The 71,827-nt window shown below is 41.3% G+C and overlaps 3 protein-coding genes and 1 pseudogene across 9 annotated transcripts in view; all 4 read right to left on the bottom strand.

Moving 5' to 3' along the window:
• The window catches only part of nfatc2ip (nuclear factor of activated T cells 2 interacting protein), a 15,356-nt gene extending 222 nt beyond the window's left edge, over positions 1-15,134 (bottom strand). Inside the window, exons 1-10 of one of the 2 annotated variants that reach the window (XM_078270123.1) lie at positions 15,052-15,134; positions 10,357-10,455; positions 9,844-9,948; positions 9,057-9,117; positions 7,380-7,500; positions 6,100-6,174; positions 4,497-4,749; positions 2,956-3,100; positions 577-692; positions 1-173 (exon numbers count right to left, since the gene is read on the bottom strand). The exon at positions 1-173 is cut by the window's left edge and continues 222 nt beyond it. In XM_078270123.1, coding sequence (XP_078126249.1) covers positions 12-173; positions 577-692; positions 2,956-3,100; positions 4,497-4,749; positions 6,100-6,174; positions 7,380-7,500; positions 9,057-9,117; positions 9,844-9,948; positions 10,357-10,455; positions 15,052-15,063 — 1,149 coding nt within the window. In that variant the 5' untranslated portion in view covers positions 15,064-15,134 and the 3' untranslated portion in view covers positions 1-11. The remainder of the gene's footprint in view (positions 174-576; positions 693-2,955; positions 3,101-4,496; positions 4,750-6,099; positions 6,175-7,379; positions 7,501-9,056; positions 9,118-9,843; positions 9,949-10,356; positions 10,456-15,051) is intronic. The other variant, XM_078270124.1, reaches the window with a different exon arrangement.
• A 1,770-nt stretch (positions 15,135-16,904) lies between these two features.
• LOC144530327 (NACHT, LRR and PYD domains-containing protein 3-like) lies at positions 16,905-33,060 on the bottom strand (annotated as a pseudogene). The gene is made up of 10 exons (XR_013503096.1): positions 32,792-33,060; positions 30,799-31,223; positions 29,991-30,107; positions 28,074-28,152; positions 27,677-27,905; positions 25,721-27,519; positions 25,458-25,631; positions 20,058-20,231; positions 19,058-19,104; positions 16,905-18,415 (listed from the first exon to the last, which is right to left on the bottom strand). The product of XR_013503096.1 is annotated as an NACHT, LRR and PYD domains-containing protein 3-like (transcript).
• A 3,491-nt stretch (positions 33,061-36,551) lies between these two features.
• Positions 36,552-46,124, bottom strand: LOC144530328 (protein NLRC3-like). 2 transcript variants are annotated; one of them, XM_078269844.1, is made up of 9 exons: positions 46,049-46,124; positions 45,665-45,893; positions 43,741-45,532; positions 43,489-43,662; positions 43,232-43,393; positions 42,934-43,101; positions 42,051-42,224; positions 41,883-41,929; positions 36,552-37,084 (listed from the first exon to the last, which is right to left on the bottom strand). In XM_078269844.1, the coding sequence occupies exons 1-9, from the start codon at positions 46,049-46,051 to the stop codon at positions 36,552-36,554; spliced, it is 3,282 nt and encodes a 1,093-aa protein (XP_078125970.1). In that variant the 5' UTR covers positions 46,052-46,124. The 2 variants fall into 2 exon arrangements, with proteins under 2 accessions (XP_078125970.1, XP_078125973.1); XM_078269847.1 differs by lacking the exon at positions 43,232-43,393 and having other exon boundaries at positions 42,934-43,107.
• Positions 46,125-52,308: 6,184 nt separating this feature from the next.
• LOC144530325 (protein NLRC3-like) lies at positions 52,309-68,966 on the bottom strand. Of its 4 annotated transcripts, none has more exons than XM_078269840.1 (12): positions 68,839-68,963; positions 67,122-67,309; positions 66,897-67,034; positions 66,356-66,472; positions 62,851-62,929; positions 62,464-62,692; positions 60,553-62,311; positions 60,297-60,470; positions 55,875-56,048; positions 54,906-55,058; positions 54,732-54,778; positions 52,309-53,529 (listed from the first exon to the last, which is right to left on the bottom strand). In XM_078269840.1, exons 2-12 carry the CDS (start codon positions 67,286-67,288, stop codon positions 52,994-52,996), a joined length of 3,573 nt encoding a protein of 1,190 aa, XP_078125966.1. In that variant the 5' UTR covers positions 67,289-67,309; positions 68,839-68,963; the 3' UTR covers positions 52,309-52,993. The 4 variants fall into 4 exon arrangements, with proteins under 4 accessions (XP_078125966.1, XP_078125967.1, XP_078125968.1 ...); XM_078269843.1 differs by having other exon boundaries at positions 53,438-53,529; positions 54,886-55,058; positions 68,839-68,966; XM_078269841.1 differs by lacking the exon at positions 54,906-55,058 and having other exon boundaries at positions 68,839-68,964.
• Between the last annotated feature and the right edge of the window lie 2,861 nt (positions 68,967-71,827).

Below are 71,827 nucleotides of genomic sequence, written 5' to 3'. Positions count from 1 at the left end.
GTCAAACGGACCTAAATCCAAACTTCGATGATGTCTCCGTCCTCCATGTCGAGCTGAGCAGGCGTCTGGCCGGGAGTCACTTTGCAGCCGTCAAAGTGGAAACGGACCTTCTTCTGAGAGCTGGGGGACATCCGGGACAGGTACTGGGAGAAGACGGAGCTCAGCGGGGCGTCCTGATAAGACACACACACACACACACACACACACACACACACACACAGAGACACACACAGAGACACACACAGAAACACACACACAGAGACACACACACACAGCACACACACACACACACACACACCAGAGAGAGAGACCGACACACAGAGAGAGACAGACACACAGAGAGAGACCGACACAGAGAGAGACAGACACACAGAGCACACACACACACACACACACACAAAGACACACACACACACACACAGAGACACACACACACACACACACACACACACACACACAGAGACACACACAGAGACACACACAGAAACACACACACACACACACACACAGTTACATGGTTGGATGGTGTCTTGATGCTAAAACCAAACGGAGTAAAGGAGGAGAAGAGGTACGAACTCTGTGCAGAGAGAACTCCTGAGAGGAGTCTCTGTCTTTGCTCTGCAGCCTCACAGTCATCCTGCTGCTGCTGCTGCTGTCTTCCCTCTGGTCCTCTGCCGCCATCACCACGCACTCTGCACAACAAACTACAGTCAGTTACCGCCAACCAATCAGGTTGCAGTTTACATTTAGGTGTGTCTAGATTCATATATGTATGTAGTGAAGACTACTATCTAGGGCTGGTGATGGCGCAGTGGATGATATACATGCCTTCGTTATGGGAGACCTGGGTTTGATTCCCACTGCGATACATCAACCAATGTATCCATGAGCAAGGCACTTAACCTCTAGTTGCTCCAGAGGCGTGCAACCTCTGACATATATAGCAATTGTAATGACATGTAATGTAATCTAATAAAAAGGTATTAAGTGTATTTGATTTGGATGTTTCACACATCCAAATCCGCCCAGAGGTTAAAGAAGAGAGCTTGGGTTTGCCGGTTCAATCCCCAGACCGGCAGGATAAAATCTGGGAGGGGAAAGTGAAAGAGCAGCCACTGAGGTGCCCTTGAGCAAGTCCCTTGACCCCAACCTGCTCAGTGGCAGCAGATCAGACTGTGGTAGTACTGGGCAGCTTCCAGTATGAATGTGATCAGATCAGACTGTGGTAGTACTGGGCAGCTTCCAGTATGAATGTGATCAGATCAGACTGTGGTAGTACTACGCTAGATGGGAGAAATTCCCACACGTTGGACCTTTAAGAAGTTTACACAGGCAACTAAAAGTAATGACTTAACAGTTCAATGGTGGCGTGAGCGTGGCGTTTTCTACGTCTTTCCACACCAGAAAGGTGTCTAAAGCGCTGTTTCCCATAAACATAAATATATTCTGAGCTGATTACAGCAAAGACAACGTCAGCAGGATTGACGGTGAAATAGGCTCCAGAATATTTCCTTCTGGTGACAGGTGACATATTAGAAAATCAATAATTATTCATTTTTAAATGACATTTATATCTGCATTATATCAAAACCTCGAGACTTTCAAACATCAACATGTCATTTATTAAATGTATTAGTGTCTAAATGACATTTAAACATCTTTCCTATTCTATGTTGTCTGGAAACACTTCCAACACGCTCGCGTGAATAATAGGCGTCGGTTCTATTTCTAGCATTCATGCGTTTTCGGTGCTCCTCGAGCCGCGCCTGATACGTGCGTGTTACGTAGGCAGCGTGCACGCTCTAACCTGTTAACATGGGAGCCGAAATACAAACGCTCACGCCACGTAGCTGACACGCTCACGCCACGCAGCCAGTGTGTAGCCAGTCTAAGGGTTAGTTGTAGGATTGCTGACCAAACCGGCCTAGATAATGACATATTCAGTCTGCGTAGAGCACTACATGAAACCACCAATCACAGAGCTGCAGCTGAGTGATGTTGTAGGACAATGATTTGGTGCCCTCTGATGGTGGAAGGAACAAACTGCCTCTCTGTGTGACTCAATCAGAGAATACATGCACGCAATTGGGTTTGCTTTGACACATTTTACATTAGACATTACATTAACACATTATTATTATTATTATTATTATTATTATAACAACAAGCTGAAACAGTCAGAATTCAGAAGCTTCTCTCTTGTCATTTTCATTGTTTTAAGAATGTAAAACATCGTATCATAATGTCTACCTAACCCTCGTGTTGTCTTCTGGTTGACCTTTACTTTCTTCTGGGTCAAAACTAACACTTCTTTTTTATTTTATTTTTTTACAGTTTTTTTTTTATATTTTTGACTCATTTTCTGACGTTTTTGTCCCTTTTTTAAAGCACAAACATCTCATAAATAACATTTGTTTTTGATTATTTTCTTGGGCTGACAGGACAGCTGAAGACCTGAAAGGGGAGAGAGAGGGGGGGGAATGACCTGCAGCGAAGGGCCACAGGTCAGAGTCGAACCCGCGGCCGCTGCGTTGAGGAGTAAACCTCTATATATGGGCGCCTGCTCTACCAACCACCTGGGCGACTGAAATTATACCTAATTTTGAAATGATGAATGATTTTGACTAATATTAGAGGAACCTATGTTGATAATCACAGACGGGTGTCTCAAAGTTTAGACAGGTTTTAAATCCATTTACATTTTTTCAAATGATATAAACACATCACACTTTGGTTGCGTGATAACGACTAAACCATTTCAATGAAGACTGAGCAGACTCCATCTGCTGAGGAAGGCCATGACATGTGACTGAAAGCTCCACAAAAACCTTGATAAGAAGGGTTTGTTTCTGGGATTAAGAACCAACCTTCACGCTCTCTCTTCAAGCATCGTGATGAGAACAATTTTCTAGTGAAGGGAAGAACTAGTGTGTGTGTGTACGTCACGTGACCCACCGATGATGTCAGCGATGCCGAGGCCGAGCTCGCCGACGGTGGAGTGCGTTGGAAGCTCCACGTCCTCCCTCAACAGCAGCAGGCGAGGAGGAGGAACGCTAAGGATGACGGACAGCTGGGTCACCACTTCATTCAACGGCGTCGACTACAAACACAGAAAACCACTTGTTAAAGGAACACGCCGACTTATCGGGACTTTGTCTTATTCCCCGTATCCCCCAGAGTTAGATGAGTCCATACTAGGGCTGTCAAAAAAACAAATAAGGCAGATGAATCCATTCCATATTGAGGTTTGAGCCGGAGCCGTTCTAGCACCATTGGACTGTAAAATGAAGGAGGAGACGAGAATGTTCTGCCTGGATCATTGATTGGAACATTTACTCATAAACATCTTCTTCCTGAATAGGGTTAGGTACCGAAATCTGGTGCCAATACGGCACAGGTGCCTTAACGACCGGTATCTACCAGGCCGCCTCGTTTCGGTGCCACTGAAATGTCTGCGCTCCTCTCAGATGTTCTGAAACAGACGTTACAGGCAACAGAAACAACGCTGCACGTGACGCTAGTTAACACTATACTCGACAGCAGCTAATGTTAGCCTACCACTAGCTAGTTAACACTATACTCAACAGCAGCTAACGTTAGCCTACCGCTAGCTAGTTAACGCTATACTCAACAGCAGCTAATGTTAGCCTACCACTAGCTAGTTAACACTATACTCAACAGCAGCTAACGTTAGCCTACCGCTAGCTAGTTAACGCTATACTCGACAGCAGCTAATGTTAGCCTACCGCTAGCTAGTTAACGCTATACTCAACAGCAGCTAACGTTAGCCTACCGCTAGCTAGTTAACACTATACTCAACAGCAGCTAACGTTAGCCTACCACTAGCTAGTAGCTGGATTAAACAGGGTTAAATGCTGACAGCTAACACTAAACGGTGTAAAGTGTGACTGTGTTTTACTGTAGAGGATTCAACACCGGGATGTAACAATCTGCAGCTGCTGTTGGAGAAACAACACAGACGGTGCGTTCAATGAAACTGGTAAACTACAGCCTCGTGGTGCATTTGAAGTTATTGTAAATGTCCTTTACCATCTGATGGTTCAACAGCAGTTTACTAGTGAAATAAGTCATTGTTATTGTTATACATTATTATTAAATCATTTAACCATGTAACCATGTTGACCATATGGCCTTAGCAATAAACAAGCCGTTCTTTAATGTCACCAGATGTTGTTTAGTTCTCTTTTTTTCCCGTTTCAGGCACCCTTGAGGCACCGGCAAAAATTATGTTTGCGATTAATTAATCACAGGAGTACGTAATTAATTAGATTACATTTTTTATCGATTGACAGCCCTAGAGAGTCTCCACGCTGCCTCCACTTTGGGCTCAAAACTTAACGCTTAAAACCCAAACGTAGCGGTGTAAATGTAGCCTAAATAATAGTGTAATATTGGTGTGCATGTCTACGTACTCGTCGTCTACTACTGCATGTATCTGGACAGTGTTTTTTAGAGCGTGGTCTCTGCGTACGTACCGACTGAACCTGGATCTTGTGGACGTCCGTTCGGCAGCGGATCTTGAGGGGAATCTCCCGGACCAACGAGCTGTACGGAGAACCCTGGAGCCCCGAGTCGGGGTTCACGATGATGACGTCGTCGTTAGGGTTCATGACGCTGTCGTCGTTAGGGCTCATGATGATGACGTCGTCGTTGCAGCTTCTGGAGCTTCTGTCCTGAGGTTCGGGAGACAGGAGGTAGTTCACCGCCCGGAGCTTCCTGTCAATCTCGCTGACAACGACAAACACACACACAAGCTTTTCTGTAGTTTGGTTGTTAAACCCCTTTGAGTTCCATGAATTGTGCTGTTTATAGAAGTTCACATTCATATTGTTGTTCAGTCCCTCCAGAAAAATGTGATCATGTGATCATTTTCGCCGCATAACTTGCCGATTTCCACGCAAAATATGCGGGGCTTGCATGATTTCATTTTCGTTGCATAAAGTCCCAAATATCTTATCAGAAAGATGAAAAATGTTGCGTTCACTTCACACAAGAGCAGCCGTTTCCCCTGTTGCCATGGGAACGTTATGAAGTGATGTAATTACGCGACATCATCAAAAAGCTGCAAACCCCGCGATGAAGCCACGATGACACAAACATTTTAGCAAATTCCCGCAATTTCATCGCATAAATATCCCGCATATTCCATCACATTTTTAAGAAAACGTGCCGCATAATCAAGGATTTTAGCCCAAAACCATCCCAGAATAACTCCTCGTGTTTCTGGAGGACTGACTGTTTATTCCACTCATGGAAACAGACACATCTTATAATCCAAACATAAACGATCTGCTATATTACGTTACATATCCACGATCAGAAAGGAGCTGGGTGAAGCCAAAAAAATCTTATTTTACAGGCCCCCCATTTCTCAGATGAGACAACAAACAGACAGGGCGCCCAGGTAGCTCAGCTGGTAGAGCTGGCGCCCATATATAGAGGTGTACTCCTCAACGCAGCGGGCCCGGGTTTGACTCCGACCTGCGGCCCTTTCCTGCAGGTCATTCCCCCTCTCTCTCCCCTGTCATGTCTTCAGCTGTCCTGTCAATAAAGTACTAAAATGCCCAAAAAATAATCTTCAAAATCTAACAAAAACAAACATATAGACTATAGATATAAAATAGATTGATATTACCCTTTAAATCATTATCCAAGGAGTTCCACACTAAATACAATCATTAATATTATCATAACTTCTATATGTACTTGTTACCACACTGTACATACTGCACATATCTGTCTATATGGTTCATTCAGAATATCCATATTTATTCTGTTTTCTTATTATATATTCTGTTAATATACTGCATATATCTATATTATTCTTACTACTAGTATGATGTCTCTGCTACTACATTGCACATTTCTGTACATGTTGTTCATACATTGTTCATGTTACATAGCCACATTTATTCTGCTCTTATAACACTGCACTATATGTCTTGTCCTGTCTATGCTCCACCTGTCTATACGTGTATATCACATTGCACTTGACAGACAGACAGACAATGACAATAAAGTTGAATCTAATCTATTTATTCGGTAAAAACTGCAACCGAGCGAAGGATCCAGACTCACCTGATCTTCCGTTGAGCCTGTCTGGACTGTTTCTGGACCGGACTCTGCGGAGGAGACGGGCAGCGCATGGCTGCTCTGAAACAAAGGTGAGAAAATGAATTCATGTTAAACTAATCTTAAAGGTTTAACTGCTAATTATGACAACACCCCTGAAAGAAGGAGTGAAAATCTCCGGGGGCCTCATGTATAAAAGGCTGCGCAGCTTTCATACCAGAAGATGGCGTACGGCCAAAACTTGAAAAGTACCTACGCACAGAAATGTTCACATGTATAAAACCGGGCGTACGCCAGGTCCTGCAGCTTTCCTTTATACATCAATCAACATATCAACAACATACAATCAACAATCAATCAACGTGAACTTGAGCACACATGAACGAGCCACCGACCCCGCCTTGCCTCCTCCCGTAAATTAAGATGGAAATTATTATAAATACGCCCCCAACGTCATTCTTTGTCCAATCACAACGGGTTATCCCGCTGCAGACGGGAAAAAAACGTTTCACCGACTGTGAGGTTGAGGTGCTGATCACGGGGGTGGAGACAAGAACAAACGTTCTGTTTGGAGGTTTGTCATCTTGGATGAGCAATAAAAGAAAATGTCCAGAGTGGCAAATGGTGACCGGGCAGTGAATGCACCAAACCATGGCAGGAATAAATAAATAAATAAAGTCTGTGTCAAAGTGGAAATCAAGAGAATAGTGGCAGCATCACACCAGTTACAGAACAACATGCATCTCAGTGTCAGTCCGCATTACACACAATCAGCAGTTTGAACTCACTGATGTAATGCCATTTATTTTCTAAGTGTTAGTAGGCTCAGTGAGACTGAGTCCAGCGTGAGGGAGACCCGACTCAGAGGAGGAGAGGTTAGTGAGACCAGCGTCTCCACGGCAGGTGATCTGCTGCCACGCATGATGAAATAATGAAATAGTAAACAGGACTACAGCAACAGAAATATGTGCAGAATGAAGACAGTGAAGACGGCCCAGTGTTTGGTGGACCAGGTACACCTTGTTCACTTAACAGCCTACAAATCATCCACGGGATCAACTACGCATCACATGAGTTTACCCCCCGACAGCGTTTGTTCCTGGGGAGATGTTAACTTTTTAGACATCCCAAAGTGTCCGTGAAAACCAGCGTATGCAACGTTTATACATGAGGCCCCAGGAGAAGATCTGTGCAGAATGATGTGAATTCACTGAATTTTGCTGTTGTGAAGGCAACGTTTAAATGTAGATTAACAGATTTTAAAACCCATTTTTCTAACTACTTACGGTTCTGTTTTCTTCTCCACGTGTTCTGCTTCGTCCTCAGAGTCGCTGAGGCCGACGACCACGGCTGCACTCCGCTTCGGAGACGAGAACGGCGACCACAAACTGTCGTCTGCAACGTCGTCTGTTCAGAGACACAAACAATTAAATCTGCTGCTGAGTTTAACGCGTTCTGAGTTTTTAACACGGGAATAAAAATGGACACTAGGGGTGTTAAATCAATCATTGCATTGATGCATCGCGGTGCAGGAGTGGAGGATTCTGCATCGATGCACTGACAGACCATAATCCAGTGTGTTCCTGAGGTTTGTGGAAGACTCAGGTGCACATATTTCGCGGGTGGGTTTAGGGGTTCCTCCCTCAAGAAAATGTTACGTTTTTAAATAAAAATAAATGCAATTTACTGGCACGTAGGCACTGGGAATCAAGCACCCCACCTACTGCAGCACAATGGCATTAGGATGTAATGCTGTTTTTACATTTGGAGAAGATTAAAGCGCCCATATTCTGCTCATTTTCAGGTTCATAACTGTATTTTAAGGTTGTACCAGAACAGGTTTACATGGTTTAATTTTCAAAAAACACCATATTGTTGTTGTACTGCACAGCTCTCTCTCACTGCTGCAGATCCTCTTTTCAGCTGGTCTCTGTTTTAGCTACAGAGTGAGACCTCTTTTCTTCTTCTGTACTATCTTTGATTGCTCTGGCACATGCTCAGTAGCTCAGATGTAGATCATGTCAGCTAGCTAGCTCCATAGACAGTAAAAGAAAGGCTGTTTCTCCACCGTCAGTCAGTTACAAGGCAGGATTAGCTGGGAGACTTCTTCTAAATGAGGGCGCACATGGAAGTAGTTCTTTTGTAGATTATGGTGAACTGGTGTGTGTTGTAGCAGTGCTTTGCTATTGAGAACGAGGTAGCATGCTAGCGTTAGCATTAGCGTTAGCATGCTAACACTACGAGCTAACCGTTGCGGTTAGCCAGCTGAAGCTGTGCCGATTTTGACCAGCTGACCCAGAGACTGAAGACAGGACACATTCAGGAACCGTATCTCACTCAAAACAGCATGGTGGGATTTTTTTTCAAAGTTTGTATGCGTGTGGAAGCACCAGAGACACAAAATAACTCCCCAAATCCCAGAAAAAGTGTTTTTTTCATAATATGGGCACTTTAAATCACAATAAGAGGAACAAATTCCTCTCAGTGGGAATCTCTATTGTCATACTTTAGTAACCTCCAAGCCTGACCATCCTGGCTGACTCCAGAGGAATGACTGCCCCCTCTATATTCAAGCTACACTACATAAACTTAGCACAAAAAGTAGTTTGGTAGATTATTTCTCTGTGGTAACAATGCTTTTTGGCAATAAATCTTATTTTTTAAGATTTGGCAAATTGTTCATGGGCGCAACCCACATACTCAGCGCTGCTGCTCATCCCACAAATGCCTGTTCCTTACAAATGGGGCACCTTGAGCAACTCCTTCACCACGAACGGAGCGAGCTGGAAAATCAAACTGTTCCCGAACCCCGTGTGAACCCCACGTCTGGATATTCAGCAGCGTTGCCACAACGGACCGAATGGCTTCGCTTGCATCTTTCTCCGCCGCCATTACAGAACTACAACTCAAACTAGAGCACGACCTCAACGTCATCGTCAGGCTAACGCACCTCAGTTTCTTACCTGAGTTTTCTTTTCCAGCGAACATTTCTGCCGTTGGCTTCAGCTGCAGACTGCTGCTCACCTGAACACAGAGGACACAGCAGCACTTATGGACAGATACATTCAGACACCAAATATATACCATCACAAACAATATCGCTTTGATATCTTAAGGCAGTGGTTCCCAACCTTTCTCCTTGGCCCCCCCCGAAACCGAAGATATAGAGCCTTACTTTCTGTTTTGATACAGAGCAGTTATCAGCACTTTTACGTTTCTCCGCCATGTTTCATTCATAAAATAGTGATGCTGTGGCGGCAGGACAAACGAGGATGCTAGCAGCTAGCAGCTGACCTGATGACAGCAGCTAGCAGCTAGCAGCTGACCTGATGACAGCAGCTAGCAGCTGACCTGATCTGATGACAGCAGCTAGCAGCTGACCCGATGACAGCAGCTAGCAGCTAGCAGCTGACCCGATGACAGCAGCTAGCAGCTGACCCGATCTGATAGCAGCTAGCAGCTGACCCGATGACAGCAGCTAGCAGCTAGCAGCTGACCCGATGACAGCAGCTAGCAGCTGACCCGATGACAGCAGCTAGCAGCTAACCCGATGACAGCAGCTAGCAGCTAGCAGCTGACCTGATGACAGCAGGGTCCCAGGTTAAGAGGTCCCGGAGGTTTGACCTACTAAGTAGCCTGCCTACAATGTTAAGAACAAAAATATATAGTTTTCATTCAGACTTTTGTATACATTATATATTCTAGTGTATTATCATCATTTCTTTAACATGTGCAAATAGATTTTTTTACCTCAACCTCTAACCAGATGAAGACTTGTGCCCCCTCTGTGATCTTTGCCGCCCCCTGAGGGGTCCCCGGACCCCAGGTTGGGAAGCACTGTCTTAAGGGATAGGGCTGTGCAATTAATCAAAATGTAATCGTGATTATGATTTTGGCTCCAAATGATCACAAAAACAGAATAATCCAGAAAAACAAATATTTAGCTCATTACATTTTGCAAGTAAACTCTTATTTCTCTTGTTCTGAATGAAATAAGTTTAAATAGGGAAAGTATGAAGGCAAAGTTCACAGTTGTGTTTTTTTACTGTTGATTTATTTACTTGTATCCACTGTGTGTTTTTAAGTTCAATAACTGCAACATCTTTCCAGAAGTCAACGAGTAATCGTGTGAAATTATCGTGATTATATTTTTCCCGTAATCGAGCAGCCCTATTTAGACGTCAAGTATATATCATAACAAACTGTTGTTGTCAGTGTCAAACCAACATCTCCAGACTGTTCTGGCGTCCGCCGGCCGTTTACCTTGTTTGAGTAAACGGGAACAGAGACGATGGCTGAAGGGTCGAGGATGCGTCTGCGTTTGGGTGCCGGCTTCGCTGCCTGCTTCTCGCTGTCAGACACCTGCAGAACAGACACAGGTCAGCTGCTTTCACATGACATATATACACTTTACATCATTAACACATGGACTAGTAGTGTATATACACTTTACATCATTAACACATGGACCGGTAGTGTATATACACTTTACATCATTAACACATGGACCGGTAGTGTATATACACTTTACATCATTAACACATGGACTAGTAGTGTATATACACTTTACATCATTAACACGTGGACTAGTAGTGTAGATACACTGTCAGTCCCATGTGTTAATGATGCAAAGTGTAGATACACTTTACATCATTAATACATGGACTAGTAGTGTAGATACACTTTACATCATTAACACATGGACTAGTAGTGTATATACACTTTACATCATTAACACATGGACTAGTAGTGTAGTCCATGTGTTAATGATGTAAAGTGTATATACACTTTACATCATTAATACATGGACCGGTAGTGTATATACACTTTACATCATTAACACATGGACTAGTAGTGTATATACACTACCGCTCATGGGTTAATGATGTAAAGTCTATATACACTTTACATCATTAATACATGGACCGGTAGTGTATATACACTTTACATCATTAACACATGGACTAGTAGTGTAGTCCATGTGTTAATGATGTAAAGTGTATATATAATACATGGACTATGGTGTGTGCTTCTCGCTGTCTGACACCTGCAGAACAGACAGAAGTCAGCTGCTTTACACATAACATACACTACTGGTCAAAAGTTTGGGGTCACTTAGAAATGTCCATTCCAGACAGAATAGCAGCTGAGATCAGTTGCATTGATTTTTTTAAATCAGGGCAGCAGTTTTCAGATTACATCATGTACGTAATTACAAAAGGGTTCTCGACTGTTGTAGACAGAAGTGGCTGATCTTTAATGTAATATCTACATTACCCGTTATCAGCAACCAGTGTTTCCCACACATAGACTAATGTGTGGCGGCTCCTCACTATCAACACCGGCCGCAGCACATTGCGTTTAGTTATTCTTTTTTTAAACGCTATTTAAAACACGTTCTTCTGCATTTTCGTTCCCTGCTTCTCTCTCACACACACACAGACACACACACACACACACACACACACACACACACACACACACACACACACACACACACAGACACACACAGACACACACAGACACAGACACACACACACACACACACACACACACACACACACACACACACACACACACACACACACACACACACACACAGTGCGGTGTTTGGTGTTTTAGCCCCCAACGTCTCCTTCCAGGCAGGGCAGCAATGGTTATGTTAGTGTTAAGGTGAGGGTTAGCTGCCTGGAAGGCGACATTGGGGGCTTAAAACACCACCGAGCCCAGCGTGCACACAGCGTCTGTCTCCATAAGGAGAGAAGACAGCTGGCCAAATTCACACGTTCACTAAAGGTTGGTATCTACCTGGTGAACACCTTTAATCACACATTCACAATCACCGACCCGACTCTTATCAACAAGCGATGGCGTCTGCTTTAGGAAGTTAACTAGTCGCTGTTAGCGGTAAAATGCAGTTGGGTTGTCGAGGTCAGAACACGATATGTAGCAGCTGTCAATCAAATAAACTCATTATAAATAATGTCATTGTTTTACTCTGACACTGAATGTTTGCTGCTTCAATCCAGATGAGTATTGAAAAGTATTTTCGGAGCCTGAAGAAGGCCCGTGTTGAGGATGAGGAGCAGCCTGACCCGGAGGGACCAGTCTGGACCAGAGCTAACAGTCCCACCAGTGGAGTAGTTATGGTATTAATCTGTTTACAGTGTTTTCAGGCTTCAACCAGTGAGAGACAGGCTCAGGGAGAGAGAGAGACAGCAGGAGAGGAGGACAGCATCCAACAGCGTGTCCTCCTCAGTTTTTGATACTTGATTGTTACGAAAATAAGTTAGCAGTTTATATATATATATAAATAAACTGCTGCCCTGATTACAAAAACAATGCAACTGATCTCAGCTGGTATTCTGTCTGTAATGGAGTGAAATGGACATTTCTAAGTGACCCCAAACTTTTGACCGGTAGTGTATGTAGACTTTAAATAATTAATAAATGGACTATGAAGTGTGCTTCAGGGCTCGTTTTCATTGGCTGGTGTTCGACGGTTAGATATCTAATAACGTTGTGGCTGCAGTTTATTAACGTTATTCACATGTTGACTCTTTCCCCAACAAAAAACATTTATACATACATTTTCAGTGGGTGTTTTTGACATCTCACAATCAATTTCCCTATTTCTAAATGATTAAATAATGAAGATCTTTAGCTGCAACCAGCAGCTCTATAGCTCGCTCTGTCCGTCAGTCAGTCCACAAAGATTACACAACGCTTTGGTGGCCACAGTTTCCACCATAGGAGGCTGACATTTGGCACTGAGGTCAAGTGTGTGTGAGTGTGTGTATATGTATGTATGTATGTATATGTGTGTATGTATATATGTGTGTGTGTGTGTGAGAGTGAGTGAGTGTGTATATGTATATGTGAGAGTGTGAGAGTGTGTGTGTGTGTGTGTGTGTGTGTGTGTGTGTGTGTGTGTATGTATGTATATGTGTGTATGTATATATGTGTGTGTGTGTGTGTGAGAGTGAGTGAGTGTGTATATGTATATGTGAGAGTGTGTGTGTGTGTGTGTGTGTGTATATGTATATGTAGAGAGTGTGAGAGTGAGTGTGTGAGTGTGTATATGTATATGTGAGAGTGTGAGAGTGAGTGTGTGTGTGAGAGTGTCTCTGAGTGAGTGAGTGAGTGAGTGAGTGTGTGTGTATATGTGTGTATGTATATATGTGTGTGTGAGTGAGTGAGTGAGTGAGTGAGTGAGTGAGTGTGTATGTGAGAGTGTGTGTGTGTATGTATATATGTGTGTGTGTGTGTGTGTGTGAGAGTGAGTGAGTGTGTATATGTATATGTGAGAGTGTGTGTGTGTGTGTGTGTGTGTGTGTGTGTGTGTGCATGGATTACCAACTGGTGTAAAGCCTCATTTCTAACCATTAATGTGACAAAAAAAAGAATGTGAGTAATATAAAGTAAACTACTATCAGTATATGAAGGAGCAGGAATATTAATCCAGAAACATCAGATAGAAGAGGAAAACACTGACATTGATCTTAATGCCTTAATTTAAAAAATGAGAAATGACTGGCCTTTCAAAATAAAAGCCTGCCTGCCTCTATGGGAATCTAACATAGGGGTGTACTGACTTATGCCCCCTGTATTTTAAGGAAGAACATTTATTTATTGACGATACATTATTCATTCACAAAGATAATTGGTGTCCTTAAAGGTTGGATTTTTCCTAATTTTTTTCATTAAGGCATTAAGATCAATTCCCTAAAGATGTTTTTTTATTCCTCTTTTTAGTCACCTTTAGCATGGCTTCATAAGCTCATGCTGAGCACTGTAAGTCTTCATATAAACAGGGTGGACAAAATATTAGAAACACTATTCTGTAAAACGCAAAACAAACTACAGGCTCCAAAATAATCATTAACTTTAATAAACATCTTGTTGTTGTTGTTGTTGTTGTTGTTGTGAGAGACAGCATTGGTTTGAGCTAGATAACCGACCTTTAGGTGGAACTACTAATGCATCTGAACGGTACATTTTAATGGTGATAACCAAAACTAACGTTACTTTTAGCGGGGTTTTTTTTAATGGTATTCGGCGCTAATCTTGTTATACTTTCATCCACACACACGTTGTGAAGTACCACGCCTGGTTGACGTTGTTAAATGCTGGTTTACTAGTAGAAACTAGAAACGAAACCAACACGGCAGCTAGCGGACCAACTAAACACATTTTGTATGCTAGAACGGTGAAGGTCTGGGGCGACAGGTCCCGCCCTCCGCCGCCTCTGATTGGCTGGCACTCGTTGCTTACGTTGGTTGGATTGGTTAGGATAAGGCATTAGCATTTATCAATCTTATAATGTCCTGTCAAAAGTAAAACCTAAATGTGTTAAAAAACGACATGTTTTATATAAGACCATTCATGTTACTTCACCAAGAAAAAGGGCATTAAAACTGTAAGATTGTGCTCTGTTATTAATTTATTTTTTATTCTTTGCTGACCTGGCATGTTCTTTTTTATTTTTCTACTTGTAGGTTTTGTGTATATTTTTTAAAATTTCAGTATATTTTTAATATCTACTTAAAAATAAGTGAACTATTACCGTTTTTTCTACATATTTTTAATGCGTACTACGTTTAAAAAATAAAAAGAGGAGTGTGATTGGTTAGAGTTAGGGTAGAATGTCAGGGTAAGCCAATCAGAGGCAGAGTAGGGCGGGACATGCCGTCGCCATCCTAGAAACAAAATACTCGCCTACGCTAACTACAGGCTTTTATTTTGAAGAGCGTATCGGTAAGCTAACCTCCGACTACAATGATGCTAATGTGCACTTTAGAGGTAGTTTAATCCGTTTCTGTGGCTTCACACCGAAACTCTTCACGTTCCTCTAGTAGCGGATTTAATTACAACAACGCTACACTCGTTATTTTTGACTCAATTCGCCCATTAAGTGTTTTAAACAGATAAACAGCAGCAGATGTGTCAAACACTCACCGCGTCAGCCATGATTGTTTCTTTATCCGCGCGCTGCTGCTGCCTTCATGGACTGTGGGAGATAATGAGTCATTAGATTTTCCATTGGATGTTATATTGACGGATTTCATCCATTGTAGTACTGTAAGTGGATATATTATAAGCCTTCCTTTGTATAGCTTATAAACGATTTTAATTTGTTTTTTCATCGCTGAAAAAAGTAAAAAAAAACCTCCCCTTGTATGCTGCTCCTAAATATTGTTTTTATTTTCTGTAGCCTTTTTGCTTAACGTGTACTTTTTAACTAATTCACCATTTTTTGTTTGTTTTTGGGTGTTTTATTTTGTTTATGTGATTCTGTATCTGTCCTGTACACTGACGCCGTGTGTATTTCACCTGTTGATGCATATTTTCTTTCCTCTACGAGCGTTTTGTATGTTTTCTTGTGAAGGATTTTCCGCGGTCAGGTGTTGCGTTCAGGTACTATGGGAAAATACTAAACACCAATGAAGGAGCGACGAGATGTTTCTTCTTTAGGTTTTATCGGCGGTTGGTAAACCAGGTTATAGGTTCATCACCGCCAGCTAATGAACTGGAGTTTGGAGCAGAAAAACTAAACTAAACAAATAACTTAATTCCATCTCTATTACTCTTAACCCTTGTGTTGTCTTCCGTTTGACCATGCATCACCTCCCAGTGAAAATCAACACTTTTTTTGACATTTTTTTCAATGTTTTTGACGTTTTTTTATTATTATTATTTTTTTGTTATACATATAACGCTTATTTTCACTACCATGTATGAACACCATCACCAACTTATATAGTTTTACACTTATTTTAGGAATTCATGGTCAATAAACTTCCTTTTTAGGAAAACGTACCTAATTCTTTAGTTAAAAAAGCAGGAATTATGAATTATTTATACTAATATTAAAGGAAGGATAATCAAAGAAGGGTATATGTCAACGTTCAGTCGGGTTCAGTTACGAAACATTTTTGTTTTTGTTTTTAAATGTTAAAACAATTGAACAAAACACCCAAAATTGTGAATGAAAGTAGAGATCCGATCTTTTGTTGTACTTGCAAAGCGCATTGTATGGAATCATCCGTGTTATTTTTGATCAACACTAGGTAGTTAAAAAGAAAAACATATTTCTGATATAGAAATTTAGAAAACGGGTCAAATTTGACCCAAAGACAACACAACTGTGTACTTTCCGTGATGTTTTTATCCCAGCAGATTCCCTAATGTACCAACGAGAAGTTTGCTGTTGTAGTTTATTAAGCAGCGGTGGATAAGTACATTTACTCAAGTACTGTACTTTGTAAATATACTTTTTTTTTTAATTCAAATACATCTCAGAGGGAAATGTATGCTTTACTGTACAAAACAGTAAAAAATAAACAAAAAAAGTAAAAAATATTTCACGTTGTTTTTATTCCGCTCATGGAAACAGACACATTTTGTAATCGAACCTCAGATTATTTGCTATATTATTATAGTATTAATATTCGTCACTAGAAAAATTGCATTTAAAAACTAAATCTGAATGGCAATATTTGAAAGTAGTTGCAGTAAACTAAATGTAATTGTTAATTATGAAATTTGGGAACTGAAAATTAAACATTTATCAGTAAACTGTAAGAAGGGAAAATAAATGAACCTGAAAATAATGATATAGAGCTTCTCTAGTTTTAACGAGTACTCAAAGTGCTTTAACGTAGTGCTGAACCCATTCATACACTGTGGCTCAGCCCAAGGACACTTCAACATGGGACTACAGGGATCAAACCCCCAACCTTCCGATTGGCAGGCGACCACTCAACCACCTGAGCCACAGCTGCCCCAAAAATCAAATGTATAAACAGGAATAAGTGTTGGAAGAAGTACTCCTTTATTTAAGTAAAAGTAATAAAAACAATGAAGTAAAAATACCAACAATACAGCAATGTAAAATTCTGTAAACAAAGTAAAAGTCCTGCAAAATGTAAAAAGTATTACAGTAAAAATATTGCTGTGTGTTGCGGTAACGTTTCAACACTGACAGGAACTTATAAAAATCTTAATCCTTCTGTTGTCTTCAGGTAGTCTAGAAATCTCGACCCCCCCTAGCAGCAGCAGATGTAATCTGCAGCAGGGTCGTCTAGCAACTCTCCGTTGGCTGGAGAGCTGGAAAAACCAAACTCTGGTCGGGCCAATCACATCGTGTATAGAGTGGGTGGGCGGGGCTTATGGCTGCTGCTGCTGCTGGTGAACAGCGTCTCTGGAAGACTTGGAGTTCAGCTTTTCTTTGAGAAAAGAACAAAGAACGGCCCTGAAGTCATTCTTAAAAAAGGAAGACGTGTTCGGAGTTTAAAGTGTAATCTATCAGCTAGCTCTGCTCTGATTGGTTGGAGAGCTATCCTATTGGTGCAGAGGGAATCTGAAAGACAACCATTTATCCCGCCCCTCGGATTGAGCCCAGCCAATGGTGAGTTTCCAGACCCAACATCTGGATGTGGGTCAGACCCAGACCCAACATCTGGATGTGGGTCAGACCCAGACCCAACATCTGGATGTGGGGCTGGCTGGTCTTAAAAAACTTAAAGTAACATCACATTCACTCAGCTTTATACAGTGTATCCTCAGGTAAAGAGAGTCAGCTGATGACAGGAATCATGAAGTGTTTCTAGTTCAACAGTTTAAATGTTGAGAATCAAAGAGATGAAATCAGATAAATGAATGTTTAGTGTTTGAGTCTGAGACAGATCTGCTTCACAGTGCAGAGTGTGTGTGATGGTGAACAGACTGAACTTTGATTTCAGCAGCTGATCCTCAGTCAGTGTTTCTGTCCACAAAAGAGACTCTCAGTCCTGCAGAGGACACAGAGACACTGAGGAACCAGACCAGACCATAAACCCAGGATAAAGAGGCTGAGTGAATGTGGTGTTGAAGGTGTAGAGGTGGATCAGTGAGTCAGAGGAAACTGAGTAGAAGGACAGAGAGCCAGCAGGACAGTCTACATACACTGCTAATCTACCAGAGACAGAGCAGGAGATGAGGTTTGTTATTATGTTATTGTGACAGACAGCGTAACCATCAACATCAGAGCACCTTAGACTCCAGGACTGATTATTCCATCCAAACCAACAGTCATCAATGTCTCCTCTCCTGCTGATTCCTCTGTAACTCACTGATATAGAAACATCACCTCTCTTCTCAACCTCCCAGTAACAGCGACCAGTCAGACCATCTCTACACAGCAGCTGAGGCCAGGAGTCAAATCTGTCTGGATGATCAGGATATGACTGATCCTCACCCACATTTGTCACCTCCCTGTTGTTGTCAGACAGTTTGAGTTTTCTGTTTACTGTGTTTGTGTCCAGTTCCAGTTCACAGACATCTGATGGAGAGAACAAGACACAATACAGCTGCAGGTTATCATCTGATGATTTATTAACAACTTTACTGACAATTACTGAAAGAATCTGAAGGAATCTGATGGTGATTTACAGACTGAAAACACACAATCACAACAAACAATGTTTTATTATGAAGATTCTGTCTTTCAGCCTGTTTTCTATTTTCACCTGATCACCTGCAGCTGGCTCTAAAACCATGTGTACGCTGGTCTGAAGTCAGTGTGACGTGCACACCTTCTGTTTATAGAAATACCAGTTTATGTGTGAAAATATTTGCTGTATTTATGTGTCGTACATCTGGTCCAAGGTCTCCATTCAGGGAGGAACTGGAAGGTAAATCCACCTCAACTCACTTTATTCTACATATTTTAGATATCAACTATGTAATGAGAGTTTACAAGCAGCACTTGAAGGCAACAACGCTCTTCTCTGATATCAGTGACAATTTCTGTTGACTAGACTGTAAATACAATATATTTATTAGATCTGTTGGATCACTTTGTTAAGTTTGTTGTGTTTGTGGATTTTAAATTGATTCATCATCATACTTCAGTCAAGAAAATATAAAAATCTAGTGTAACATGCAGCTGCGTTCTCATGAATCAAACTTCAAACACACTCACACTTCCTCAGACCAGGTCTCAACCACTGCAGTCCGTCATGGTCCGTCCTGCAGGAAGAAACAAAGTCAGAATCAACTTCATACACGTTCACTCAGATCCTCCATTAAACATGAACCAGAGTTCATCAGTTACTGACAGAGAAACAGTGGGAGACCTGCTGTTGTCTGTCCGGTTTGCATTTCAACATCAACTTGTATCTCACTGTGGCAGTGAACATGAGTATCTCTTGTATGTGCGTCCAGTTCCATAATAATTGAGATCAATAAAATAGTATCAACGTACGGTTCATGCAACTTTATAATACTGAAAGCACTGCGTCTGCATATCTCTGTCTTTGTGTGAACACAGTTTTAGTCGTTAATCTTTGTACACAAGTACTTTTTCTTTAATAACATTTCTTTAAAGTGACTGTACTTGAGTACAATATTCTGGTACTCTTTCCACCTCTTTCCATCTCACCCAGCGGTGAGTTACGGTCAGGTAAACGTGGCCCTCCAGGTACTGACGCCATTCATCTGCATGTACAAACCAACAGACTTTCCCTTTAGTTACCAGATAACACTAGCTTTGGTTGCCAAGGTGCTAACGAACACTGAACAAGATCTTTTAGGCAACCAAACTCTTTCAATCAAATTAGATGAAGTGAAACCTGATAGGCAGCTCATCCTTCCTACCTGTACAGAGAGGGAATTTAAAAGAAAAAATATGCTCAGGAAGAATGAGGTTGTGATTATCTGAAATGTCCTTTTTGACTAGGAAGAATTTAATTATGGATATCTGTAAAATATATCCAGTCAGCTATTAAATTATAAAACAGCTTGCCATAGTGAAAACCTTGTACACATCCTAAGTCTCTCAGACTAGAGGACTGAGCTTCACAGCTTTTCTCTGACAGCTTACAGCCACTCAACCAAAAAAGGATAAGATAATAAACAATATATGAAGTAAATAAGAGTTCAGAGTGTCATCATTTTACAAACACAAACAGCAGTACACTAACCTGAGAGTTTCCAGTCTGCAGTGTGGACTCTTCAGTCCAGCCGACAGCTTCTTCACTCCTGAATCCTGCAGGTTGTTGTTACTCAGGTCCAGCTCTCTCAGACTAGAGGACTGGGAGCTGAGAACTGAAGATAGAGCTTCACAGCTTCTCTCTGACAGGTTACAGCCACTCAGTCTGAAGAGGAATCAGAAAAACATAAGAAAACAATTACAAATAATGGTTGTTTTAATAAGGGAGACATCAGATTTAACCCATAAGAACCCGGACCTATTCCCCCTTAAAGGAAAATTATGGGGGGCATAACACAGACTAAATAGACCACATGGAACACATTTCTGAGATTTTCTTTTAAATAACCCCCTGTATTGTCAGGGATCTGAAATGTGACATATACAGTATGTCACATTGGGCATTTAGAGTAATTTCTTTCAACATTTCCTCATACATCAGCTTGATGTGGAAGACCAACTAGCACCTGCGAAGGTGGTTGGGGATTCCGCCAAGCTTTTCCTCAGTGGGCCTCTACATTCGGTCAGGGCAACTGCAACTTCCCCTGTCCTCTGTTGTACAGGAGTTTAAAGTGGCAAAGTGTAGAGTCCTACTCAGCCTCAGAGACTCCAAAGACGCCCTGGTGAGGCAAGTGGAGGTCACAACCAGGTCCGGACGCAAATGGGCAGCCAGCACAGCTGTAGAGCAGGCGGTGAGTGCTCTCAAGCTACGAGACATCCTTGTAAGCCCCTGCGTCGGAAGGAGAGGATTCGGCTCTGCGCATTTCCAGCAGTGGAGAAGCACAGGTGTGAAGAGCAGGCAGGAGATGGTTCAGGCTGAGGTGGGGACCCGTGAGGAGGAAAGGTGATGACAAGGGCAGTGGAACAAGGATCCCAGGGCGCATGGACCAAATGGGACCTTACCAAGCGCAAGATCTCCTGCCAAGAGCTGTGGTGGCTGGAGCTCTTCCGAATTTCCTTCCTCCTGCGATCTGTCTATGACACTCTTCCTTTCGCCGGCACATATACATGTATGGGGGCTGAGGGAAGATCCTAACTGCAAACTGTGTGGTCAAAACGGAACACTGGCACATATACTGTCAGGGTGTAAAACAGGACGGTATAGGTGGCGTCATGACAAGGTGTTACTGTCCCTTACCGACATATTGGAGTGGAAGAAATGCAGGAAGAGGCCTGCCTGTACGGGTTTGAAGAGAGCGATCACCTTCGTCAAGGAGGGACCAAGGCCTTTTGCAACCAAGTCCTCAAAGCCAAATCTCCTTCAAAATGCCAGGTCCTGGGAGATGAGGGTGGACATGGGCAAAAGGCTGCAGTTCCAGACATTGTTTTGTGGTCAACTGAGGGCAAGAAAATAATCCTGGTTGAGCTGACGGTGCATTGGGAGGAGGGATGTGACGTTGCCCATGAGAGGACAGCCTTGAAGTACCAGTCCCTTCTTAAGGACTGCAAGGACAAGGGATGGCAGGCATGGCTGTTCCCAGCTCCATTAATAAAAGAGAATCAGCGATACGTACAACTTAAGGCAGTGTTTCTCAACGGGGGAGGTACCGCCCCGCAGGGGGTGTTCAGAAGATGACGGGGGCGCTGGAAGCAATATTTTGGAAAGGGGGGCTTTGAGGTGCCCTTGGGGGGCGTTTGTTTGAAAGGTAGTTTAAACCAAAGATTCACAATAACAATACATCTTTACACTTTAAAATACTTGCAAAAAACAGTGGTCTGAAACATTGAAACCTGCCAGTTTACAGCACTGCAACTGGACGAGACGGAGTATTATAACTATTATAAAAAAAAAAGCAATTGTCGCAGGGTGGTGCGACGTTCCGGTTGTGTTCTTTAACCCCCCTCTTTCTGGTGGCGCTGCTCTGCTGGCGACCCGGACGCGTGTGCTCGTGTGCTGCTGCTGCTGTCCTTGTTTTGTTTTTACTTGTCTTTAGAGGAACACTATGGCGTTATTTGCACAAGGACTATTACTGGTACTGATTGTCTGGCAGCTTTTAAGGATGTGCCAAACTTTTCCACACTTGGAGGGCGGGCTACCACTTATTTACTCCAGAGACACGCTGTTGTCTCTCCGTTACACAAGAACAACATCACCGCCCGCGGATCTATTCAACCTGTCCGAGGCATTTAAAATCCTGCCGTTTCGCAGAATACTACGGAAGAGAGGCCGACGTGGTGAGACCCGAACAGCGTCTCCGCCGGAGAGGCAGTAGACCTCCGCTGCCAGGTATGATCCTGAGCAACGTTCGGTCTCTTAAAAACAAAATGGAAGAGTTCTGTATCAACATGAGGGTATGTTTTGAATACCGCTTGTTGGTATTTACTGAGACTTGGCTCCACAATGATATCCCCAACTCCTTGATTGAGCTGGAGAGTTTCTCCCTTGTTCGTGCAGACAGGGATAAAACTTCAGGGAAAAGTCAAGGAGGAGGTATCTGTGTGTTTGTGAGTGACAGCTGGTGCAGGAACTATTCGGTGAGAGAGACTGTGTGCAGCCCTGATATTGAACTGCTGTGCATTTCTCTAAGACCCTTTTACCTCACAAGGGAATTTGGCAATATCATAATTTGCTCAGCATATGTGCCGTGCCACCCAGCGGGAATGCGGTCTGAGCTGCAGCTCGTGTTACAGACTGTGTCCACCACCAACTGCTACGCACTCCGGGAGCCCCGGTTTTTATTCTTGGAGATTTTAACCACTGTAAATTGGAACTTTCCCTTCCTGGATTCGAACAATATGTCAAGTGTGGCTCTCAAGACAATAGAGTGTTGGACAAATGTTACAGTAATATAAGTCATGCATACAGGGCCAGTCCAAAGCCCCCTCTGTCAAACTCTGACCATAATACACTCCATCTAATACCTACTTATAAGACTGTTTTGAAGAGCAGTAAACCACTAACTAAGACAAGTGACTGTATGGTCTAAAGACAGTATAGAGACATTGAAGGGCTCATTTCTCTCTACAGACTCACCCTTTATACTAACGACTGTACTAATAGTCTCCCAGGCAACCTGTTTTTTAAATTTTCTGACGACACTGCCATTCCTAGTCTGCTTCACCAGAACTCAGATCCATCATTGTACTTTACAGAGGTTAACAAATTTGTTCTGTGGTTTTACATCTCATCATTAACATTAAAAAAACTGAGGAGATGGTGTTTGACCCTCGGTCGGTGGGGGATCATACCCCTTTGTCCATTCATAAGGAGGATATCAAACAGGTCACTTCTTATAGGTATCTGGGTATCCACCTGGATAACCTCTTAAGCTGGAGTGACCACGTAGATTATGTATGTTCCCGTTTACAGCAAAGACTGTATTTCTTATGCAGATTAAGGGTGTTTGGTGTCAGCCAGAACATCATGTTTTTATTTTATCAGGCAGTAATGGAGAGTGTTGTCAGGTATGGGATGACGGCGTGGTTCGGCCATCTCTCCACACAGTCCAAATCAAAGTTGCAGCACCTGGTACAGACTGCTATGAAGGTGATGGGGAGGACTGATAAGCTCTCCCTTCAGTCCATCTATGAGCAGTCTGTACTTAGGCAGGCGCAGAGAGTATTGGTGGACCCGTCCCACATCCTTCGTAATACAAGCTCTTGCCTTCTGGCAGAAGGTACAGAATCCCTAAAACTAAATTGAACCGTTTTAAATATTCCTTCGTACTAGTCTCCATCAAAATTTTAAATCAAAACTTTAAATAGATTTGTACGATTTGTAATAGATAGGCCTGAGAAGTGTGCAATAACTCAGTGTTCTTTTTTTTTTTTTAACGTGTATTTATTGTCTGTAATGGCAGCTACTACTATGCACTACGCACTCTTGAGTCCATGACAAATTTCCCCTAGGGGACAATAAAGTATATTCTATTCTATTCAATGTAGCACAAGTAGACTGTACATTTCACAGTAACAGTTTTTCGTCAGATCTTTTATAGAACCCAACGTTTCCTACTGCACCTGAAGGCAGCTTCATTTCATGGAGGAAGAGAGAAAAAGAGACGAGCGAGAGATATCGACTGTGCTTTGTTTTTTGGCAAACATTTAGCTGTTCCACAAACTCCCGGGCAGTTCAGGGCTTGTGTTTGGTGTTTTAAAACTTTCTTGTGGAAGCGATAGAGGCAGTGATGTAACTGTTTACTGTACGGGATTCTCACACCTCCACAAAACACAGCGTGATGTGGGGCTGCGTTTCTGCTATTTACTCGCAAGACAGGCGATAGCAAACCTATACTCTTCTAAGCATCAAAAATGGGCTCTCACTAACTTTCAAAGGTTGTAAACTTATTTCCATTCGGAAGTAAATCCTTCTGCTTTTACCCCTTGATAAGTGCCAGCTTGTTTTCCGTTGGAACAATTCGATTATTTAGATTTGAATGAAAAATAGATCTGAATGTTAAATTGTTAGCCGTTTCTGATTGGCTACTGTTAGTTTTTGTAATACCTAATTCAAGTTTGAATGTTACATATCTAGTCGTTCTGATTGGCTGCTGTTACCTAATTTAAATTGAATGTCAAATGGTTGCATTTTTTTAACACCTGTAAATATAATTTCTATATTCACATGGCTTTTGTGATGCATGGGAAACTAATAAATATGTTTTCATTCAATGATATGATTTTTGATAACAATAGTAACAACAATAATAGGCCTAATATTAGGGCGTAATCATTAATATCCGGGGCAATTAGCCTTCATCTTATTTGATGGGGGGCGGTTAGGGACCTGGATAATGGATAGGGGGGCACTGGCACAAAAAAGGTTGATAACCACTGACTTAAGGGGGTCATGTTGATGATGTTATTCACCTTTTAAAAATGTAATGCAGTAACGTTTATTCAGAGTACATTTATACTGACCTACTTTTTACTTTGGATTTAACTACATTTGTACAAATGTATTTTTAAATGAGTAAAATTTCTTTAAAGTAACAGTACTTTTACTTGAGTGCAATATTCTAGTACTCTTTCCACCTCTGCCTGACTCATACATGCAGACACATGAAACAGATGCAACCTCTTGTCCAAATACTTGTCCCCTTAAATATGGGGTCCAACCATAATTCCTGCATAGTCTATTCAACATAGCTGTGAATACTCTCATGTTGAAACTGACTCTGCACTTTAAGCACATAATCATTGTTTGATTTCAAATCCAGAGCCAAAATAACAAAATGTTGTCATTGTCCAAATACATTTGGCCCTAACTGTATATCCAAGTCAAGTTTATGTGCTGTGAACCAAGACATTACAATGTTGACAAGCTCCTGAGTCAGCTCTCTCAGAATAGAGGACTTCTAAACCTCATTCACTCTTTTAATCTTGTTTAGTCAGTCCACTAAATAATTAGCATACAAAAGAAAATGACATCTCAGAATAACTGAACACTAACCTGAGAGTTTCCAGTGTGCAGTGTGGACTCTTCAGTCCAACCGACAGCTGCTTCACTCCTGAATCCTGCAGGTTGTTGTTACTCAGATCCAGCTCTCTCAGACTAGAGGACTGGGAGCTGAGAACTGAGGACAGAGCTTCACAGCTTCTCTCTGACAGCTTACAGCCACTCAGCCTGAAGAGGAATCAGCAATACACAAGAAAAGAATTACAAACAATGTTTATATTTGTCCATTTAATCTGGATAGTTGTGTGTGCACGTACAGAGCTTTGTTGGAGGCTTTGACTACTGGCAACAGCCTCAGAAGAGCCTCTTCTGAAGCCGAGTATTTCTTCAGGTCAAACACGTCCAGATCTTCTTCTGATGACAGTAAGATGAAGACCAGAGCTGACCACTGAGCAAGAGACAGTTTATCTGTGGAGAGACGTCCTGAACTCAGGGACCGTTGGATCTCCTCCACTAGAGAACGATCATTCAGTTCATTCAGACAGTGGAACAGATTGATACTTCTCTCTGCAGACAGATTCTCACTGATCTTCTTCTTGATATACTCAACTGTTTTCTGATTGGTCTGTGAGCTACTTCCTGTCTGTGTCAGCAGACCTCGTAAGAGACTCTGATTGGTCTGCAGTGAAAGACCCAGGAGGAAGCGGAGGAACAAGTCCAGGTGTCCATTTGGACTCTGTAAGGCCTTGTCCACAGCACTCTGATAGAACTGTGATGGTTCAGGTTTGTTTCTAAGTAGAAACCACTGCCATGATGTTGTTTGTTCTTCTGTCAGCAGGTTGACTCCAGAGTTGGTGAATGTCAGATGGACATGAAGAGCAGCCAGAAACTCCTGAACACTCAGATGGATGAAGCTGAACACCTTGTCCTGGTACAGACCTTTCTCCTCTTTAAAGATCTGTGTGAACACTCCTGAGTACACTGAGGCTACTCTGATATCGATACCACACTCTGTCAGGTCTGATTCATAGAAGATCAGGTTGCCTTTTTGCAGCTGCTCAAAAGCCAGTTTTCCCAGATACTTGATCATCTTCCTGCTCTCTGGACTCCAGTGTGGATCTGACTCAGCTCCTCCATCATACTTGATGATCTTCACTTTGGATTGAACCACCAGGAAGTGGATGTACATCTCAGTCAGGGTCTTGGGCAGCTCTCCTCCCTCTCTGGTCTTCAACACGTCCTCCAGAACTGTAGCAGTGATCCAGCAGAAAATTGGGATGTGACACATGATGTGGAGGCTTTGTGATGTCTTGATGTGGGAGATGATTCTGCTTGCCTGCTCCTCATCTCTAAATCTCTTCCTGAAGTACTCCTCCTTCTGTGGGTCAGTGAACCCTCGGATCTCTGTCACCATGTCAACACACTCAGGAGGGATCTGATTGGCTGCTGCAGGTCGTGTGGTTATCCAGAGGCGAGCAGAGGGAAGCAGTTTCCCCCTGATGAGGTTTGTCAGCAGCACATCCACTGAGGTGGACTCTGTAACATCAGTCAGGATCTCAGTGTTGAGGAAGTCCAGAGGAAGTCGACACTCATCCAGACCATCAAAGATGAACACGACCTCTTCAAACCTGCAGATTCCTGCTTCTTTGGTTTCACTAAAGAAGCGATCAACAAGTTCCACCAAGCTGTACTTTTTATCTTTCAGCACATTCAGCTCTCTGAAGGTGAATAGAAATGTGAACTGGATGTCCTGGTTGGCTTTGTCTTCAGCCCAGTCCAGAGTGAACTTCTGTGTTAAGACTGTTTTCCCGATGCCAGCCACTCCCTTTTGTCATCACTGTTCTGATTGGTTCATCTCTTCCAGGTGGGGTTTTAAAGATGTCTTCTCGTCTGATTGTTGATTCTGGTCTGTCTGGTTTCCAGGATGCTGTTTCAATCTGTCTGACCTCATGTTCATCATTGACCTCTGCAGTCCCTCCCTCTATAATGTAGATCTCTGTGAACATCTGATTCAGAACGGTTGGGTTTCCTGCTTTAGTAATCCCCTCAAACACACAATGGAACTTCTTCTGCAGGTTATATTTGAGTTTACGCCTACCACCTGCAGCAGGATTTCCTAAATAAACACACAACAAAGAAGATCAATACGTCAAACAACATATTTCAACATTTATCAGAGAATGAGTATATGAATATATTTTGGTCCATCTCTGGAGACATTAGTAAAGGTTCCATTCATCCGGCATGTTAAATCTTTAGAGAAATCCTCTTACTGCTCTGCAGACGGTCAGCCAGCTCCTCCTGCTTCATTCTCCTCAGGAAGTGCAGTGTGATCTTCAGAAATGCCTCTCTGCTGCTCCTCCTCTGCTCTTCATCCTCACCGTCCAACACCTCCTCATCCTCCCTCTGACTCCCTAAGCATCCTGGGTAATCTGGACTCAGAACCTTCTGGATCTTCTTCAGCTCGTTCTTCACAAAAGTCCCGATCTCCTCCTCCAGCAGCTGGAACAGAAGATTATATGAATGACAAATCAAACTGAAATCACAGAAGCAAACATCAGATCCATGTTGGAAAGACCACTGGTTCACTGGTCCACTGGTCTAAAAAGTGCAGCATGGAGATGATTGTGAACAGAATAGATGTAAAGTAGTTGTTGTACATGTACAGACCATAAATATGGAGTCCAGGTGTGTTTGATGCTGCTGGGCAAACTGACCACTGGGACCCTCTGAGCTCTCCTGGTCCACTCTGTGGAGGAATCAGGAAGAATTAGCTCACATCATGTCTGTCCACACAGAGACAAACACAGGTAAAGGTCCATGAAGTGATATTTGGATGTTAACAGTTAATCAGAGGACTCCCTGTAGTGGTAAACGTTTACTAGTTCTGCTGATTATCAGTTTGAAATCTTTACCTTTTTTTGGGGGGGGATTTTCCGCCTTTAAAGGGTGATAGAATGATTATATAGGGTATTTCACACTGTTCCTTAAGGTCTCCTAATAGGGTATTTAACATTGATTGGGCTGAAAATGGCCCGGGTGCTATTCTATGGGCCCTTATGCATCCCTGTGAATATGGCTCCATTTGGCACGACAACTTTTCTTCCAAATATGGTATGCTCATGAATATTTAGATGAGCTGCACGCTGATTGGTTGAGCGAACCACATACACATACATTGGAGACGAGACATCAGGTCTCATATTTCAGACACTGCAATGTTATACATTGTTCGTCTGCTATTTCGTTACTAAATTAACTTTTTTATGCTAGAAATCAACTATATAAAGCTCAAATATGGGCCGTTTTACGAAAATTGATGGCTAATTGCAAATTTGGTAAGATGTGTCGGACTTCAGGAGCTCCACACAGTCTGACGAGACAGCAGCAGCCTGCTGGGCTCCATACCCAGGGCAAAGTCACAGTTTCTAGGTTACTGGACTCCCGGGCTCCGTGGAGCTGGCCGGCTGCCGGCATAACTATAGTATATTTACAGTTTGAATTTCGTCACGCCACTTATATTATATTTTTGTGAATTTGAGGGGTTTCGTTAGCTGCTAGTGTCCCATTCAATCCTATGGGAAAAGATCGCCGCTACACTTTCGGCATAACTATAATCAATTTACACTTTGAAGTTCGTCACGGCATGTATATCACAGCTATCCTAAGGTCTTACAAAGCTTAGCTAACACTTTTGTCCGATTTCAATTTAATATATTTTTGTGAATTTCAGAGGTCTCATTAGAAGGAATCTAGCTAGCTCTCAATGATAGAGCTCCATCCAGATCACTCGCGAACAAGAGGCCTTTATTTCCCCGATCGTTTGTTTAAATAACTCAACACACATATCCATTATAAGATTAACCGGAACCTGTGTTAAGAGATTGCTGGCGTAACAAGCTTGCTGACCGCGCTCTCACTCACACACACCGGCCATTTAGCAGGAAGAGGGGAGCTGCAGGCAGCGTTTGGTAGTCCAGTAACCCAGAAACAGTGACTTTGCGCAGGTATGGAGCGCCTTGGGCTGCCGGCTGTGACGGAGCTCCATCTAGCTCACAGCGGCCGGGGTCTGTGAAGGAGGACAGGCCGGGCGGCAAGGCATCAACCCAGGCAGCACCGGCCGCTGAATTCCGACAAACACTCAGACAAAATTTGCAATTAGCCATACATTTTCGTAACACGGCACATATTTGACCTCTACATAGTTGATTTCTCGCATAAAAAAAGTCTCAGAAGTGAATTTAGTGATGAAATAGCAGATGAACAATGTATACAATTTCTGAGATCTGCGCAAACCTATTCAGAAGACTACCTGATCTCAGGTCAGTGGTGCAGCCTATGTAAATGTTGGGGCGTGACAAAGGTAGAGACTACCCACCAAACTGTCGTTATTCAACTGTGGCATTCTATCACCCCTTTAACGGACAGGACAGCTAGGTGAGAAAGGGGAGTGAGAGGGGGAAGACATGCAAGAAATCGTCACAGGTCGGACTCAAACCCTGGATCTCTGCCTCGAGGTATAAACCGCTATGTATATGTGCGCCTGCTCTACCCACTGAGCCAAACCAGCCACAATGAAATCCTCACCTTTGATCAACAGAGTGGCGTCTATCTTTGAAGACTAGAGGATAATCCATAGACCGGTCACTCTTCATGGACACACAGCTGGGCTCAGCTTCAGGACAGTCTGGTCTCTGATGGATCCTGATAGAAAGAGGTCATTAAACTCATATATTTAGGGAAATTCTCTCTGAATCAAAGACTTTTATATTTAATTAAAAAAAAGCATTTAATTACTGACGTTATAGACGTGTTAGTGAATACAACTTACAACCACATACTCAAATGTGTTTAAAATTAATAAAAATGTCCTTTGATTGATTTTTGCACTTAGAAGCTTAATTACATTTTGTTGTCTCAATACTCTGTGCTATTAAATTAATTACATATAATCTAACAATAAGAGAACTAGATGTTGTCTCAAAGCAGTGAGTTTCAACTGAGAGTCCTTTTCCTATATTTAGGTTTCAAGTTATTTATTGTCAAACGATGACAGTGAAGCAGTCGTTGGCATTAAAATAATAAAAGTTCTCAGGCTTCCTCCAGTTGTGCTCAAACAAATATGTATAAAAAGAAAATCAAAGACATAAAATATGGCAGTTAAGGTAAAATATAATATGTATTGTAAAAGACAGGTGTACACCAAAAATAAACAACGTGAATAAACTGTAATTTTACATTTGACTATTTGTTGTAAACTCTGAAACTGAGACTGAGCTGACAGGACACATGCCGTCACCGTCCATTAAAAGACTTTTTAAAAACATCTAAAACCCAGAGATCTCACAATAAATAAAAACACATCATGTTGTTTTCATCAGTTTAAAATCCTCACTTTTGATCATCAGAGTGGCGTCCATCTTTGAAGACTAGAGGATAATCCATAGACCGGTCACTCTTCATGGACACACAGCTGGGTCCAGGTCTGGGTCCAGGTCCGGGTCCAGGTCCAGGTCCATGTCCAGGTCCGTGCTGCTTCTCTGGGCTGAAACACAACATACACAGAGCTTTGAGTGTGAATAATGATGGTGGAGTGATCTGATTGGTGGACAGTTAGATATGGTCCTCTCACCTCTGAGCTTTGGTCTGGCTGTCATGTTCCCCACACAGAGTGGCTTTAGAGGGAGGGACTCCCTCCTCTCTGTCCTCACACTGACTCATAGCAGAGTCCACACCTTCATCTGGAGAGGAAACACTGAGAGCAGCAGTCCAATCATTCATCAGCACATCATCACTCATTCATCCCTCCCATCATTTATCCTGGAAAAAAAGCTAAATATCAGCAGCTGGTCCTCTGATTGCTGCTCTGTGTCATATCAGTGTCAGTTTAATCCTTTTGGCTTGTTGGACTGTTGCTCAGACTAAAGAAGCAGTTAGAAAACATGACTGAACTCTGGGAACTACTGAGGGCCTTTTCTCATCACTATATCACATTTCATTCACTCAGCACGGAGAACTGATCAACACATGGATCAGTAATGGTTTGTTATTGGACAGAGAAGATGCTGCTGGTTCTCATTGGTCAGTGGTGAGAACGAATCAGAGCAGAGGAAGCTGCCATCAGCTGCTCTACTTCTATCTACTAGATGGCCTCATTGAGCTGTTTGGAGGATTTTACTGCTTTAAGGAAATCAGAGCTGGATGTCACTTTGTGTGGCGGCCATCTTTGATCCTGACATTTGGATGATTTAAGAGAAGAAATCAGAGAAGCTGCAGAAATCAGCTGGAAGAGGTGGAGTTACTCACTGTGACCACTGGAGGTATTTCCACTATTTTTACAATCTAAGGGCTGAACGTGCTCTAGCTGTTTTTCTCCCTTAACATTTCCATGGTAACAGCGAGCTCCACCAATAAGAGACATCGCTGATATGCTTAGGATTGTGGGTAGTGTAGTACTTCTCCATGACATCATGAATAAAACATGTTTTTCTTAAAACTTGGTTGATTTCATACACACTTCTGCCTTCTATGGTAGTATAAACCTCACAGTCACGATCTCACAGCTCGGGGTCAGTCTACCTCGGACGATTGAGACATTATGGCTGATAATCAAAATCCTTACAGAGAAAATCAATGGGACTTTCACTTCTGGAATCACACTGTTGACACGTGAACTAACAGCAGACGCTTGGCTATCGTGCTGTTATTACAGACATGTGAACTAACCGCAGACAGTTCTCCTAATGCTGTGGTTCACAAAACTTTTTCACATGAAGGACCCTTAAACTGACTCAGATTAGACCACTGACTGATAGGATTTTTGCTTTTAGATGTTTAATTACAGAACGTGTATGAAACCCATAAGCATAATAGTCATACATACGGTCATTGTCTTACTTATGGATAGAGTTATAGTTCAAATTAATTATTCCCCTTTTTGCTGGGGAGCCCCAGAACCTCCCTCAAGGACCCCGGACCCCACTCTGGGAACCACTGGTCTAATGGACTCACAGCAGCGTACCACTGAGAATGACTTAGAAATTATTATAGAATATATATATATATATATATATATATATATATATATATATATATATATATATATATATATATTATAGAATTAGAAACACTGGAACAGGTATTTGTTTTTATTTTGAATAAACAGGAAACATTGATATATGAAACTGCCAATCATATTAATTCACTTATTAATCAATGTTGCTGGACGCCTGTCTGCAGTTAGTTCTGCTCTTTAACCCCCGTATGACTGAACTTTATGATTATTATTAAGGCTTGGTGTAATGACGCCCCACTACAACTAAATTACATTTAGTTAAAGAACAACAACGACATGTAATGTAACAAAAAAGGTAAGAAGCCGTACTTACAGTTTACAGACGTCTCTCTGTTGCTTTAATGTGTCTCACGTTTCCTTCTGTGATCAAACTGTGGTTTTTATTCTCAGTTCCCTCTTTCCATCTGGGGCGCGCCCACAAACACATGATTAAAGCAGGACACTCAGAGAGCTCAGACCTCTGCCAAGCCATAAAGTCTCGTCTTAGAAGGTTTTCCTGAGTTGGTATTATTCTTAGAATAACATTCAACACAGAATGACAACAGATATTCCAGTGCACCCCCCACATCACATGCAATACTAAAATAAAATACACGTGTTCCCTTTTTCTTTCAGGTTTATTTCAGAATCAGTCAGGTAAGTATCTACTTTATTTACATTTTCCTATTTTATCTTTGAAATGCTACTTTTTTTAGTTTTTCCTCTTTTGTCCTTTTATAGTTTTATAAATCCTGTGTTTTATAGAGCATCTAATTCAACAGGCGGTTCCTTTTACTTTTCCCCTTTTTAAACCCAACTCAAATACCAAACTATATATATATATATATATATATATATATATATATATATATATATATATATATATATATAGTTTGGTATTTATTTATTTACAGTTTGGTCCTTGAACAAGGACTGTGGGACCACCTCAGGAGCTCCAGCTTCAGATCACACACACACACACACACACACACACACACACACACACACACACACACACACACACACATTCTCTATCTCTATCAAAGATCACTTCTTGTATTAATATAAAATCAAATCTCAAACCATTTGTCTCCTTCTGTGTCTGGTTTGTCTTTTATCTGTCTTTGAATGACAAAATAAAACATTATCATCAACACATTCAAATAATTCCAAGGATTAAAAGTGAATGAATACTCTGTGTGTGGTTTGAAGAATGCATGCAGCCAGAGGGGAATTCCTCTCTCTGGACCTCAATGCAGAAGCTTCCTGCTGATAGTGAAGTTAGACTTTAGGTAAGCTGCACCTGCAGTACAGCTGCTGGCTGAATGAGAAACTGCAGAGCGGCATGAGCACATTTAAACAAACAGCAGCAGGACAGGGGACAGTTGGACTCACCTGACTGCAGACAGGACACTCTGTGGAAGAAGGGGATGAATAATCCTGCCAGCTGTCTGAGATCTCCATGCATCCTCTTTCATTTAAGCCCCGATGTGCAGAGTCACCACCGCTCTCCTCTCACCATCACTGTCAAGCCGCTGGGAATAAAACACACTTCCTGTCAGAACATTCAAAATAAAACTACTATTCACCAACACGTTGTTTTAGTACTACAACCTAACATACATAGCCAGCAGGTACACAGAGCCGGAGCAATACATTTCTTTCCACCAAATCCACTCGTCTGTGCAAACATACTTGTCAATAAAAACAATTCAGATATATATTTAATGTCTGTAATGTGGAAAAACTCAGGATTGCAAAGGCTGACGATGACAATCTTTTCAGGACTTTTAGACGACATGTAAGTAAAGCTAATTGGGTCATTGTTAGACTTTACAATCCTGAGTTGGGGGGTGCAGTCTTATTTGGCATTGGCAGAGACTGCTGAAATAAGACTGCACCCCCGTAACACATTACATACGTTAAATATGAATCTGATTTGTTTTTATTGACAAGTATCTTCACACAGACAAGTGGATTTGGTGAAATAAAGAAGGTATTGCTGCGTCTTCACGTCGGGTGAAGTCCTATTTCAGCAGGCAGTCGCTTTTAATATACATAGAATATAACATTTACTCTTTTGATGGTAGAAAAAAAAACACAAACAATCACAAAACTTCAAATAACTAGTTATTAGGGGTCAGGGAAAAAAATTGATACAGCAAAGTATCGCGATTTTTTCTGTTTCTGCGATACTGTATCGATACATAGACGCTGAATATTGATCTATTATTATATATGCGTTGGTCAGTTTGTCTGCTTGACAATCACATTTTGCAGCAATAAAATTGAAGTGAGAAGAAACAGAAATTTATCTTTTTAGATAAAACAATTGTTGACAAAGTTTCCTTTTGGGAATCATTTGAAACTGGGAAAAATTTGAAGTTGGAAAAAAAGGTAATAAATTGTAAAATATTGCAGAATATTGCAATATGTTTAAAACCACAATAACATCGTATCGTGACATAAGTCGTATCGTGAGGTGATTCCCACCTCTACTAGTTAATACATAGAACATTAATCAGTAACTATTTGGCTTATTTATTTTAATCAGTGAATTTAAAACAGGTTTATGAACATATTTGTTATAGTGTTTAACATGTTTTATTGTAATTTTCTACCATAAAAACCAACGATCAGCAGAACCATCAATGAGGTTAATTTGTTTCTTTGCTCATTTAGTCCAAACATATTAATTTAATTCTACTTGAATTCATGACATGGAACTGTATCTGTACCAAACTCTTGCATAGTAAAGGACGGCCCTGTCCATGGTGAGTATTTATAAACCTTACTCACCCTCCGTGTTGCTCTTTTATTTTGAAGATAACTTCCCTGTTTCCGGTCCAGCCAGTGTGGCTAACTGTGGCTAGCTTGGTGCAGCTCTCCTTCAGCTCGCTGCAGTGAACAATGTTCTTTTTCTCCAGAGACATTTCCAGGACAGGACACCAGGCAGCAGCCGGGACGTATCGACCGTTTGTCCGGTCAAGATGAATATCTTCTTCTCCCATTACGGTCCTGAATGCTGCCAGATAAACACTGAAACATGTCTGTTTAGGTCCATCTACCCCCCACCAAACTCCATTATAAATCTAACAGTATAATGTTGCTGGATTTAAAGACATGTGTAAACATTGTTAAACATGACAAAGGAAGAAAAATTATTATAAAAAATCAAGTCCAAGCACTCAAGGTTGGTTACAAAAAGTGATAAAAGGCCTTTATTAAATAGGGCGAGACATTAAAAATACACCAACGCGTGTCGGCTTGAGCCTTCCTCAGGGTGTAGTGACACAAAGGGAACAAAGTGATTATAGCTTGCAGGTGTGTGAGCATGATATGCTCACCCTGGCCTCCAGGGGCATAACACCACAAACCCAATACACAACACATGGTACACAATACAGCACTTAGACCCCCATCTTCAATCATGCAAAATGCAGAGTACAGCCAGCAAAACATGGCAACATATACTTCAGTGTTTTTACAAACATATAGAGCATGGATGAATTACAAAATAATTGTTAAACATGAATTTAAGTTTTTCTTATGAATAGTTGCTGCTTTCTGATTAATTCAGCATAGCTTTATTTAAAGAACACTTTTCACAGATAGAATCATAATGTGCTTTACATCAAAACATACATATTAAAAACTAAGTGAAGTACAAGTAAAGAGTAATTGATAAAGAGCAGACAGTTTAACTGCTGTACTTCCCCAGATGTTGTCTTTATAATCTTTATTTTGTTTGTCAAAGAGGACACTATGCTGCGAGATCTAAATGATCGATAGCCATGAACAGAGATTGACGTCTGAGAGAATCCATTGATTGCATTAAACAAAAGTCATTTTATCGGTTGGCTTGTTTTTAATTGCCATCCGAAATCTGCAGAAACCTAAACAGTTGTGCAAGACTAAACAAGTGAAAGTTTCGGATACGGTGTGAAAAGGAGCATAGAGATAGATGGGCTTGAATGTTTAAATTGACATGTGATTTATTGGCACAAATTATTAATGTTTGGTCTGTAGTGTGTATGATGGTGAAGCTGTGGCAGCTGGTCTTCAGTCAGTGTTTCTGTCCACAGGAGAGACTCTCAGTCCTGCAGAGGACACAGAGACACTGAGGAACCAAACCAGACCCTAAACCCAGGATAAAGAGGCTGAGTGAATGTGGTGTTGAAGGTGTAGAGGTGGATCAGGGAGTCAGAGGAGACTGAGTAGAAGGACAGAGAGCCAGCAGGATAGTCTACATACACTGCTACTCTGTTAGAGACAGAGGAGGAAGTGAGGTTTGTTATTATGTGATTGTGCCAGACAGAGTAACCACCATCAGAGCACCTCAGACTCCAGGACTGATCATTCCACCCAAACCCACAGTCATTACTGGTTCCTCTCCTGCTGATTCCTCTGTAACTCACTGCTATATAAACCTCTCCTCTCCTCTCGACCTCCCAGTAACAGCGACCAGTCAGACCATCTCTACACAGCAGCTGAGGATTGGATTCAAATCTGTCTGGATGATCAGGATATGACTGATCCTCCTTCACATTTGTCACCTCCCTGTTGTTGTCAGACAGTTTGAGTTTGCTGTATACTGTGTTTGTGTCCAGTTCCAGTTCACAGGCATCTGATGGAGAGAACAAGACACAATACAGCTGCAGGTTATCATCAGTTGATTTAATAACAACTTTACTGACAATTACTTATTGGTATGTTTGATGAAAGGGTAAGTGCTGCACACAGTGTGGCAGGCAATGAGACTGGCCCACACGCGCTAGCCTCCATAGAGACCCAGGTCGGGCATAGAGGATCCAGATGCAGCCAGTAGGACAAACATCGGACGTTCACAGCCCGATAGTAAAATTGGAAGTTGGGTAAAGCCATACCTCCTGTCAGTTTTGGACGCTGAAGGATGGATTTTCCACAATCGAGGACGTCTTAAAGAAAGATTTGGGCAAAACACCGGAAGACACTGGAAAAGGTACAGAAACTTTGGGAGAAGCGACATCATTTTAACCGAGTTGATGCGCCCAGTGAGAGATAGGCCTAGTGGAGACCATTTTTCCAGGAGCTGTCTTAAGCAGAAAACAGAAAACTCCCTCGTAACCCAGACCCCAAGGTGTTCAAAATGATCTCTGGTAAGCTTAAATGGAAGGTCTGAGTAACTCAGCTCAAGTGCTTGTTTACTGTAGTTATTGGGAACACTTCACTCTTGTTAAGATTGAGTTTATAGCCGGAAAACTGACTGAAACGTTCTAGTAATTCTAGGGTGGCTGGTAGAGAGGTGGCTGGCCTAGTGAGGTAAAGAAGTAAGACATCAGCATACAACAAACCTTATGTTCAACCCCCTCCACACCCGTTATTTGTAGATTACTGCGTTGAGCCATTGTGAGTGGCTCTATGGCAATAGCAAAAATTAGCAGGATCATGGGACACCCCTGAACCAAAACCAAATTTTCCTAAAGCCATAAAAAGATAACTCCACTCTACTCTATCAAATGCCTTCTCTGCATCCATAGAGAGAAGGCATTCTGGTTCAGCAGGTTTTGGGCCATATAAGATATTAAATAAACGCCGGATATTGAAAAATGGCTATTTTTAATGAAACCAGTTTGATCAGGGGAGATGATTTTGTGGAGGACAGTCTCCAATCTAAATACCAGGACCTTTGCAAGGATTTTATCATCTGTATTTCATAAAGAGACTTGTCTATAAGAGGTGCAGTCCAAGGGGTCTATGTCCTTTTTCAGTATAAGAGAGATGCATGCTTGGTTAAATGAAGAGGGGAGTGAGCCAGTTTCAAAACATTCAGCAAAGACAGAAACAGTGGGGCCAATTGGGTAGAGTATTTCTTTAAAGAAATCCGAGGGAAATCTATCTGGGCCTGGGGATTTTACAGACTGCATTGGTGTCAGAGGAATATAACTTGGAATAAAAGGCTTTGAATATCTTATTAATATGTTTAGGGTCTGAGGTAGTTTCCCCCGAATTGCTACTGATTAGCCAAAATGTTATTAATTTTATCACTGAATAAAACTAAACGGCCGAACAATAAAAGGTTGAGGAAAAACTTGACGTAAAAACTGAAGAAGAAAACTGCTGACGCAGCACGCAGCAGGCTGTTGACACGCTCTGTACAGCAGCAAGGGTGGGGGAGGTTTACTTTTGCCAACACTAAATATCAAACAAAAGCCAAACACCATCTGGTATTAACTTAATGTGAGCTGTATATTCACCACTTCTAAACAGAGGCAGAACATAGTAACCTAATCTTGGAGCTTGCAATGCAGACTATTTCGGAGCTGACCGGGCTGATTCAAGACCCCTTTGGGGTCCTGATCACCCTGTCGGGGTTGTATTCGCTATAACGACTGCCTCGCTCTACATTATCCCTTATTTAGCAAATGCTGTCGTATTCAAGCAAGCTGTGTAATAAAGTGTTATGTCGATGCGTATTTATAAACTAGCAGAAGTATTTTGTAAATGTATAATACTTTGATATTAAGGCATTTTGAGCACTTTAGTTTGATATTAAGGTAAATTGAGTGATTTAGTTTATTTGTTCAGTTATGAATATGTATGATTGTATCCTAAAAATGTGAAGTATACTAATTGTTGGATTGTATCTTTATTCCCTATGCTTTGTGCTCCCATTTCTGTTTGCAAAACCACAGGTTCACAGATTTAGACTGAAGTGAATAAGTGCCTTGTGCATTGCTGTGACTTCAACCTAATACAAAGTGCAGTAAACTGATACTGGGGTCCTGTCAAATGCATTCTGACCGATGTACCAAAGCGAATCCTGTTTGTGGACTTCAGCTCTGCCTTTAATACCATCATCCTGGCTCTGCTCCAGGCAAGGGCGGACTGGCCATCTGGCATACCAGGCACTTTCCCGGTGGGCCAACGTGCTTTTTGGGCTGACCGCCGCCACTTTTTACTTTTCTTTATTTTTTTTGGTCCGGCCCATGAACCAGCCCATAAAAGTGGGTAGGCCTAGATCAGCGGCCCATTGTTTTTTCAATTAACACTGGGCTGGCCCAAAATACTTATACATTGAACGTTGAGGTAGTAGTTAGTTAAAATGTCCAGTTCATGGTTATCTGTACCTACACATACACCCCCTACTTTCACAATGAAATGGACTAGTCCGTAACGGTGCACGGCACGAAAGATAAACACACAGTGACAGGAGGACTGGGAAGTACCGACTGGTCTCCGTCCAGAGCATGGTCCAGAGTCTATGGGGTCGCTGTGTCAATTTTCTTTACTGTCTATGGGAAGTACACATAGAGAGACGAAGCAAGATGAGTCGGAAATGAAACAAAGTTAACCAAAGCGGCTCAAATAAAATAAAAAAGTGAAAAGACAGCCAAGCAGCTAGCTGTGAAGTGGCGCTAGGTGAGGATAACGCTAACCAAGACAATGAAGAGGACATCATATCTTTCAACAGCACCCTCTTTGGGATTTCTGCCTGCATGCAGTGTCGGGTGTGCTCCCGTGGCTGATGATAGTGGTGGTGGTGTCAGTGGCAGTGGCATGCACAGTGAGGAGACTCAGGAGGAGAGGGACAGAGATGAGGGAGTGAGGGTACAACATGCGGTAAGCACAACTCCCCTTAAAACACTTTGCCCCTTGATGAAACTAAGCCATAAACAAGTGGTGGACAAACTGTTGATGACAACTATAATAGAAGTAGGCATGCTACACTGTATGATTGCATTAGTTTGGCTAAGTGTGCGGGTATCTGAGTCTTGACTGAAGATTCTCACCGTTTTATTATTATAAGGCTGTATTAGCCTACCTTTCATTCAACGAAGTAGCCTACATCTTAATAATAAGCAAAACACCACCTTATGTTCATCAAACCTTGTGCTTGTGCATTTGTGTCCTTAAAGTAGCCTAGGTAAACGTAAACGTAATGCAAACTAACGAGAATTGCAGCTTTTCAATCTGCATTGGCAGACAAAAACTCATGATAGACCTCTTCAAATTAAAGCACAGGGCCTCTTCAGTCGTGAAATTATAAAAAATATATATATATCTTGTTTTATGATTCATGAGGAGTATACCGTTTTATTGTATTAATAAATGACACTTTTTAAAAAAAATATTTAATGTGTCAACTCTCATTGATTCTTGCTTACTCATTACATGGCATTAGTAGTTTTAAGGAGTATGAGTTGGTATACATATTCAGGGTAGCGCAAGGACAGGTGGTATTTGTGATCTTATGTGGTGGGCCGGTCTGGGCCAAAATGCCAGAGCCGATTTTTGGTCCCAGTCCGCCCCTGGCTCCAGGAGAAGCTCTCCCAGGTTGGTGTGCCTGACTCCACCTGCAGGTGGATCACTGACTTCCTGTCTGACAGGAAGCAGCATGTGAAGCTGGGGAAACACGTCTCCGACTCACAGACCATCAGCACCGGATCCCCCCAGGGCTGCGTTCGTTCTCCTTCTCCCTGTATACCAACAGTTGCACCTCCAGTCATGAGTCAGCTGAACATCAGCTCCCTCATCAAGAAAGCACAACAGAGGATGTACTTCCTGGGCAGCTGAAGAAATTCAACCTGCCAAAGACAATGATGGTGCACTTCTACACAGCCATCATTGAGTCCATCCTCACATCCTCCATCACCATCTGGTATGCTGCTAGCACTGCCAAGGACGAGGGCAGACTGCAGCGTTTCATTCGGTCTGCAGAGAAGCTGATTGGCTGCAATCTGCCGCTGCTCCAGGACATAAACGCCACCAGGACTCTGAAGCGTGCTGGGAAAATTGTGGCTGATCCCTCCCACCCCGGCCACAAACTCTTTGAGACACTCCCCTCTGGCAGGAGGCTGAGGTCCATCAGGACCAAAACCACACGCCACTAGCCTTATCAACAAGGCCCGGAACCCACCCTGACTCTATTTTTTAACTTTAATTTATTTTTCATTTAATACATACTGTGTACTTATACTTGTGCTTATATTATTCATACCTATACGTATATTGTTTATATTCTATTTAGAGAATGTGTGACATGCACCAACAACACCAAAACAAATTTCTTGTATGTGTTAAAAACGTACTTGGCAAGAAAGCTTTTCTGATTCTGATTCTGAATGTTCATACCAATAATCAGCAAATACAGTTCATTAAACTTCCTCCAGTTTAGTGAAAATCAAAAGAAACAAAGTTAGCTTTCTATTGGCTAGACTGTTGAATTATATTAATTATTTCTGCTGGATCACTTTGTTCAGTTTGTTGCGTTTGTGGATTTTAAATGTATTGATTGAATTCTAACATCTTTCCAGCCACACTTATAGAAAACAGATTGACTGAAACTCTGGAGAAATTAATCATCGTACTTCAGTCAAGAAAATGTAAAAATCTAGTGTAACATGCAGCTAATTTCTCATAAATCAAACTTTAAACATACTCACACTTCCTCAGTCCAGGTCTCAACCACTGCGGTCCACCATGGTCCGTCCTGCAGGAAGAAACAAAGTCAGAATCAACTTCATACACCTCACTCAGATCCTCCCATCCCCCATCAGTTAGTGACAGAGAAACAGTGTGAGAGCTGCTGTTGTCTGTCCATCTGCCCATACCTGAGAGTGTCCAGTTTCCAGTTTAGATCCTTAAGTCTAGTCGACAGCAGCTTCACTCCTGAGTCTCCTGGATGATTGTAGCTCAGGTCCAGTTCTCTGAGATGGGAGGGGTTGGAGCTCAGAGCTGAGGCCAGATAAGCAGAGCCTTCCTCTGAGATCTGACATCCTGACAGACTACACACACACACACACACACACACACACACACACACACACACACACACACACACACACACACACACACACACACACACACACACAAAATGACTGTCACCAACACTAATGGAGTGTAGTGTTGGTTCAGGCATATCCTTTTCACAGCTAAACTCTCAATTGAACCTGAATCTGCACTTTCAGCACATAATCATTAGTTCGTTTAAAATCTAGTGCCCTGAAGTACAGAGCCAAAATAACAAAATGGTGTCATTGTACAGTATATCTACATATGAACCTAACTGTATATCTAAGTCCAGTTTATGTGCCGTGTTGCAACTATTAGGTGCATCGCACCTCCACGGTGACATCATGCCACCGACACATCCATTCTCAATGAACTGATTACCTGGGGGTGGTGTGATGTGTCTTACTATGAAATATTTGTTTATGCAGAGTCATTCAGTTAGTGTGTATATTAAGAAAATAAATAAACTATATAGAACACTGCTAATTCTGTCTTCATTGAACAAAAGATGTCTTTCAGAATACCGTGAACCAAGACACTACACTGTAAACACGCTCCTGAGTCACTAGAGGACTGGAAGCTGAGAACTGTGGACAGAGCTTCACAGCTCCTCTCTGACGTGAAGTCAGTCCATTTAATAACTAATACATAAAGAAAATAATAGCTCGGAGGGTCATGGTTTTCAAATAACTGAACACTAACCTGAGAGTTTCCAGTCTGCAGTGTGGACTCTTCAGTCCAGCCGACAACTGCTTCACTCCTGAATCCTGGAGGTTGTTGTTACTCAGGTCCAGCTCTCTCAGACTAGAGGACTGGGAGCTGAGAACTGAGGACAGAGCTTCACAGCTTCTCTCTGACAGGTTACAGCCACTCAGTCTGAAGAGGAATCAGTAACACAATTACAAACAAAAGTAATTTTTTTCTGAATCAATAAAGAACATTTAATCTGGATAAATGTGTCTGCACGTACAGAGCTTTGTTGGAAGCTTTGACCACTGGCAGCAGCCTCAGAAGAGCCTCTTCTGAAGCCGAGTATTTCTTCAGGTCAAACTCCTGCAGGTTGTTGTTACTCAGGTCCAGCTCTCTCAGACTAGAGGACTGGGAGATGAGGACTGAAAACAGAGGTTCACAGCTTCTCTCTGACAGGTTACAGCCACTCAACCTAAAAAAGATATTTAGACAGTTCATTTAATAATTGATGAATTAAGAACAAAAAAGCTTAGGCAGTAATCTTTTTTTAATAAAAGGTAGACTAACCCGAGAGTTTCCAGTCTGCAGTGTGGACTCTTCAGTCCATCCGACAGCTGCTTCACTCCTGAATCCTGCAGGGCGTTGTTACTCAGGTCCAGCTCTCTCAGACTAGAGGACTGGGAGCTGAGAACTGAGGACAGAGCTTCACAGCTTCTCTCTGACAGGTTACAGCCACTCAGCCTGAAGATGAATCAACAAAACATATACAAATGAATGAAAAAGATAGCTAGTTATAAAGATAGTTGTGTGTGCACGTACAGAGCTTTGTTGGAGGCTTTGACCACTGGCAGCATCCTCAGAAGAGCCTCCTCTGAAGCAGAGTATTTCTTCAGGTCAAACTCGTCCAGATATTTTTCTGATGACAGTAAGATGAAGACCAGAGCTGACCACTGAGCATGAGACAGTTTCTCTGTGGAGAGACGTCCTGAACTCAGGGTCCGTTGGATCTGCTCCACTAGAGAACAATCATTCAGTTCATTCAGACAGTGAAACAGATTGATGCTTCTCTCTGCAGACAGATTCTCACTGATCTTCTTCTTGATGTACTCGACGGTTTCCTGATTGGTCTGTGAGCTACTTCCTGCCTGTGTCAGCAGACCTCGTAGGAGAGTCTGATTGGTCTGCAGTGAAAGACCCAGGAGGAAGCGGAGGAACAAGTCCAGGTGTCCATTTGGACTCTGTAAGGCCTTGTCCACAGCACTCTGGTAGAAACGTGTTGATTTGTCTCTGACAACTTCAGACCACCACGATGTTGTTTGTTCTTCTGACAGCAGGTTGACTCCAGAGTTGGTGAATGTCAGATGGACATGAAGAGCAGCCAGAAACTCCTGAACACTCAGATGGATGAAGCAGAACACCTTGTCCTGGTACAGACCTCTCTCCTCTTTAAAGATCTGTGTGAACAGTCCTGAGTACACTGAGGCTGCTCTGATATCGATGCCACACTCTGTCAGGTCTGACTCATAGAAGATCAGGTTGCCTTTCTGCAGCTGCTCAAAAGCCAGTTTTCCCAGAGACTCAATCATCTTCGTGGTGTCTGGACTCCAGTGTGGATCCGTCTCAGCTCCTCCATCATACTTGATGTTCTTCACTTTGGACTGAACCACCAGGAAGTGGATGTACATCTCAGTCAGAGTCTTGGGCAGCTCTCCTCCGTCTCTGGTCTTCAACACGTCCTCCAGAACTGTAGCAGTGATCCAGCAGAAGACTGGGATGTGGCACATGATGTGGAGGCTTCGTGATGTCTTGATGTGGGAGATGATTCTGCTGGCCTGCTCCTCATCTCTGAATCTCTTCCTGAAGTACTCCTCCTTCTGTGGGTCAGTGAACCCTCGGACCTCCGTCACCATGTCAACACACTCAGGAGGGATCTGATTGGCTGCTGCAGGTCGTGTGGTTATCCAGAGGCGAGCAGAGGGAAGCAGATTCCCCCTGATGAGGTTTGTCAGCAGCACACCCACTGAGGTGGACTTTGTAACATCAGTCAGGATCTCAGTGTTGTGGAAGTCCAGAGGAAGTCGACACTCATCCAGACCGTCAAAGATGAACACGACCTCTTCAAACCTGCAGATTCCTGCTTCTTTGGTTTCACTAAAGAAGTGATCAACAAGTTCCACCAAGCTGTACTTTTTATCTTTCAGTACATTCAGCTCTCTGAAAGTGAATGGAAATGTGAACTGGATGTCCTGGTTGGCTTTGTCTTCAGCCCAGTCCAGAGTGAACTTCTGTGTTAAGACTGTTTTCCCGATGCCAGCCACTCCCTTTGTCATCACTGTTCTGATTGGTTCTTCTCTTCCAGGTGGGGCTTTAAGGATGTCTTCTTGTCTGATTCTTGTTTCTGGTTGGTCTGGTTTCCTGGATGCTGTTTCAATCTGTCTGACCTCATGTTCATAATTAACCTCTGCAGTCCCTTCCTTTGTGATGTAGATCTCTGTGAACATCTGATTCAGAACGGTTGGGTTTCCTGCTTTAGCAATCCCCTCAAACACACAATGGAACTTCTTCTGCAGGTTATATTTAAGTTTACGCTTACCAACTGCAGAAGGACTACCTGAATAAAAAAGAAGATCAAGAAGTCAAAGAACATATTTCAACATGTTATTTGAGTATATGAATATATTTTGGTCCATCTCTGGAGACATTAGTAAAGGTCCCATTTATCCAGCATGTTAAATCCTCTTACTGCTCTGCAGACGGTCAGCCAGCTCCTCCTGCTTCATTCTCCTCAGGAAGTGCAATGTGATCTTCAGAAATGCCTCTCTGCTGCTCCTCCTCTGCTCTTCATCCTCACCGTCCAACACCTCCTCATCATCCCTCTGACTCTCTAAGCATTCTGGGTAATCTGGACTCAGAACCTTCTGGATCTTCTTTAGCTCGTTCTTCACAAAAATGACGATGTTCTCCTCCAGCAGCTGGAACAGAAGATTATATGAATGACAAATGAAAATTAAATCATGGAAGCAAACATCAGATCCATGTTTGACAGACTGACAATCAACTGGTCTAAAAAGGGCAGCATGGAGATGATTGTGAACAGAATAGATGTAAAAGTAGTTGTTGTACAGACCATAAATATGGAGTCCAGGTGTGTTTGATGCTGCTGGGCAGACTGACCACTGGGAACCCTCTGAGCTCTCCTGGTCCACTCTGTGGAGGAATCAGGAAGAATTAGCTCACTTTGGCCCTCATTTATTAACCTAACGTAGAAACCATCGCAGATATGAGCGCAGAAATCCTCTTAAGACAGGCTTCACGTGTGATTCATTAAACGTTCGTATCACACCAATCAGAGCGTAAGAATGGTCGTACATTGATAAATGCAGCGGCTGGAAACGATCGTAATTTAAATATCACGCCCCAATATATTCTGGGTTTTGAGGCCTCGCCCCTACAATTTACGACATGGCGAGACGTAATCCGGCTGAGAAGCGGCACTTTTCAGAGGTGGAGATTGAAACCCTGATATCTCAGGTTCATTTGCACTTACGTTTGTAGATTTGGCAGCCTGAAAGCTGTTATTAAAGGCTGTAGAAAGAATGCCGAATGGAAAGAGATCACTGATGCAGTGAACAGTGTTGCTGTGGTAAATTGGACTCCAGCTGAAGTTTATTTAATTTATAGCCTACATCCTTGACATATGTATGCTATAGTCCTAATAGTAATTCACAGGCTTATATTGCAATCTCTTAGGCCTACGTGGTTTACCTATATTTAAATAAACACACAGTAGGGGAGTTTATGCAGTGTCTTTTATTTTACTCGTGTTTTTTTCATGAGTCAGAACTGTGAGGGAGAGCGTGTGTCCTCCGCCCCTCGTACTGGACCACCACCCTGACCCTGTCTCCTGACAGCAGAGGGGCTGGAAAAACAAGCTGAAATAACTTGGTCAATGGCAGAAATAAATCGTTCACTTGTGGCCATTAACGACACTTTAAAAGAGAAACAAAAGAGAAATAAAAATGTTGTGCATCGTCATGTTTCCGGTATTGAGTAGGCTATCATTGCCAAACATAACAATATACCTTTTAAAAGCGAGGTATAATATCCTGTCTCATTCGTATAGCCCCAGTTGGGGCTGTGCTGGACACTGCACACATTTTTCTGCTGTGTATAGTAGGTCCCCCCCTGCTGATGCAAGACAGAACCATCTGCCCTTAATCAATCCGATGGAGCGCTCCACCGTGGCCCATGCGCATACGTGTGCACTGTTGTACCGGCGAATAGAGGTCTTTTAAAAGAGCCAGATCTGCTGGACTCACGTTCAAATTGATAAATCCCTTGCTTTGCGTAGGAATCAGCATACGCCTGTCCTAAGTCTGTTTCTGGTCGTACGCACGTTTCATAAATGAGGGCCCTTATGTCTATCCACACAGAGACAAATACAAGGTAAAGGTCCATGAAGTAATATTTGGATGTTAACAGTGAATCAGAGGACTCCCTGTAGTGGTAAACATGTACTAGTCCTGCTGATTATCAGTTTAAAATCCTCACCTTTGATCAACAGAGTGGCGTCCATCTTTGAAGTCTATTAAACCACCCATAGAATGGTCACTCTTCATGGACATACAGTTGGGTTCAAGTTCTTCCAGATTCCTCCTGATAGAAACACAAAATAAATTCTGCACTGCACCCACAACACACTGAGACAAAACCTGTCAGTGGTTTAATAGCTAGTCAAAATCTAGTGCTTGTCTGTTTTGAGTGTCATGACCTCCTCACTTAATCATTCCCACACTGGGTGTTAGATACTTGAAAGATAACATTTACCCCCTTTCTGTGGAGGTTTAATCACCTTAGCTATGATGTTATTTTAGTATCAACATTAATTATGCAGAGCATAGACTGTTTAAATACCGGGTCTGAAAAGTGAAGCCAATGCTGAAGCTCCTTAAAGCTGCATTCTCTCCAACTTCCAGCAGGGGGCGACTCCAGTGGCTCCAAAAAGAAGTCTACTTCTCACTTGATTTATTATGGAACTGAGGGCCAAGCTAACTTATGCCACAGCCGGCCAAATTGAGAAAAGGAAAGCCACTGACCTACCTTACAGATTCAAGACAAGGTGATTGGAGAGTCAGAGTTTTAAACTGATTAGGTGTGATGTTTTCATAACCCAATATGTACTTCTAGCTTTGGTTGTCACAAATTCAAGAGCCACTCAATAGTAAACCATTAATCTGTATCATATTTACTATGAGCTACTTTCAAATTTCACAAGCTTTTGGCTGGCTGGATAGCTGGTGCTAATTCCCATCTGTGCCTAGCTGTGACATTAGGTACTTAGCAAAGCTAGCTTATTTCACCTGTAGTATCTTTACTCGTTGATGCCCGGAACATGTCCGTTATTTTGGAGCATTTCGCTGCCTCCTCCTCCATACTTTTTTCCTTTTGAGTCTGACCTTCTCAGCACCACCATTTCCCTTTTCTTTTTGACTTTCCATCATTAGACTCACACACTATCTGTTAACGTTACTGATAGACTTCCAAACGTGACGAGGAAAAAAAGAGGTGTTTGATGGCTTTACGTCATCGAACCAGGGCTATGCCATTTGGGGAGGGGCCGCTCACTGATCCCCCTATATTTCTGAAAATCCTAGACATGGTTGTGACCTGCACTTCGTTAGTGCTTTCTGGTTAGCCTGTGTTTGTATTGAAATAAGAGGCTGCATAGTTTGACCAGCGGGCCACTGGATGGTGTTGCTAAGAACTAATATCAGATCGGCCCTCGCGACCTCGAAACACTACCAGCCCACTAGGAAAAGTCCCGACTCTCCCGATTGCCACTCCGCTACTGCTTTTATATCTAATTTAAAATGTTTCAATACAATAAGAAACATGTGTTTAATTACTGAAATAGTGGACGTGTTACTGAACACAGTTGACAACTACGTACTTTCTGTCATGTTGTTTGAAATCAATGCCAAACTCCATTGAGTCGTCACTCTTGAAGGACACACAGCTGGGTCTGGGTCCAGGTCCATGTTCAGGTCCAGGTCCATGTTCAGTTCCGGGTCCAGGTCCAGGTCCAGGTCTGTGCTGCTTCTCTGGGCTGAAACACAACACACACAGAGCTTTGAGTGTGAATAATGATGGTGGAGTGATCTGATTGGTGGACAGTTAGAGATGGTCCTCTCACCTCTGAGCTTTGGTCTGGCTGTCATGTTCCCCACACAGAGTGGCTTTAGAGGGAGGGACTCCCTCCTCTCTGTCCTCACACTGACTCATAGCAGAGTCCACACCTTCATCTGGAGAGGAAACACCTGCTGGGAGAGATGCTCTCTGTCACAACAACAACATCCAAGGAAGGTTAAATGCAAGAACAGCTGGACTTTGTTGAACAGCTCGAAGACGCTTCGTCTCTCATCCGAGAGACTTTTGAGTTCTAATTGAACGTCTGGCTCATTGGAGACACTTGAGGCCGAGTCTGAACCACCATCAACCCACATTATTATTCATAACTGAAGATTATTAACTTTCTTTCACTAAACCAGCTGAACTCATGGTCTATCTCAAGCTAATTTCTAAGAACATATTATAGATATATTTCTATACTAATACAGTCAAACAGTAACTTTTGTTATATAATCATATTTTATATATGTCTGGTGTATTATAGTAGATGCTATTTTACTCTTCTAAAGGTATTTATTTCTGACTATTTTCTGGGTATCTGAACTTCCATCTGTATTTGTGCTGCTACAACACCTGAGTTTGTTCTCTAGAGATCATTAAAGTTTTATCTAATCTTATAACAAGGAGGATTTACTGCAGCATGTTGAACTCCATGGACCTCATAAACTGGTAAATGATTTATTGATTTTCATCTTAAATACAATAATTAAACATTGATAATAAAAACTAACAGGTCCAACATCAGCAGTGGTGTAAAGTAACTAAGTACATTTAATCAAGTATTGCACTAAGGAACATTTCAGAGTTTGTTGTACTTTTAGTATTTCCATATTGTGTCTTTCTACTTTTACTGCACTACATTTATCTGCCATTATGAAATCTTGAAAACTTAGTATTTAACTTGTATTAAATAATAAGACTTATTTGATAAGTGGGAGGTTTAAATCATTTTCAAACATTTAGTGGCTCCAGCTTTTTAAAGGTGACCATATGGAGATTTTACTTCTTTTAAATAACAATAAGAAATAATTTGGAGCTTTGAAGTTTTGACTGAAGACGCCACTTTGTGACGGACATTTCAGATTAATTCATTGATTAACCAAGAAAATAATCAGCAGGTTGATCAATAATGAAAAGAATAATTTCAGCTTCATATAAAACAGTTTAAAACAGTAAAAACAGTGCCACTTACCAAAAGTTGAACATGGAGAAACATCTGCTTCACAACACGGGACGAAGTGAACTAACTGGAGAGATTGACTTTGAACTTTAATCTCCCTTATCAAAATACAGTATATGACACACTATTAAACAACACACACACACACACACACACACACACATAAACACACACACACACACATTGTTGCTGTATAGAGAAGAGATTAGAAATTATCAAACTGGAAAAAATGTAACGTATCAAAGATCAAATTATGGGACAGCATATCAAACGCTTTCTGAAAAATAATATTAATGGGCTGCCATCCAATTTTTTTTTTTAATTAACTAAGTCAATAACCAAAGGAATATGATTTGAAATGTGACGGCCACTTATAAATCCTCACTGGCATTCGTGTAGGCCAGATTTTAAGCGCTTGGCGAACAGCGAAACAATAATTTTATAATCATTGTTAAGGAGTGTAATTGGTCTCCAGTTATCGATGAGTAAAGGATCTTTATTTGGTTAGGGAGTTAAGGTGAGCACACCTGTAACGACAGGGGGAGGTCGGGCCATCGTTACCTGGAGATTTATGTTCTTTAGATCTTTTATAGTTGACAGTATTTCCTCTAAAGTTATTTTTCTTGAGCACTCTGTACAAAAACCTTCACTCGCTGTTATTGCGTCTTTAATTAAGTTTAGGGTATCAGAACTTTGGTAGTAATTGCAAGGTTGATAAAGAACTACCACTTTATTGTAAGAGCAGCAACATCTCAACAGCATGATCAAAATCCTGTGTAACTCTTAAGTGTCCCCCTATATCACAACTCCCATTCATATAGGTTCCTATCACATTAGGTTCCCTATTGATATTGAAACTGTCTGACTACATCTGAATATGTGTCATTATGTGATGTACTGTAATATTAAATACAATAATACCACAACCTCCTACTAACATTTCTTATTCATCTGCACCTTACTCATCAGTATATCTGTATATACATATATATATTATATATTACTTTTATTTTGAAAGTAACTTCCCTGTTTCCGGTCCAGCCAGTGTGGCTAACTGTGTCTAGCTTGGTGCAGCTCTCCTTCAGCTCAATGGAGAACAATGTTCTTTTTCTCCAGAGACATTTCCAGGACAGGACACCAGGCAGCAGCTGGGACGTATCGACCGTTTGTCCGGTCAAGATGAATATCTTCTTCTCCCATTACGGTCCTGAATGCTGCCAGATAAACACTGAAACATGTCTGTTTAGGTCCATCTACCCCCCATCAAACTCCATTATAAATCTAACAGTATAATGTTGCTGGACTTACAGACATGTGTAAACATTGTTAAACATGACAAAGGAAGAAAAATTATGACCAAGAAAGTCATAAAAAATCAAGTCCAAGCACTCAAGGTTGGTTACAAAAAGTGATAAAAGGCCTTTATTAAATAGGGCGAGACATTAAAAATACACCAACGCGTGTCGGCTTGAGCCTTCCTCAGGGTGTAGTGACACAAAGGGAACATCAAAGTGATTATAGCTTGCAGGTGTGTGAGCATGATATGCTCACCCTGGCCTCCAGGGGCATAACACCACAAACCCAATACACAACACATGGTACACAATACAGCACTTAGACCCCCATCTTCAATCATGCAAAATGCAGAGTACAGCCAGCAAAACATGGCAACATATACTTCAGTGTTTTTACAAACATATAGAGCATGGATGAATTACAAAATAATTGTTAAACATGAATTTAAGTTTTTCTTATGAATAGTTGCTGCTTTCTGATTAATTCAGCATAGCTTTATTTAAAGAACACTTTTCACAGATATAATCATAATGTGCTTTACATCAAAACATACATATTAAAAACTAAGTAACACAAGTAAAATGAAGTACAAGTAAAGAGTAATTGATAAAGAGCAGACAGTTTAACTGCTGTACTTCCCCAGATGTTGTCTTTATAATCTGTATATTGTTTGTCAAAGAGGACACTATGCTGCGAGATCTAAATGATCGATAGCCATGAACAGAGATTAATGTCTGAGAGAATCTATTGATTGCATTAAACAAAAGTCATTTTATCGGTTGGCTTGTTTTTAATTGCCATCCGAAATCTGCAGAAACCTAAACAGTTGTGGAAGACTAAACAAGTGAAAATTTCGGATACGGTGTGAAAAGGAGCATAGAGATAGATGGGCTTGAATGTTTAAATTGACATGTGAGTTGTTGGCAAAACTTATTAATGTTTGGTCTGTAGTGTGTATGATGGTGAACAGACAGAACTTTGATTTCAGCAGCTGGTCTTCAGTCAGTGTTTCTGTCCACAAAAGAGACTCTCAGTCCTGCAGAGGACACAGAGACACTGAGGAACCAGACCAACCCACTACACAATACATGGTAGACAATGCAGCACTTTGGCCCCCATCTTCAATCAAGCAAAATGCAGAGTATAGCCAGCAAAACATGGTAACATATACTTCAGTGTTTTTACAAACATATAACGAGGATGGATGAATTACAAAAAATACGTTAAACACAAATTTAAGTTTTTCTTATGAATCGTTGCTGCTTTCTGATTAATTCAACATAGCTTCATTTAAAGAACACTTCACAGATAGAGAATCATAATGTCCTTTACATAAAAACATACAAGATAATACATATCTATATATCTATCTATAACTATCTGTCTTTCTGTCCACAGGAGAGACTCTCAGTCCTGCAGAGGACACAGAGAAATTGAGGAACCAGCTGACCACAGCATAAACCCAGGATAGAGAGGCTGAGTGAATGTGGTGTTGAAGGTGTGGAGGTGGATCAGTGAGTCAGAGGAGACTGAGTAGAAGGACAGAGAGCCAGCAGGACAGTCTACATACACTGCTACTCTACCAGAGACAGAGGAGGAAAGGAGGGCTGTATAGCTGTTGTTGTGCCAGACAGAGTAACCAACATCATCGCACCTTAGACTCCAGGACTGATCATTCCCCCCAAACACACAGTCTTTACTGTCTCCTCTCCTGCTGATTCCTCTGTAACTCACTGATATATAAACTCTTCCTCTCTTCTCAACCTCCCAGTAACAGCGACCAGTCAGACCATCTCTACACAGCAGCTGAGACCAGGAGTCAAATCTGTCTGGATGATCAGGATATGACTGATCCTCACCCACATTTGTCACCTCCCTGTTGTTGTCAGACAGTTTGAGTTTTCTGTTTACGGTGTTTGTGTCCAGTTCCAGTTCACAGACATCTGATGGAGAGAACAAGACACAATACAGCTGCAGGTTATCATCTGATGATTTATTAACAACTTACTTACTTACTTACAATTACTGAAAGAAAATCATTTAAACTTTCATATCATATTCAGCTGTGAATGATGTTTAACAAACTTTAACTTCAACAATCCAGTTATAACAATTCTTTCAGTTTATAAATCAATCTGATGGTGATTTACAGATTTACAGCTGTGTAGACTGAAAATCGACCTCAAAGTCAGTTTGGGAAAGTGATTCAAAGTGATGCAATTCAACCGTGTCAATTTAATTTAGATTTTCTCCACTAGTTGGTGTTCACCAATGTAAGCCTCTATGTAGAATATTCAGTAGAAGTTCACGTCTGGTGAGCTGGGTGTCTCGTCACACTCCTAGTGTTTACCAATGTAACGTGGCTGTATAGGCAATGGGAATTAATTTAATTAATTAAGCCTCTATGTAGAATATTGTCACTGCCATAATGTATGGAGGACATAATCATTCATAATTCAAATTGAAAGTCCAAAGAGAAAACGAAGCGAGATCAAATTAAAAATATTATATAAATCATGCCATAATTAAATTTGAAAAAGGAAAAGGAAACTGAAAAAGCAAAGTTAAAATGTAAAAAGTCAAATTTAAAATGCAAAGCTTAAATATAAGCTAAATTTATTTTTTCTATTTGAGATAATGATAATAATAATTTAAGTATTTCTATTTAAGCTTTTCCATTTCACATTTTGAGTTTCATATTTGATGTTTCTGTCATTCAAGAAAAGATTTCAAAGAGTTCAGTTTAAGCATTTATATTTAAGCTTTGCATTTTAAATTATCATTTTACATTTCAACTTGGCTTTTTCAGTTTCCTTTTTCTTTTTTAAATTTAATTATGGCATGATTTTTCCTAGTAGAGTCGTAAAATAATATTTTTAATTTGATCTGGCTTCGTTTTCTTTGGACTTTCAATTTGAATTATGAATAAATATATCCTCCATAATAACGGCTTCCTATTGTGTCAAAAGAAACAAAGTTAGCTTTCTGTTGGCTAGACTGTTAATGAAATATATTTATTAGTTCTGTTGGATCACTTTGTTCAGTTTGTTGCGTTTGCGTAACATCCTACTTCAGTCAAGAAAATATAAAAATCTAGTGTAACATGCAGCTGCGTTCTCATGAATCAAACTTTAAACACACTCACACTTCCTCAGACCAGGTCTCAACCACTGCAGTCCGTCATGGTCCGTCCTGCAGGAAGAAACAAAGTCAGAATCAACTTCATACACGTTCACTCAGATCCTCCATTAAACATGAACCAGAGTTCATCAGTTAGGGACAGAGAAACAGTGGGAGACCTGCTGTTGTCTGTCCACACCTGAGAATTTCCAGTCTCCAGTTTGGATCCTTAAGTCCAGAGTCTCCTGGATGATTGTAGCTCAGGTCCAGTTCTCTCAGATGAAAGGGGTTGGAGCTCAGAGCTGAGACCAGAGAAGTAGCGCCTTCCTCTGAGACCTGACAGCCTGACAGACTACACACACACACACACACACACACACACACACACACACACACACGTCAGAACTCTAAAAATTAGTTTCATGTTGAGTCATATACATCCGTCCACAGTTTAAAATCGTTGTCATCAACACTAATGGAGTGTAGTGTTGGTTCAGGCAGATCTTTTTTCCATATAAACAGATGCAAAGCCTGTTTACCAAATGCTTTGGTCCCCTAAAATATGGGATCTGACCATAATCCCTGGATAGTCCATTCAACATAGCTGTGAATACTCTGAAATTGCACTTTCAGCACATAATCATTAGTTCATTTAAAATGTATTGCCAAAATAACACAATGGTGTCATTGTACAGTATATATACATATGAACCTAACTGTATATCCAAGTTCAGTTTATGTGCCATGTTGCAACTATTAGGTGCTTGAAACCATTGCACCTCCACAGTGACATCATGCCACTGACACATCTGTTCTCAATGAACTGATTACCTGGGGGTGGGGTTATGTGTCTTACTATGAAAGGTTTGTCCATGCAGTCATTCAGTTAGTGTGTCTATTAAGGAAATAAATGAACGATCTAGAGCACTGCTGATTCTGTCTTCATTGAACCAAAGATGTTTAGCAAAATACCGTGAACCAAGACAATACACTGTTGACACGCTCCCTGGTCAGTCCTAGAGGACTGGGAGCTGAGAACTGAGGACAGAGGACAGAGCTTTACATCTTCTCTCTGAAAGGTTGGCCTGTAGTCAGTCCAGTGATTAACACATATATAAAGAAAATAACAGCTCAGACAGTCATGGTTTTCAAATAACTGAACACTAACCTGAGAGTTTCCAGTCTGCAGTGTGGACTCTTCAGTCCAGCCGACAGCTGCTTCACTCCTGAATCCTGCAGGTTGTTGTTACTCAGGTCCAGCTCTCTCAGACTAGAGGACTGGGAGCTGAGAACTGAGGACAGAGCCTCACAGCTTCTCTCTGACAGGTTACAGTCACTCAGTCTGAAGAGGAATCAGAAAAACATAAGAAAACAATTACAAAAAATGGTTGTTTTGATAAGGAAGATGTCAGATTTAACCCATAAGAACCCAGACCTATTCCCCCTTAAAGGAAATTACGGGGCGCATTAGGGCTGCACAATTACTCCAATTTTAATCATGATCACTATTTTGGCTTCCCACGATGAAATTCACGTGATCGAGCGATATTTAAAATGTGTCATTCCATTCATAGAACGCTCCGTATCAAAGTTTTTTTTTTCTTCCAAAGCTCCATAAATCATTGTCTGATCACATGCCTCCATGAGCCAATCAGAGTTGTTCCCTGCACTGCGCAGCTTAGTTTAGATGTAGACAGTCACAGAGGACAGGGTAACGTGAGGAAAATTCCACAACAGATAGCATTCATAAGTCGTAAGTCGGTCACGAGGTTTACCAGTTTACAGACATTGTGTTTCCCTTTCGCATGAAAGAAGAGGTGTGGACAAGTTACCAACAAAACGTACAGCTAAAGACCGTGCAAAACATTTCAGACCGTCCTGCCAACCTGTAAACATGTTACCATTAATGTACTGTAACGTTTTTTCACTCTAAAGTCGCTGAAGCGGCTGCAGTTTAGATCCTGTCGGGTCTCTGCAGCAGGCGGGGCTGCTCAGCTCTCCCCGCGACTGACGCGCACACACACACAAACACACACACACAAACACACACGGTGGACGCAGGAAAAAACGGATATGAGACGTATACAGGAGGACCTGACAGCTACGCTCGTTATTGTAAGTGCAATGATAAGTCCAATAAGTACTTTATCAAACCGTATGACTGTGTGTCCCAGCCCAGGCCAGGATAGGAAATTAACTAACAATGTAAACTGTTTTTATGGTTAACGTATTCTGACTTATTCAAAAGACGGAGCTTTAAGAGTTCCTCTCTTTTTCTTTTAAAGGATACATTTTTGTAAGAGCTACAGTGAAGTTGGCAGTTTGATAAATGCAAGTTATCAGGGGCGGATCTAGAAAAATATTTATGGGGTGGGGAGAGGGGGGCAGGAATATTTGAGGGGTGGCAATATATGGCAGACGTATATATACTGAATTTTATCACAGTTTGATGAGAAATAGTATGTACACACTACAAAAGGGCAGAGGCTGCCATTTACAAACTCATACAGACAAACTTAATCTCGTGCAATCAATATCTTGCATTTGAGGTTTCATTTGAAACAGTTCATATTAGCAATAAGTGACCATACAATGTGATCTCACTTAATAGGAGAAGTATGATAGAAGTAAGGGACATTATCACAGGAAAGGCATTAAGGTAAGACACAGGTGATGAGTGGCAGATGTGTGAGAGGTGAAGCAAACCGTTTTTGACTGTGTGAGCGAGGCAGCGTTGCAGGTAGCATTTGTACAAGATTAGAAACTGTCATTGATTAGTTATAACCATCAGACTGTGTTAACACACACTAACATTTTAGACTGGGAGAGTATTTTTAGGTTAATTTGTTTAATTTTTTAATTTAATCTGAGCAATAGATCTAAAATACATTCTACACAAAATATAAAAACTCATCTCCCCATCTCATCACACTTTCACACTGACAACTTTCCCTAATTATTCATATTTAAGCAAACATGAATTTTTATATTTATTTGATGTCTAAGTAATGTCTCTTAAATTTTACAAAAATGTCCATCTTTGTCATTTGTTGTTCTTATTCATATGTAACTTAGTATAGATGCAGCAACAATTTCCATACCATGTGGACCAGCTCGACTGGAGATCATTGGTGATGGCCCAGGCACTCTGCTTTTCCTTTCACTGTCTGAGCCCTGCACGTTATCTTGTCTCTCGCTTTCTCCCTCCTCATCTTGGTGATGCTCTCCCTCCATATCTTCACCGCTGTGGTGTTCTCCCACCTCCTCCTGTCCCTGGTCGCCTTGGCCTTGTATTCTCTCTCTGTCACGTTTCTGTTGCCCTTTTCTCTCCCTTCGTCTTCGTCTTCTCTCTCTCCTTCCACCATCTTCTCCGTCTACCTTGCTCAGTTCATTTTCTATTTCTCTCACCTATCTCTTTGGTGAGAAAAAACTACATATGCTACCTTTCCTCTTCATTTCTGTAAGATTAAAAGTAATTTTACAATGTTTTCCTTGACAGACGTTGAATCAATATTAGCTTTTGTAGCCTTTACTTTACACAGAACAAACGTCAGACCTAAGTAACATTATATGTATAGTTAGCAAAATAATGTTCTTCAACCTGATTTTTATCATCTCAAAATCAGCATCACAACTATGGTAGCACTGTGCTTTCGTTATAATTTCATTTCTTGATAGATAGTTAATCCGTTTGCACCTCTTTCCTCCTGTGTCTCCTTTCCTCACGACTCCTGGCTCCCTCGCTTCGCGCCACTCAGTTTTCCAAACAAATCAGGCTCTTGCCGCTCTGTCGTCATCTCAGAGCAAATTTCAGACATTGGAGATTCGCGCTCATAAAGTGTCAAATTGGCCATAACTTTTAATTTGTTGCTGCCAACTGGGGTGGCATCAGGGGTGGCAAGGCTTTCTTTTAGGGTGGCATTTGCCACCCTATGCCACCCCGGTAGATCTGCCCCTGCAAGTTATTTCAATTGATATTCTGTAATATTTCAATCTTCATGTGCTAAAAAGGCACATAAGTTCCTGTAGATGGCAATACACATTCTCCTTTTTCTGCCAAATAAATTAAAAGCTTGTGGAAATCATCAATGTCTTCCCTCTTGCTGTCTTAACATCTCAGCTAGCTTTCCTCAGAGATGGTCCCAATAATGGGCTTAAAGTCAAGTCAAATTCAGTTTGTGCATGATTACATAATATAACTATATAATTATTTAATACTGTCCTACATTGTGGATAATTAAGCTATATGTCATATGCTGAAGTATATTTCTGGAGTGTTAAAGATTAAAATTTACATTTTGGTTGAACAATACAAAATATGTTAGTTCAATAATATTGAATCAGCTAAATTAACTGAGCAGATGATTATAATTTTTCTTATTGTGACACGTGTCACATTAGGTTTTCCGTGACTCTTTAAAGGTTAAAAACCCGATGTGATAAATATGTCACAACGATACTTACCTAATGTGTTTTATATCAATTTGTTCAACAAATGTGGACAGAACAGGTTAATTGTAATATATGAGTTGTTATGTAAGCATTAGAAACTTTAAATGACTAGAATCTTAGAAACAATAAAAAATTGGCTAGTTCTGTCAAATCTGTTGACCATGAACACAGTCATCTTGGAAATGTTGTCATGGATACACAAATTGACAAACTGTCACATGACCACTACCAGGATGTTCCATCAGTGTCACTAAGGGGCTTCATGAGTTAAAATCAAGGATAAAGCTGAATGAGAAACTTTCCAGAACATTTAAAGAGTGTGTAACATGTGTGTCACAGTGGGTCCTTATGGGTGAGAGACATAACCTCAGAGTAAAACATTGTTTGTGATTCTGTGAGAATGACTGATTGTTATTTTGCTCTGTTGCAGAACCTCGCCAGTCAGTGAAGTTGCACTTGTTTGTTGTTCTTCTCATTGACAGTGCAAACAGATACAAACAGCTGAGCATTTCTACATTCACTTTTGACTGTCAGAGTGGAAATGAGTCTCCTTTATGTGCACCCAGCTCAATTAATAAAACAGAATCAGCCATACGTACAACTTAAGGGGTCATGTTGATGATGTTGTTCACCTTTTAAACATTTAACGCAGTAACATTTACTCAGAGAACATTTATACTGACCTTTTTACTTGGAATTTAATTAAATTTGTACAAATGTATTTGTAAATGAGTAAAATTTCTTTAAAGTAACAGTAGTTTTACTTGAGTATAATATTCTAGTACTCTTTCCACCTCTGCCTGACTCATTCCTTCATAGTCCATTCTACATAGCTGTGAATATTCTAATGTTGAAGCTGAGAGTCTGCACTGTAAGCACATAATCATTGTTTCATTTCAAATCCGGAGACAAAATAACAAAATGTTGTCATTGTCCAAATACATTTGGCCCTAACTGTATATCCAAGTCAAGTTTATGTGCTGTGAACCAAGACATTACAATGTTGACAAGCTCCTGAGTCAGCTCTCTCTGACTAGAGGACTTCTTAACCTCATTCACTCTTTTAATCTTGTTTAGTCAGTCCACTAAATAATTAACATACAAAGAAAATAACATCTCAGAATAACTGAACACTAACCTGAGAGTTTCCAGTGTGCAGTGTGGACTCTTCATTCCAGCCGACAGGTGCTTCACTCCTGAATCCTGCAGGTTGTTGTTACTCAGATCCAGCTCTCTCAGACTAGAGGACTGGGAGCTGAGAACTGAGGACAGAGCTTCACAGCTTCTCTCTGACAGCTTACAGCCACTCAGCCTGAAGAGGAATCAGCAATACATAAGAAAACAATTACAAACAATGGTTGTTTTTTAATCTGGATAGTTGTGTGTGCACGTACAGAGCTTTGTTGGAGGCTTTGACCACTGGCAGCAGCCTCAGAAGAGCATCCTCTGAAGCAGAGTATTTCTTCAGGTCCAACACGTCCAGATATTTTTCTGATGATAGTAAGATGAAGACCAGAGCTGACCACTGAGCAGGAGACAGTTTATCTGTGGAGAGACTTCCTGAACTCAGGGACCGTTGGATCTCCTCCACTAGAGAACGATCATTCAGTTCATTCAGACAGTGGAACAGATTGATGCTTTTCTCTGCAGATAGATTCTTAGTGATCTTCTTCTTGATGTACTTGACTGTTTTCTTTTTCGTCTGTGAGCTACTTCCTGCCTGTGTCAGCAAACCTCGTAGGAGAGTCTGATTGGTCTGCAGTGAAAGACCCAGAAGGAAGCGGAGGAACAAGTCAAGGTGTCCATTTGGACTCTGTAAGGCCTTGTCCACAGCACTCTGGTAGAAACCTGTTGATATTGTTTGTTTTCCTGTCAGCAGGTTGACTCCAGAGTTGGTGAATGTCAGATGGACATGAAGAGCAGCCAGAAACTCCTGAACACTCAGATGGAGGAAGCAGAACACCTTGTCCTGGTACAGACCACTCTCCTCTTTAAAGATCTGTGTGAACACTCCTGAGTACACTGAGGCTGCTGTGATATCGATGCCACACTCTGTCAGGTCTGATTCATAGAAGATCAGGTTGCCTTTCTGCAGCTGCTCAAAAGCCAGTTTTCCCAGAGACTTGATCATCTTCCTGCTCTCTGGACTCCAGTGTGGATCTGTCTCAGCTCCTCCATCATACTTGATGATCTTCACTTTGGACTGAACCACCAGGAAGTGGATGTACATCTCAGTCAGGGTCTTGGGCAGCTCTCCTCCCTGTCTGGTCTTCAACATGTCCTCCAGAACTGTAGCAATGATCCAGCAGAAGACTGGGATGTGGCACATGATGTGGAGGCTTTGTGATGTCTTGATGTGGGAGATGATTCTGCTGGCCTGCTCCTCATCTCTAAATCTCTTCCTGAAGTACTCCTCCTTCTGTGGGTCAGTGAACCCTCGGACCTCTGTCACCATGTCAACACACTCAGGAGGGATCTGATTGGCTGCTGCAGGTCGTGTGGTTATCCAGAGGCGAGCAGAGGGAAGCAGTTTCCCCCGGATGAGGTTTGTCAGCAGCACATCCACTGAGGTGGACTCTGTAACATCAGTCAGGATCTCAGTGTTGTGGAAGTCCAGAGGAAGTCGACACTCATCCAGACCATCAAAGATGAACACGACCTCTTCAAACCTGCAGATTCCTGCTTCTTTGGTTTCACTAAAGAAGCGATCAACAAGTTCCACCAAGCTGTACTTTTTATCTTTCAGCACATTCAGCTCTCTGAAGGTGAATAGAAATGTGAACTGGATGTCCTGGTTGGCTTTGTCTTCAGCCCAGTCCAGAGTGAACTTCTGTGTTAAGACTGTTTTCCCGATGCCAGCCACTCCCTTTGTCATCACTGTTCTGATTGGTTCATCTCTTCCAGGTGGGGTTTTAAAGATATCTTCTCGTCTGATTGTTGTTTCTGGTCTGTCTGGTTTCCTGGATGCTGTTTCAATCTGTCTGACCTCATGTTCATCATTGACCTCTGCAGTCCCTCCCTTTGTGATGTAGATCTCTGTGAACATCTGATTCAGAAGGATTGGGTTTCCTGCTTTAGCAATCCCCTCAAACACACACTGGAACTTCTGCTGGTTAGATTTGAGTTTACGCTTACAAACTGCAGCAAGACTTCCTGAAGGAGCACACAACAAAGAAGATCATTAACTCAAAAAACATATTTCAACATGTCATTTGAGTATATAAATATATTTTGGTCCATCTCTGGAGACATTAGTAAAGGTCCCATTTATCCAGCATGTTAAATCTTTAGAGAAATCCTCTTACTGCTCTGCAGACGGTCAGCCAGCTCCTCCTGCTTCATTCTCCTCAGGAAGTGCAGTGTGATCTTCAGAAATGCCTCTCTGCTGCTCCTCCTCTGCTCTTCATCCTCACCGTCCAACACCTCCTCATCCTCCCTCTGACTCCCTAAGCATCCTGGGTAATCTGGACTCAGAACCTTCTGGATCTTCTTCAGCTCGTTCTTCACAAAAGTCCCGATCTCCTCCTCCAGCAGCTGGAACAGAAGATTATATGAATGAAAAATCAAACTGAAATCACAGAAGCAAACATCAGATCCATGTTGGACAGACTGACAACCCACTGGTCTGAAAAGTGCAGCATGGAGATGATTGTGAACAGAATAGATGTAAAAGTAGTTATACATGTACAGACCATAAATATGGAGTCCAGGTGTGTTTGATGCTGCTGGGCAGACTGACCACTGGGAACCTCTGAGCTCTCCTGGTCCACTCTGTGGAGGAATCAGGAAGAATTAGCTCACAAAATTGATATTAACAAATAAAATGGTCTTGATGATGAGAGGCATGATCAGACAACAGGTGAGACAGACTCGTGACCTTCTATTAAGGACAGTTTACTCGGTATACTGGGAGAGAGAGTGCTGCAACTAGGCCTGTCGCGATAGTCAATAAATAAATTAATCGCACGATAAAAAAAATTAGCTCGATAATTTTTCAGGCCGCGATAATTTCCATTTGCATGTTTATTTGTTTTCCTTGTCTCTCTCTCACTCTCTCTACCAAAGAGACTGGATGACCACTCTCGGTTCCTTAGCGTAACAAGGAGTGAACCCTCTTGTCAGTCACATGGTCTTTGTGTGGGGAGGCGGACCTCCTGGCAGAGAGAGAGAGAGACAGAGAAAACACTAGTTGAGAGTTGGAGCAGGGTTTCCCGCAGCACTTTGCAGTTAAGGTGCCGCCAAAAAAAAAAAAAAGTATATGAGCAATATCCGCTGTATGAGGGAGAGATTTGTTGGGACACAGTATGGGAGAATCTACAGGATACCTCCAAAGACCTTGTTCACCAATTAATACATTTTAAATTTATACACAGAATGTATCTTACTCCAAGAAAACGTCATGCTATGAAAATCATCCCATCCCCTAATTGTCACCTATGTACACTTAATGTTTCGGGGACATTTTTACATATGTTTTGGGAATGTCCCAATGGAGACATTTATGTCTCACTTTTAGTGATATGCTTGGAGTAAATATTCCACTGTCACTGACCTTACTTTTACTTAATGATGACTCTACCTTAGAATTGGCTCTATAGCAGAAGCGCATACTATGGCTATGACTACGACTGGTCTCACTGCAGCAAAGAAATTGTTAGCCTTGCGATGGCAACCACCTCACACATTATCGTGGCAGCAGTGGGCCAACTCTTTTCTAGACATAGTTACGATGGAGAGATCTGTGGCCCGGGTACATGGAGCCAGTCAGAAAACTCTACATGCATGGGATGAAGTTTACACCTTGGTTGACGAAAGAGTGCAGCATTAATGTATTTGAATTTTAAATTTTTATTTTTTTTTACCAGGTCTGAATTATATTTGTATTTTTGTATTAAATCTTTTTATTTCTTAGGGAGTTGGTAATGGGGTCGCCATGGGTTGGGGGAGAGTGGGGATGTTTGTTCTGTTTCTGTGATGTATAAGGTGTTATGTTATGGACTATTAAGAGATTTTTGTCTGCAGGGCTGTACCGGGTTTTGCAAGGTTTGAGAAGAAAAGAACTAAGCTTTGCGGTGACGACCACATCGAAAATGATAAGAGTATACTCAAGGAAAAGCTTCTGTAACTATGGGGAATGAAACCTCAAAGCCGTGCGAAGCATCTGGACCCATAGTGGGTGAGATGGTTAGAAAATATGGACCGGACTGCTGGAGATATCTGTCATATTGGTCAAAAAGATTTGGCTTTCCACAAACTGGATCACTGAGTCCAGGAGAGTTATTTTATCTGCTTTTATATATTTAACTGTTTTAACTGCTCTTCAATGTTTAATTTCTTATACTGCACTGTAACTTTTTTTTTTCTCGTATTTTATCTGTTTTTAATGTTTTTTATCTGTTTTCATGTAAAGCACTTTGAATTGCCCTGTTGCTGAAATGTGCTCTACAGATAAAGCTGCCTTGCCTTGCCTTGCCTTATGATGTCTTAAAACCTGTATTATCATTGAATTTCTAGCTATATACTATCAACAAAAAATTGATAAAAAATAAATAAATAAAAGAGCAATATCCGCTGTGTTCCTCTGTCCTGTTTTCTCCCTTTCATTCCAAACCACACAGTTGACAACCTGCAGGTGGAGGCGGTGGAGACAGGCTCGGACATAAGAGCCACAGGCTGCTGTGGACTTGTCAGTCTCACAAGCGGTTTCAGGAAAGTTGCTGCATGTGTTTGGCGACAATGCACAGAACATTAACCGGTACAAGCCTACAGCTGTCCGCGGACACGGAGTGCGGAAAATGTGTCAGAGCCTCCTGTACGGTGAACTGAGACTCCGTTACGTGCTTGTCGGTCAACGGTGATCGGTTATTTAATTTCATTGTGCTTTCTTTTGGAAGGCTGGCTGTCAAAAATCGCCACTTACTAGCTAATTAATTAGCCTGAGGTAAACGATAGCTATCAGTAAACAGAAGTGACGTGGTGGCTGGCGTTTGGTGTGTGCGCCAGTGTTTGTTTGTGTGTGTGTGTGTGTGTGTGTGTGTGTGTGTGTGTGTGTGTGTGTGTGTGTGTGTGTGTGTGTGTGTGTGTGTGTGTGTGTGTGTGTGTGTGTGTGTGTCAGCCCGCCCCCCGCGAAGCTCCGACCTGCAGACAGCAGAGGAGCAGAAGAAAGTAGCTGCACCTTCGCAAAAATGAAGACTGAAAAACAGAACTATTTTGGTACAAACATTTACTCGCCATGTGGAAGATACACATAGATATAGATAGATACAATGTATTAATTATATATTTATATATTATATTATATATTTATGTTTATATATATGTTTAATAAATGTTAAATGTAGTACAGAGTCTGTAGTCTATCACAAAAACACTTGAGGAATGCTGCAAACATTTGACAGCCAGTATGAGTTGCCTGGGAGAACATACGTGTCACAAACGGCAATTCCACAACTGTACAACACCTCTCACCCCCTACATGACACTGTGGGGTCCTTGAGCAGCTCCTTCAGCAGCAGACTGATACACCCACAGTGTAAGAAGGAGCGGTACCGCAGGTCGTTCATCTCGGCCGCTGTCAGACTCTACAACACCTGCACCACCCGATAATGTTGTAGTTTTCTGTTCCTGTTTCAATTACTCACCACTCATCATGGCTCTATGTATATGTTTATTGTTATTATCTGTATTTTTTTTATTTTTTTTTACAGAATACAACAAAAATAGATATGCATGACATCACTTGAACATGACCTCTTTGTCCTAATATGGTGGAAACAATCTAGCTGACACAGCCTGTTGCTAACACAGCACATTGTCGTCCATCTCATCTATCCCACTGTAGTCAGAGGTCAAAGGTGAACTGATGAACTTGAATTAGTACTATCACTAGTAGTGGTGCATTTGTACACACATGTCCATATGTGTCCATATGTCTATAGATAGATATAATGTATTAATTATGTATTTATATATTATATTATATATTTATGTTTATATATGTATATCTAACTTTTTATATCTATATTTAGGTTTAAAGTTATTTATTGTCAAATGCACAACAATTACAGTGAAGCAGTCATTACAATAGGTATATTGCAGTAAAGTTAAAATATATATTATGCTGGTAGTAGACAAGTGTACAGTAATTGCAAAATGAATAACTTGAATATACTGTAATTTTACATAACTTCTGCTCACCTTTGATCAACAGAGTGGCATCCATCTTTGAAGTCTAAAGGATAATCCATAGACCGGTCACTCTTCGTGGACACACAGCTGGGTTCAGGTTCAGGAGAGTCTGGTCTCTGATGGATCCTGATAGAAAGAAATTCATTAAAGCTCATCAAAGACTTTTACATCTAATTTAAATGTTTGAATACAATCCAAAACTGTATTTAATTACTGACATTACGGACGTGTTACTGAACACAATTAACAACTACGTACTTTTTGTCTTGTTTAAAATTAACAACATAATCCTTCGACCAGTCACTCTTGAAGGACACACAGCTGGGTCCAGGTCCAGCGGGCCACTGGATGGTGTTGCTAAGAACTAATATCAGATCGGCCCTCGCGACCTCGAAACACTACCAGCCCACTAGGAAAAGTCCCGACTCTCCCGATTGCCACTCCGCTACTGCTTTTATATCTAATTTAAAATGTTTCAATACAATAAGAAAAATGTGTTTAATTACTGAAATAGTGGACGTGTTACTGAACACAGTTGACAACTACGTACTTTCTGTCATGTTGTTTGAAATCAATGCCAAACTCCATTGAGTCGTCACTCTTGAAGGACACACAGCTGGGTCCAGGTCCAGGTCCATGTTCAGGTCCAGGTCCAGGTCCATGTCCAGGTCCGTGATGCTTCTCTGGGCTGAAACACAACACACACAGAGCTTTGAGTGTGAATAATGATGGTGGAGTGATCTGATTGGTGGACAGTTAGATATGGTCCTCTCACCTCTGAGCTTTGGTCTGGCTGTCATGTTCCCCACACAGAGTGGCTTTAGAGGGAGGGACTCCCTCCTCTCTGTCCTCACACTGACTCATAGCAGAGTCCACACCTTCATCTGGAGAGGAAACACTGAGAGCAGCAGTCCAATCATTCATCAGCACATCATCACTCATTCATCCCTCCCATCATTTATCCTGGAAAAAAAGCTAAATATCAGCAGCTGGTCCTCTGATTGCTGCTCTGTGTCATATCAGTGTCAGTTTAATCCTTTTGGCTTGTTGGACTGTTGCTCAGACTAAAGAAGCAGTTAGAAAACATGACTGAACTCTGGGAACTACTGAGGGCCTTTTCTCATCACTATATCACATTTCATTCACTCAACACGGAGAACTGATCAACACATGGATCAGTAATGGTTTGTTATTGGACAGAGAAGATGCTGCTGGTTCTCATTGGTCAGTGGTGAGAACGAATCAGAGCAGAGGAAGCTGCCATCAGCTGCTCTACTTCTATCCACTAGATGGCCTCATGGAGCTGTTTGGAGGATTTTACTGCTTTAAGGAAATCAGAGCTGGATGTCACTTTGTGTGGCGGCCATCTTTGATCCTGACATTTGGATGATTTAAGAGAAGAAATCAGAGAAGCTGCAGAAATCAGCTGGAGGAGGTGGAGTTACTCACTGTGACCACTGGAGGTATTTCCACTATTTTTACAATCTAAGGGCTGAACGTGCTCTAGCTGTTTTCTCCCTTAACATTTCCATGGTAACAGCGAGCTCCACCAATAAGAGACATCGCTGATATGCTTAGGATTGTGGGTAGTGTAGTACTTCTCCATGACATCATGAATAAAACATGTTCTTCTTAAAACTTGGTTGATTTCATACACACTTCTGCCTTCTATGGTAGTATAAACCTCACAGTCACGATCTCACAGCTCGGGGTCAGTCTACCTCGGACGATTGAGACATTATGGCTGATAATCAAAATCCTTACAGAGAAAATCAATGGGACTTTCACTTCTGGAATCACACTGTTGACACGTGAACTAACAGCAGACAGTTCTCCTAATGCTGTGGTTCACAAAACTTTTTCACATGAAGGACCCTTAAACTGACTCAGATTAGACCACTGACTGATAGGATTTTTGCTTTTAGATGTTTAATTACAGAACGTGTATGAAACCCATAAGCATAATAGTCATACATACGGTCATTGTCTTACTTATGGATAGAGTTATAGTTCAAATTAATTATTCCCCTTTTTGCTGGGGAGCCCCAGAACCTCCCTCAAGGACCCCGGACCCCACTCTGGGAACCACTGGTCTAATGGACTCACAGCAGCGTACCACTGAGAATGACTTAGAAATTATTATAGAATATATATATATATATATATATATATATATATATATATATATATATATATATATATATATATATATAATATTATAGAATTAGAAACACTGGAACAGGTATTTGTTTTTATTTTGAATAAACAGGAAACATTGATATATGAAACTGCCAATCATATTAATTCACTTATTAATCAACGTTGCTGGACGCCTGTCTGCAGTTAGTTCTGCTCTTTAACCCCCGTATGACTGAACTTTATGATTATTATTAAGGCTTGGTGTAATGACGCCCCACTACAACTAAATTACATTTAGTTAAAGAACAACAACGACATGTAATGTAACAAAAAAGGTAAGAAGCCGTACTTACAGTTTACAGACGTCTCTCTGTTGCTTTAATGTGTCTCACGTTTCCTTCTGTGATCAAACTGTGGTTTTTATTCTCAGTTCCCTCTTTCCATCTGGGGTGCGCCCACAAACACATGATTAAAGCAGGACACTCAGAGAGCTCAGACCTCTGCCAAGCCATAAAGCCAAAAAATCACTTCTGGAACCAGAGCCGTCGGTCACTGTTGAGCTCTAAAGAGAGGTGAAGTCCCTCCCCTTCCTCTGGACCATCATGGGACCTTATTTCAGATCAAATATGTTCTGTAGTGAACGGGGAGAGACCAATAATTATTTTGATCCCATTTGAATTGAGCCATGAATTACACATATGATGTTTGTCAATTTAAAAGACATTTTAGCAAGTCAAGAAACCCTCAGTTTGTTTGTAGTCTCAGACTGTGAAAATACGTCATTAGAAAGACTCCACACTTCAAAGTGTCATGGCTGAAGTCTCTCTGAAGCTACGATGCCTGTGTGTTTGGTAGCGGGATGTAACGTTACTCACATGTAACGTTACATAAAAAACTTCAAAAACAGTCATATGAGAAGAAAAAAGTGAGAAACTTGTAAAAAGTAGAAGGAAGGATAGATTAGGTCCAAAGAAGGAGACACAAATATCATATTTTTGGTAGGAAATAACAAGTCTACATGAAGAGGAACAATGTTCTGGACAACAGCCTTGTTACTATTAAACATTTAGTTAAATATCTCACGTACCCCCTGCAGTCCTCCAGAGTACCCCTAGGGGGACACGTACCCCCTGCAGTCCTCCAGAGTACCCCTAGGAGGTCACGTACCCCCTGCAGTCCTCCAGAGTACCCCTAGGGGGACACGTACCCCCTGCAGTCCTCCAGAGTACCCCTAGTGGGACACGTACCCCCATTTGAGAAACAGTGCCATAGACTGTATATTAATGGTTGTAACTGTATTTATTGTTATTGTTGTCCTCGGGTCAAATTTGACCCATTTTCAAAAACGTTTCTATATCAGAAATTTGGGTTTCAACCAAATTTTCCAAAAAAAAGTAACGTGGATGGTTTCTACTTCACATGTAAAATAAATGATCAGTTCACTGCTTTCATTGAAGTTTTAGTTTTATTAAGTTTTACAGCATTTGAAATTTATTTTTATAAAAGAAGGCTGAAAAAAGTGACAAAAATGTCATGAAAAAAATTCATAAAAACACCAAAAAGCGCAGAAAAAAATCAACAAGAACATCGGGAAAAGTGACAAAATAAACTTTGATAAAAGTGACATTAACATCGAGGGAAAAGCAACAAAAATGTTGAAAAAGAACCAAAACATTGAATAAAAAGGTCTAACTTTAAATTTTGACCCAGAAAATCAAGGAAGACAACAGGAAGGTTTATCAGCACAATAAGTCGGCTAGACTTACAGTACGCTACGTGGTGAATGGTGCAAACATAAATAAACATATACAACATTAATATGAAATAAACAATTAATACAGAACAACAATAGACACACACACACTTCCATGGGCGATAAAATAATAACAATAATCAATATTAAAATGGCTGTAACGCTATTGCTTATCATATCTGGTCAGGTTTTATAGTATACCTTTCATACGATACGATACAGCTTTATTGTCAGCCAAGGCTGCAATTCTTTGTGCATCTCTGGGTAGCTCGTATAAAAAAGAGGACACACACATACAAACATACATGAGATTAATAACACCATGACATACATGAAACATTACCACAAGTGACATAAACTTCCAAGTAGGAAAACAAAGACAACGTGTATAACAGAACATGACATGAACATACACACAGACACGGTCTCAGAGACGTATAACCCTGAATACATATTGCACTGGATTGGATTTAATGTAGCTGGTTTAACAACAGGATAGATTGATGTATGAAAGAGTTTTTACGTCTGATGTGATTAAAAGAATGAACTGTTTGAGGGCAGAAGCTGATATTCTCTGTGCTAAACGTGAGGAGCCATTTGAGATATTCCTGGCCAGTCGGAGCATACTGTTATTGTGAGCCTCCTGAAAGCAGTGTGCTACAGGTAGTCCTATAATCTCTGAATACATTTTAATCTGAATAGCTTTGTTTTATTTTGAACTGATAGGCTACTCAGCCAAGCAGTACTACAGTAGAGCATGATACTCTGAATTACTGATGTGAAAAACAAAGAAATGATTTGGCTACCAGCTCCAAAGGATCTCAATCTACGGAGAATATCAACACGCTGTTTCTGCAGATAAATTCTATATGAGAAGTCCATAGAGAGTTTCGTCTATCATGACACCCAAATATTTATAGACCGAGACGTGACTAATTTCTGAGTTATGAATCTTTACTTGGGACAGTTGACAATTCGAGGTTATTCCAAAAATGATTTCCTCTGTCTTCACAGAGTTAATAAGGAGAGCATTGTTATCACACCACTTAACTAACCAATGCACATTGCCCTGGTACAGTGTGGGGTCATCACGTTTGTTCAGCAAGGTCAGTAGGGTTGAGTCATCTGAGTACTTTAACAAAAACTGATTTGGCAAAGTAGTGGTGCAGCCAGAGGTGTATACAGTGAACAACACAGGTGAGCTAATACAGCCCTGGGGTGCTCCAACTGTAGGTGTCTTTGGAGAAGAGAGTTTGTCATTTACTTTGACTAGCTGAACCCTATTTGAGAGAAATGAGTAATATACCAAAGAATAAGATAAGGATTAATCTGAAACTGAATCATTTTTGATAAAAGTACATTTGGTTGAATTGTATTAAACGACTACATAAGTTATTAGGCTGATGTTTTAGGCTACTTTTACAGTATGTTACCTTAAAGACCTGATCAAGTAAGTAAACATTTAAATAAAGGCACAGAGGTGACCGTAAGCCACAAACTGTCACAAAACGCGGTAAAAACCCTGATATATACACATTCAGAATGAGCTGCATATCCAAAGAATGCTTCTACTTAAGGGCGTAACTTTG

Source organism: Sander vitreus, chromosome 15 (genome assembly GCF_031162955.1).
Source record: "Sander vitreus isolate 19-12246 chromosome 15, sanVit1, whole genome shotgun sequence".
Taxonomy (NCBI): domain Eukaryota; kingdom Metazoa; phylum Chordata; class Actinopteri; order Perciformes; family Percidae; genus Sander; species Sander vitreus.
The sequence above is the reverse complement of the archived record's forward strand: the minus strand, read 5'-3'. Positions and strand labels throughout refer to the sequence as shown.

What these genes read in the sequence shown, in the direction of transcription:
- LOC144530328 (XM_078269844.1), bottom strand. An exon ending in GGCTGACCGTCTGCAGAGCA is followed by an intron (nt 45,533 to 45,664) that starts GTAAGAGGATTT and finishes TTTTTTATTCAG; the next exon opens with GTAGTCCTTCTGCAGTTGGT. An exon ending in TGCAGACTGGAAACTCTCAG is followed by an intron (nt 42,225 to 42,933) that starts GTTAGTGTTCAG and finishes GTGTGTGTGTAG; the next exon opens with TCTGTCAGGATGTCAGATCT.
- LOC144530325 (XM_078269840.1), bottom strand. Translation starts at nt 67,288, where the DNA reads ATGAGTGATGATGTGCTGATGAATGATTGGACTGCTGCTCTCAGTGTT. An exon ending in GGCTGACCGTCTGCAGAGCA is followed by an intron (nt 62,312 to 62,463) that starts GTAAGAGGATTT and finishes GTGCTCCTTCAG; the next exon opens with GAAGTCTTGCTGCAGTTTGT. An exon ending in AAAGCCTCCAACAAAGCTCT is followed by an intron (nt 60,471 to 60,552) that starts GTACGTGCACAC and finishes ATTCCTCTTCAG; the next exon opens with GCTGAGTGGCTGTAAGCTGT.